Source organism: Benincasa hispida, chromosome 1 (genome assembly GCF_027475165.1).
Source record: "Benincasa hispida cultivar pf3 chromosome 1, pf3_genome.v1.1, whole genome shotgun sequence".
Lineage (NCBI taxonomy): Eukaryota > Viridiplantae > Streptophyta > Magnoliopsida > Cucurbitales > Cucurbitaceae > Benincasa > Benincasa hispida.
The window spans coordinates 11,382,036-11,454,124 of record NC_143478.1 but is presented as its reverse complement, the minus strand read 5'-3'; the positions used below and the strand labels follow the sequence as shown (position 1 = coordinate 11,454,124).

General features: G+C 36.3%; 3 protein-coding genes and 1 long non-coding RNA gene across 8 annotated transcripts; 3 read left to right on the top strand and 1 right to left on the bottom strand.

Moving 5' to 3' along the window:
* Positions 1-19,002: 19,002 nt before the first annotated feature.
* On the top strand, positions 19,003-23,928 carry LOC120089033 (alpha/beta-Hydrolases superfamily protein). Of its 4 annotated transcripts, none has more exons than XM_039046470.2 (8): positions 19,003-19,391; positions 20,462-20,591; positions 21,068-21,347; positions 21,482-21,610; positions 21,692-21,741; positions 22,286-22,383; positions 22,465-22,752; positions 23,229-23,928. In XM_039046470.2, the coding sequence occupies exons 1-8, from the start codon at positions 19,341-19,343 to the stop codon at positions 23,649-23,651; spliced, it is 1,449 nt and encodes a 482-aa protein (XP_038902398.1). In that variant the 5' UTR covers positions 19,003-19,340; the 3' UTR covers positions 23,652-23,928. The 4 variants fall into 4 exon arrangements, with proteins under 4 accessions (XP_038902398.1, XP_038902393.1, XP_090164924.1 ...); XM_039046465.2 differs by having other exon boundaries at positions 19,013-19,391; positions 23,169-23,928; XM_090308798.1 differs by having other exon boundaries at positions 19,046-19,391; positions 21,046-21,347.
* Positions 23,929-24,446: 518 nt separating this feature from the next.
* Positions 24,447-49,500, top strand: HUB1 (histone mono-ubiquitination 1). Of its 2 annotated transcripts, XM_039046620.2 has the most exons (20): positions 24,560-24,779; positions 25,015-25,200; positions 26,988-27,149; positions 27,243-27,327; positions 28,204-28,431; positions 28,540-28,701; positions 30,372-30,565; positions 30,698-30,781; positions 30,929-31,048; positions 31,144-31,330; positions 31,433-31,593; positions 31,667-31,738; positions 32,375-32,451; positions 42,189-42,383; positions 42,670-42,742; positions 42,822-42,908; positions 47,591-47,728; positions 47,841-48,043; positions 48,119-48,284; positions 48,645-49,500. In XM_039046620.2, exons 2-20 carry the CDS (start codon positions 25,090-25,092, stop codon positions 48,774-48,776), a joined length of 2,637 nt encoding a protein of 878 aa, XP_038902548.1. In that variant the 5' UTR covers positions 24,560-24,779; positions 25,015-25,089; the 3' UTR covers positions 48,777-49,500. The 2 variants fall into 2 exon arrangements, with proteins under 2 accessions (XP_038902541.1, XP_038902548.1); XM_039046613.2 differs by having other exon boundaries at positions 24,447-25,200.
* Positions 49,501-50,122: 622 nt separating this feature from the next.
* Positions 50,123-50,784, top strand: LOC150038237 (uncharacterized). Its single transcript, XR_016531074.1, has 3 exons — positions 50,123-50,261; positions 50,490-50,550; positions 50,653-50,784. It is a non-coding gene; the product is annotated as an uncharacterized LOC150038237 (long non-coding RNA).
* A 905-nt stretch (positions 50,785-51,689) lies between these two features.
* On the bottom strand, positions 51,690-52,695 carry LOC120089217 (ethylene-responsive transcription factor ERF034-like). The gene has a single exon (XM_039046629.2). The coding sequence runs from the start codon at positions 52,486-52,488 to the stop codon at positions 51,802-51,804; it is 687 nt and encodes a 228-aa protein (XP_038902557.1). The 5' UTR covers positions 52,489-52,695; the 3' UTR covers positions 51,690-51,801.
* Positions 52,696-72,089: the final 19,394 nt, after the last annotated feature.

The window sequence follows — 72,089 nt, the reverse complement described above, 5'->3', positions numbered from 1 at the left end:
TGAATCCGCATTCATATTTTCGAAATTCAAATTACATTTGAATATAGAGCGCCATACAAAAAACTAATAGCGATATCACATATACTTGTCGGTTTTAATCCCTTTTCCTAATTCGAACAATTCGAATTAATCCAACATACTGTTCTAAGTTTAATGAGCTAGCAGGGGGACCTAATGGACCTACAGATCATGGGCTCCAACAATCCGAGATTAACCGGTAAAACTCTTTCACCTAATTAATCAACATTTTTTAACTAATGGTTCATTCCACTAAAGTCCAGTAGTTGCACTCCCCTCACTGTAGATATATTTCTGTCCATCTGATATAAGCATAACCAGTAAGTCAATCTTTCATAGGTTGTTCGTGGTCTTGGCTGGGTCAAAATACCATTTTACCCCCAAGAACACATCTTGTTCCTTCAGTCCCACTGAACCTCTAAAGAACAATTGATTTATGGTCCAACCAACAAATCGAGTCCCTTTCAGCCTAGAGAGAGGGTGGGGCCCCTTGTTCTAATTCCGAAGTCAGCACTTAAGGGAACAACCTATCTACTACCTCTAGAGGTGGGTAGGAGTAAAGTCCGTCGTGCACCCTATGTCCCCAGCTATTTACCCGGTCTTACCCCTGAAATGGGAGGCTTATTGAGTCAGCGTTGATGAACTACTCTCACCCATGCAGATCTAAGAATAATCCCGAATAAACAGGAGTTCATAGTTAGCTCAGGATTGAGATCGAGTTACCTAGGTCATCAAATTTGAATTAGTCAGTTTTATACAGTAAACAGTGTTATAAAGCAAAAGTGACTAAGTCTGGTCTAGTCTTATACAAACTCATTGCATAGGATGCCCCCATTCATATATCTCTATATGAATGATTCAGGATCACATCGTTTGTACTAACTACAAAGTGGACCGCATCCATAGTGTCCCCATAACAAGGCGCCCAACCTTATCCCTATACTATAGACCATTTTAGCTATATACTCGAACTTGATCCATGTTTTATGTCATCACATAAAGTTAAAGTCTACATAAAATAGCCTCAAGATCTTATTTTATTGGATCCAAGATTACAATTTCAATAATAATTTTATCGAAAAAACAAAACAGAATATATTTATCAATTTACAAACTATGAGTTTTAGGACATAAAATCCAACATCATTAACTATCAAGACATTCCACTATAGCTCAATAGTTGCACTCTTCTCATCGTAGATATATTTCTGTCCATTTTAACCATAATCGGTAAGTCAATCCTTCACAGGTCGTTCGTATTTACAGTTGGGTTAAAGATTACCGTTTTACCCCTATAAATACATCTTACTCCTTAATCTCCCATTGATCCTCTATTGAACAATTGATTTATAGTCCAACTTATAAACCATAACCCTTTTTTTCATAAGAGGACGAGGCCCATTGTTCAAGGCAAGGCATCAATGCTTAAGAGAACAACCTATCTGCTAACCCTTAATCGGGTAGGAGTGAATTCCATATTGCAAAGTTGTCCCCATCTATCTATCCAGTCTTATCTCCAAATGTGAGGCTTATTGAGCAGTGTTGTTGGACTACTCTCACCTATGCAGATCAAATGATAATCCCGAATAAACAGAAGTTCATAGTTAGCTCAGGATTAAGATCGAGTTATGTAGGTCATTGAGTTTGAGATAGTCAGTTTTAACAGTAAACGGTTGTTATAAAGAAAAGTGACTATTTCGAGGTTTAGTCTTATGCAAACTCATTGCACAAGATGCCTCCACTCACATGTCTTCACATGAATTATTTTTGGATCACATCATTTGTATTTGTAAACAAAATGGGTCGCATCCAATAGTGTCACTAGGATGAGGTACCCAATCTCATCCTACCTATAGACCATTTTGGCTACATACTAAAACTTGATCATTTTTTATGTCGCCACATAAAGTTAAAGTATTCATATTTAGCCATGGATTTGTTTATTAAATTTTAATAAAAGAATGAAATATCAACAATAATTTATTGAATTAAATACTTAACAATATTTTTATTGATAAATAGAGTATGTTAACAACATTTATGAACTACGAGTTTAGGACATTCCTGACAATCTCCCACTTAGTCTAACACTCCAGTGAGACAAACATATAAATATATAATGTTTACAATGTTGAGAGATAAAGAGAGAGAAAAATACAATAAACTAGGGCAGCTAAAATACCCTTTGATATTCTGCACTAGATTATGATGTTCGTAGACCTAGTCCAATCAGGTGGCCTTCGAACACTTTAGCCGAGAGGGCCTTCGTAAAAAGAATAGCAAGGTTGTCTCCTGAGGCTATTTGCGTGACTATTATGTCCCCTCGGTGTACAATTTCTCTGGTGAGATGGTACTTTCTTTCGATGTGTTTTCCACGTTTATGACTCCTTGGTTCCTTGGAATTGGCAACTGCACCATGTTGTCACAAATACAGAGCACTGGGCAGGTGCATATTTGGAATCACTTCCAAATCTGTTAGGGACTTGTGCAGCCACACTGCTTCTTTAGCTGCTTTGCATGTAGCTACATATTCTGCATCCATCGTGGAGTCAGCTATACAACTTTGTTTAATGCTTCTCCATACTATAGCTCCTCCGTTAAGAGTGAAAACTGAGAAGTAGATTTCCTAGAATCTACGTCAGATTGAAAATCAAATCCTTAGGTTCATTCACAAACGTATAGTTTCTCATTCTTCTGAGATACTTGAGGACGTTTTTTATAGCTATCCGATGACTATGCCTTAGGTAGATTGGAACCTACTGACAATTCCAACTACAAAGCATATGTTAGGACGTGCACACAATATAGTGTACATCAGACTCCCAGCTGTTGATGCATATGGAATTCTTTTCATTTCCTCAATTTCTTGAGGTGTCTTAGAACACTATTTCTTTGACAATTGAATTCCATGTCTAAAAGGTAACATACCCTTTTTGGAATTTTGCATATTATATCTCGACAACATTTTGTTAATATAAGATGCCTGAGATAGTGTAACGGTTCTGTTCTTTCGATTTCGAAAAATCTGAATCCCAAGAACATATTGTGCACCCAAATCTTTCATTTGAAACTGTGATGCTAACTATCTCTTTACGTCAGCAAGGAAACTTTTCTCATTCCCAGTGAGTAAGATATCATCAACATAAAGTACCAAGAAAGCTACAGCTTTGTAGACTATTTTCTTGTATAAACAAGGTTCGTCAACATTCTGTTTAAAGCCATAATATTTTATCGCAGTGTAACATCTTATATTCCGGGATCTAGAAGCTTGCTTCAATCCATAAATGGATTTCTTAAGCTTACAAATCTTTTACTCTTGATCCTGTTCAATGAACCCTTCTGGTTGAGACATAAAAATACTTTCATCAAGATCGCCATTCAAGAAAGCTATCTTGATATCCATTTGTCATATTTCATAGTCATAATATGCGGCAATGGTTAAGAGTATTCTTATTGATTTTATCATGGCAACAGGAGAGAATGTTTCTTCATAGTCAACCCCCTCCCTTTAGGTAAAACCTTTTGTCACGAGTCTGGCTTTATAAGTTTGCACCTTACCAGTTTGGTCTCTTTTCCTCTTGTAGATCCATTTACAACCTATAGGTTTAACCCATATGGTTGATCTACAAGTTCTCAAACAGAATTGAAATACATTGACTCCATTTCTACGTCCATGGCTTTTATCCATTGTTCTCTATCAACATCTTCCATTGTCTGTTTAAACGTCAATGGATCCTCTAGACCATCATCAAGTATGATGTCTTGAGTTTCTATTAAACTTATGTAGCATTCAAGTTGATTAACAACCCTCTCACTACGTCGAGGCATTCTCAATTCTTGATAAGAATGTGATGGGGCAACAACTATTGCTGATGGACTAGCATGATCAATAACTTTTGTTGACTTGTCTGTAGTATCTTTCGTCATTTCTTTCAATATAGTTAACTGAGAGATTGATGACTTTTAATATGATCTTCTTTCAAGAATGTACCATTTGACAAAAAAAATATATTTTATCTTATTAGGGATCATAGAACAATCAGCCTTTTGTTTCTTTAGGGTATCCAACAAAGAGGCATAATTTTGAACGTCATTCCAATTTCTTAGGGTTTTGTACCAACACATGTGTTGGACATCTCCAGACCCAAAAGTAATGTAAACTACTTTTACGTCCTTTCCAAATTCATATGGTGTTTTAGAAACACTTTTCGAGGGAACCATGTTCAGAATATATACTGTAGTATGTACTGCATAACCCCAAAAGGATTGAGTTATCTGATCAAAACTCATCATTGATCAAACCATGTCTAACAAGGTTCGGTTTCTCCTGTCTGCAACATTGTTTTATTGTGGTGTTCCAAGTGCTATGAGTTGGGATTGAATTCCATGATCTACCAAATAGTTCTAGAATTGTAAATCCATATACTCACCACCTCGATCTGATCGAAGTATTTTAATTCTTTTACATAATAAGTTTTCTTGAACTTTTCGAGAGTTTCAGACTTATGACTTATTAAGTAAATATAGCCATATCTAGAATAATCATCAATAAAACTGATAAAATATTCATATCCACCTTGTGCTCTTACATTCATCAGACCATAAAGGTCTAAATGTATAAGTTCAAGGGGTTCTTTGGCACGAAGACCTTTTCCAAAAAAAGATCTTTTAGTCATTTTTCCTTTAAGACATGACCCACGAAAAGGTAAAGAATTGTCTTCTAACTGATTTAGATGACCGTTTTTAACTAATCTCTCAATCCTGTTGAGATTTACGTGACTAAGTTTGAGACGACCGAGTTAAACAATAGAATCGTTTAACTCTATTGTTTAATTCGATCGATTCTACCCCTGAGGGCGGTCCTTTGATTTGTATGGGTGAGAGTGGCCAGATCATTGACTCAACAAACCTACCATTTTGGGGATTCGTCTAATTGGGGAGCTGGGAATACAGCTACATAACATGGAATTCACTTCTTCCCCGAAGCAGGGGTAAGTAGATAAATTGCTCCCTTAAGAGCTGATTCCAGATCTTGAACAACGTGGTGCCACACCCTCTTCTGGCCCGAGAGACGTTTAGTCATAGTAGGACTATGATCTATTGTTCATTAGAGTGAACAGTGGTACTTAAGGAGTTAGATGTAACTACATGGGCAAAACGGTAATTTGGCCCAGTTGTACTTACGAGAAATTTGTGAAGGGTCATCGTACTGTTGATTGATTATATCCAGTGGACACAGAAATATATATGTAGTGTGAAGAGTACAACTGTCAATCTTTAGTAGAGTGTCCAATAGTTAACGGGTGGTGAATAATGTAATTAAAGAGTTTAATTAATAACACATGTACCGTTAGAGCTTCAAGCTACAGGTCCATAAGGTCTCCTTGGTAGCTCAAAATGATTTAGTTAAGAATAAGTTTTTGGGTTAATTTGAATTGTTCAAATTAATAAAAGGGAATTTAATTATATATGATATAATTAAATTGATTAAATTCTACATGATATGATTATTCTAATATATTTGATACATTATAGTTTAATTTGAGGAAATAAATATTTGAATGAAATTCAAACATATTTTCTATGAATGAGATTCATAGTTGTTAACTTTAATATAAATATGATTTATATTAAATGCCATAAAATAGAGAAAAGAAACTATAGTTTATATTGTATGTGATACAATATTAAAACTATAGGTTATGTGTTATATTTAATATAACATATAGTTTAATATAAATATAATATGATAAGTTAGTTATCATATTTATTTGTATTATTTTGAATAATAAATTCCTATTTTCTCTCCAACCACCTTAGTGGGTGGTTATTGGGTTTTGTGACAAAAAGAACTAAAAGAAAAATATGTTTTCTTGTTCTTCAACACCCGACATAACACCTACACGATAGAAGAGATTACTATACAATAGAATTTCACAAAAACGTTATGTGTTTCTTTAATCTTCTTCCTCCTCCAAAACTCAAACAATCCCTCCTAACCAAAATAATCAGAGCTCACCACTCCTTGGTTCTCACCCGGAGAATACCGAAGGTTCACTGTGGTAGTGTCTCCGTTTGGTTCGTGAAGTTCTTGAAGAAGGTCTTCAAGTTTTTGCTAAGTTCGAGGCTCGTGACCGTTCGAGGGATATACATGAAGAAAGGTTCTTCAAAGGTGGATATCTCTTGAACCCTTTTCCTTTGTAAAAAAAATGTTATAATTTGTTTATGAATGTATATCTTGTATGTTTACTGTGTTGGTATTGGTGTCCTAATCCTTCCGGAGTCTCGTTGTTTTGTAAAGATACACATTGTTCAATAATAAAATTAATGTTATTTAATTATGGCAGTTACTCATATCCAATAAACAAAGCTCCCTGGTTATCTTATGTGAACTTAAACATGTATATGTGATATAAAAGTGGATCATGTCTTAAGTGATAACCTAAATCGGTCTGTAGTATAAGGATTAAGGTAGGATACATGTTCCTGGTAACACTACAGATACGGCCTGCTTTGTAGAGGTTTGCAAGTGTTGTAAACTACTATAGATGGTAGATCTTGACCATTCGTGTGGAGACGTGGAGCGGGGGTGTCCTATACAAAAAGTTTGTATAAGATCTGGACCACGAGATGATTAGACTCTATATATAACATTGTTGATACTAGAGACTTTCATCTCACCTAAACGACCATAGGTGACACGACCTCAATCCGAGTGTTTTGTAAACTCCTGCCTTTGAGAGCGGTCCTTTGATTAGTATGGATGAGAGTGGCCAGATTGCCAACTCAACATGCCTACCTTTTTGGGGACTTGTCTGATCTAGGATCTAGGAACTCAATTCACAATATGGAATTCACTCCTTTCCCAAAGCAGGGATAAGTAGAGAGATTGCTCCCTTAAGGGTTGATTTCGAGGATTGAACATAGTGGCCACAACTTCTCTTTGGAAAAGAAGACTTAGTCATAGTAGAACTATGATTTATGTTCATTAGAGGAAACAGTGGTACTTAAGGAGACAGATGTAACTACAGAGGTATAACAGTTATTGGCCAAGCTGTACTTATGAGTGATCTGTGAAGGGTTATCGCACTGCTGATTGGTTAAGATGGACACATAATATATTTGTAGTGAGGAAAGTTCAGTTGTTGGTCTTTAGTGGAGTGCCTGGCAGTTAACGTATGGTGGATCCCGTGACTAAAGAGTTTAGTCAATTATTCACGTACCGTTGGGGCTTCAGATCTACAGGTCCATGATGTCCCCTTGGTAGCTTGGATTCATGTTGAAGGATCAGTTCTTGGTGTTGATTTGAAATGTTCAAATTGACAAGAGGTATTTTGACTATATGTGATATAATCGGTATGATGTATGAGATACATCTAGTGGAGGATTGATGTAAATGAGATTTACATTAAGTACCATGGAATAGAAAAAGAATTATGGTTTATATGTTTCATGAGATGAAATATTAAAACTATAGGTTATAAATATAGTATGATAAGTTGGTTATCATTTATGTTTATAATAATATTAATTATTAGATAATTAATACTTTTTGTTTTAAATAACCAAAGTAGTGGGTGGTTATTGATCATGGTACCCGTGAGTTTAAAAGGAAATCGGTTTCCTATTTTTTTTTAAAAAGAGATTTTTTACGAAAGTTTTCACAAAAGTTTGAAAAGAATTTGAGTTTTCTCTTCGGCGAAAAGAAACTTACGAAAGTCATCAAGTAAATATAGATTTACTAAACGGCGGCTAGGCGAGCTAAACGATCGTGCAGGTGCTAGCTAAATGATCGTGCAGTATTTACTAAACAATCGCATAGCTTTGCTAGATGATCGCTGGCCTAAGGTAAACGATCGTGTAGAATCGACCGAGTGAAACAATAGAGCTAAACGATTGCATAGATTTTTCTAGACGATCGCATAGTTTTATCTAAAAGATTGGGCATCGACCTATACGATAGGTCTCTGACTTCTCCCACTTACCCAATCGTGTACGCGATCGTTGTTTCCTCCGTTCGTTTGCCTCACACCAAGTCCGAATAGAGCCCACCCTCTGGATTCTCACACTGAGAATACCAAGGTCGCCTTGTTGGTGGTGTAAGACTCAATTCGACACCATCGAGGTTTCCCGGAGGCCATTCGTGGTGCTTTGGAGGAGTCCGTTCGTGTTGCGGAGAAGATCGTGACCGAGGAGATCGTTGAGGATGAGCGTGAAGAGTTCGTGCTGTGTTTGTGTGGTGTTGTGGTCGTGTAGATCGAGAGCTCGTGGTTGCGATTGTTCGATTAGAGTCGCGTATCGGAGCGTGGAGACGTTTCTGCATATGTGCATAAAGTTCTCTTTATGCATTTGTTGTTCATGCTGTAATTTCTGGAATTATTTTTATAACTGTCTGTATTGAAGTCGACTATAAATGTATTATTGATTCATTATTGTAATTTGGAATAGTCTTGTTCCACTGCTCATGGGCATCTCGATTCCAATTTCCTTGATACTATAAATTTAGTTTTCAATAAAAAAATGAAATTTGGACGATCTACTTTCGCTCAAGGATCTCCTTTAAAATGAGTTCCTTCAATTTAACTCTATGTAGTTGATGCACAGGTGCAATGATCAATCCTTTTTTTTTACAAACAATACTGGTGCACCCCACGAAGACACACTGAGGCATATGAAACCCTTATCCAAAAATTCTTTTAACTCGACTTTAAGCTCCCTCAATTATGTTGGTGCCATTATGTACAGAGATTTCAAAATGGGAGGTGTGCCTGGCTCCATTATCTCCCGTTACGGAGGCAGTCCAAGAAGATCCTCTGGAAAAACATGTGGAAAGTCTCTTACTATTGGTTCTGAAGTCGAGGTAACTTCAACCTCTCTATTGTCAACCACACTGGCCATGATACCCCAAGAACCTTGGTCAAACAGTCTATTGGCCTTCAATCCTGAAATCACCTTGGGTAGGACCACAGTTCCAACCCCCTTAAACTCAAAACTGGCTTCTGTAGGAGGATTAAAGATGACCTTCTTACGGGAGCAATCTATGTTGGTATAATTAGCAGCTAGCCAATCCATGCCCAATATCACATCAAAATCACGCATATCTAAAATTATTAAGGTCACGTCTAATGCATGATTTGCTATCTGTACCTGACATGCTTTTATCTTTTTAGTAGCTAACATGATTTCACCTGATGAAGTGGAAATTGACAGAGCATAAAGCAAGGGTTCTGACCCTAACATGGCATGCTTTACAAATGCGGAGGATATAAACAAGTGCGAAGAATTGAAGTCGAACAAAACTAAAGAATGGTGTCCCAAGATGGGAAGCGTACCTGTCACAACAGGTGTCTGACTTCTCGGCCTCACACCGAATAATAGAAAAGATTCTACCGTTCTGCTGCTGACGACTCAGACATCCCTGAAACAAGGTTACAGGCTGGCCCCTGATATCAGACACGTTCCTCCTTGGGCATTTCTTTGACATGTGCCCCTTCTGACCACACCGAAAACATACTCTAGAATCGACTAGACAATGTCCCAATGACGTCTACCACAAGTTGTTCAGATTGAATTATCTTCCTTGACAATTATAGCTTGAGAGCCCTGCTGTCCCCACTGACGTGAAGCATTAACTACATTTTGGTTCCTCTGTTGAGGCTTAGGAGCCCTTGGCTCAGCCTTCCTTTTTTGACCTATAGAAGTTCCAATTCTGAGCGACTTCCTATACTTTTCTCCCTCTTGGGAGTCAGCATCAATCCCCACGGTGGCCCGTAGTGCCGCAACATACATTTGAGATTCAAGGCATGCACCATACCTCGTAATCCGCTCCTCAAACCTTGGACGAACCTCTCTGTCCTTGCTACCTCGGTGGCTACCAACTCAGGGGGAAAATGGAACAACTTATCAAATTCCTACTCATATTCCTCCACCGACATAACCCCTTGTTTCAAATTCAAGAACTCTGCCTGCTTGTTGTATCGGGTGTTGGATGAGAAATATTTCTCATAAGAACGCTTCTTAAACTGCTCTCAGGTTGCAAGTCCTCCACGGGTATCAATCATTTTGTTCACTGAACGCCACCAAATTCCTGCGTTGCCCGTCTGCATCAAAACTGCATATTGGAGCTTGTGCTCTTCCAAGCACCTTATATAACGGAAAATCATCTCGATCAAGGACAATCACATCTCTACTTTAGTGGGATCCCTCGACGATCCATCGAAGGGGCGAGGGTCAAACTTCCTGAAATCCCTCGAGTGCTTAGCTTCATTGGACAGATCTTGCATGTTCTGACTCGAAGACTGGGTCTATTGCAACTGAACTGGTGGTACTTACTCCTTTCGAGCCTGGTTCTGGACAGTCTGTCCTGCCATTGTATTGTGGATTAGATCCTCCAATCTTTCCAGTAGGGAGGATACGACGACTTCCCCAGTTCTTGCCTTCATTTCTTTTTCATCGACTTGAGCCATAAGTGGACTTGAAGTTGTCGAGACCGTCTGACTTCCACCGACTCCCTCTTCTTGCACCCCTAGAGGGGAAGGATCCTGAACTGTGGATGTTGCACTTGGGGGTCTCAAACCCCTCTTCTAACTGCCTTTTTTGGTCTGAACTTAGGTGCCATGTCCTGTCATGAACTCACGAATTGGCTCTTTTTCTTTGGATCCCTCTCAACAAAAACAAAAAAAAACATGTTTACTGAAACGATACATTAATTAATCTCATGTTTATACTAAAAACTTCCATTATTAGGACATATCTGACGATGACGGGGAATCTATTACTGGGCCACAAGGAATATCTAAACTTACATTGTAAGTTAGTCTTCAGAACCCAAAACATGGGCTCTGATACCAACTATAACGACTCGACTCCCTAGGACTCAAGCTAGGCCGTTACTAAACACATGCATGCATGAAACTTAAAATGACACCCTTTTATAGCGAAATAAATGCTACATAAATAAGGTAAATTTAAAAGACCTCCATTGAATTAAAATATTAAAATCGAATGATAGGGTACCCATAAATCATAAATGAAAATAAATAGGTTTGAAAACAAAGCTTAACAGTAAGTTTCCAAATAACAAGACCGGAAGTAAAAATAATAATAATAATAATAAAAGAATTCTTAAAACATGAGTGCAAGCATTAAAACTGGTCCTAGTGGCTCGATCATGGATTCTGCTTGTCATTCACCGGTGCATCCCTACTCTTACCTGAAACATCAATATGAGAAAGGATGAGTATAAAACACTCAGTAACCCCACTACTGGGGTCAGGCTAGGCATCTATGTTCTTTAGATGCCTACCTCTAGTGGGACGTAAGCACTCCCCTAGTTCTCATGGGACACATATATACATGGATATTTGAATTTCATCTTACTGTCCCACTACCTCTAGTAAGTCCCGTAGGACTCACAATCTCTGGTAAACCCCGAAGGAGACACCACCTCTTGTGAATCCCGAAGGAAACACAACATCTGGTGAATCCCGAAGGAAAGCACCACCTCTCGTCAATTCCGAAGAAAACACAACCTCTAGTGAATCTCGAAGGAACGCACCACCTCTCGTGAATCCCGAAGGAAACACAACCTCTGGTGGATCCCAAAGGAAACTATCACCTCTCGTGGATCCCGAAGGAAACACAACCTCTGGTGGATCCCAAAGGAAACTATCACCTCTCGTGGATCCCGAAGGAAACACAACCTCTGGTGAATCCCGAAGGAAAGCACCACCTCTCGTGAATCTCAAAGGAAACACAACCTCTGATGAATCCCGAAGGAAAGCACCACCTCTCGTGAATCCCAAAGGAAACACAACCTCTGGTGGACCCCAAAGGAAACCACCACCTCTAGTGAATCCTGAAGGAAACACAACCTTTAATGGGTATCTAATTAACACTGAGGACGTTATTACTATTGCAACATCATAGGCATCATAACATGGTTCTATGACATGAACATACATCTCATCATCCTCAGATCAAATAGAATCTCGTAGAATAATAATATACTCAAATCATGCTAGCATTCAAATATCTCTATGTGCATCTAGTCTTTTAAATCCTCATTTCAGCAAGGCATACATAAACATCAAACCATCAACAATCCTTAGTAAATCATAACTATATTGTTAGAATGTGGGCAGTTTTAGTAGTAAGATTACTTACCTCAAGATTAGGTCCACATGATCAGTAATCCAAACTTTATTTTATCCTGAATAAAATACTTTGATAAATCCCTAAATGTTAACCAATTTTAATTTTAAGATTAAAGGGTTAATTTCAAACCAAGCTACCCAAATCCAAGTGGGTTTTCAAGAATAACCATAGAAACCACAAATCTCATCAAAACACTTGCCGAAAACGATCTCGAACCCACTGGATAGTCGCTTCAATAGTTTCCCAGACTCAAATCTAAAACCAAAAATATAATTAAGATAAATTAGATTTCATTCCAAACTTAATGGGTATCCCATTTTTTACCCAAAACTTTATAAAATAGATCTTACCCAAATCCAAGATTCCGGCAAAAACCCACGAGACAGTGATCGACTGGCAAAAACTGATGGGCGCTAGTAGATCTGAGAAGCAATTGATGGCTGGACTGGCGGCGTGGGTGTGCGGCGGCGTAGATGGTTGCGCAAAGGGCGACTAAGGCGAGAGACAACTTCGGCGTGCGGGTCTGACGACAAGCGGCGGCTGCACAGTGGATGGGGGCGCAAGGAGTGGTGCAGCGTGACTGGTTTGATAGTAAGCGACTGGCGACTAGAGGCACTCACACCTGACACAAAGAGCTGATGGCTAGCGTTCGGATTCAGATCTTGCGGGTTCAGACAACTGATGCATGTAATTATGATGCGTTATGATGTGAGTTTTCGATGATATGTGTTATGCGATGAACATGCAAGTTTCCCTAACAAGGCCCAAGTATAAACCTTCCTAGGTTTCCTGGTAAGTCTAGGGTCGAACATAGGGACTACTGAGTAAATATGCGACAGACACTTTGATTCTATTACGGTAGTAAAAACAAATGAGGTGGATAGTGTTTTGATCAAGGTTTTTTCCTATGCAACGGAGTTGAACGCAGAGTTGATAAAAGCGTAGAGTTACAATGAGTATGTGATGAAGGGGTTGAGAAGGGTTTTAGCTAACATTCCTTAAGATTGTGCACAAGTTATGCGATCATGCTACACACAAATAACAGCACGTCATTTCTTAATGCAAAATGCCATGATTCCTATTTCTAGGACGCATGCGATGTGTATACGAAACAGTCGATATGACTTATGTCTAAGCCTCTATTCTTGTCTATGCAATGATGAATGATGCACACATAAAACAAGGTGACCGCATACAATCATTCCTATCTCTAGGGCGCATGCAATGTGTAGATAGCAATAGAACTTATGTCTAAGTTTCTATTTCTTGCTTATGTGATTCTAATCCTACTCTCTCAAGCCTGGATTCTAATCTTACTCTCTCAAGTCTAGATTCTATCCTTAGACTACTCTCTCAATTATATCTAAAGGGTGAATGATGCATACATAAGACAAGATGATCGCATAAAATGTAAATCTTAAATCATGATAGCTAAGTACTTCTCAACCCATTCAGAAATTTAGCTACTCATGCGTGATATGGAGAGATTGAACATAGATTGAAATGAGATTTCCATTTTCTATAAATAAAGTGTTGAATACAAAATAACAAATGGAATTGAGAGATAAGAAGCCCGGTAAGCAATGTCTTGCTTCCCGTGGCCTTTTACATTGCTATTTTTCACTCCAACTCTGTTCTCGATGTGTATTATTGCTCTCGCAAGTGTTGGCCTTCCCTCCTTTGTAACACTTTCCAGCAGTCTCTCGAGTTGTCCGAGAATGATCTCTCGGCTTCCTCGTCTCCTTGCTCTTCTCCGTCCTCTAAGTATGACTATGTGTGTGAATAGATTAACTCTCTCTAAAAACACTAACTTCGAGCTTGTTAACCCTTTAACACTGGTAGCCTTCGGTATTTATAGAGCTCAAGGTGAAACAGTCTTTCTTGCTAATGATTGCAATAATGGGCGAAATTAATTCCCCTGTTTTGATGCACCGATTATTGGTCACCGAAAGTTGAGTGTACTTGCTACAGTGTGACTTTAACAGCTTGTCAACTAAATTCGGATTCGACCGTTATTAGCTTTCCGTCCCATCGTGATTTATTATGTTGTCACCTTGATGCGTAGTCTTTATACTGCCACCTTTTTAAAAAGCTTCTCACAATCGCATACGATCACATGACTTGCGATCCCAATCTTCAAGCGCGCTAATGCCTTGTTCTTTTGGATCACATTTTCACTTCGCCATCGCATTTTTCCTGCACAAAATAAGTAAATTGACTATTTTTATGTGATAGGCGCTTGCGATCGCAATTTCTTTCAGTTTAGTGCTTTTGGACATGATATTGCTTATTTTACCATCACATTCTCTCATTGTTTTACTTATTTGAGCTTTAATAACTTGTATTTCTACTAGTTATAAAACGACGGCGGACAGCGCCGCTTCGAGGTTGATGAACGGTGGCAGGACCGGGGTTGGCGCTAGGGTTCATGTGAAGAGGAATAAAGAAAACGGGGGGGAGGGTAGGGGGTCTTGGTTGCTAAGGAGAAGGATGAGGGAGAGAAGAAGAAAATAATGTATATAAAAGAATAAAATAAAATACTTTATTTTATTCTATTATATTTTATCTTATGTTATTTTATTCTTTTCCTTAAATTTCTAATCCCTTTTTCCCTCACAATTTCCAATTAAAAAAGAATTTAACTAACCCCATTCAAAATGAAATCAATTTCTGACATTAACTCTAATTTAAATTCATGTATCTTAAAATCCAAAAAATAAAAAAATAAAAAATGTTCTCAAATAATAGAAAGTACTGAAATTACATTACAAACAAAATTCAGGGTGTTACAGATTGACTTTGACATGTTTGGAACAACTTCCAGATAAGTAAGAAATTTCCTCAGCCAGACAACCTCCTTGGCAACTTCACAAGCCGCTACATAATCTGTCTTCATGGCAGAGTCAGTAGTGCAACCTTGCTTTATGCTTCTTCAAACTACTGCTTCTCCATTAAAAGTGAACACTAATTTTGATGTGGATTTCCTAAAATCCCTATTAGTCTGAAGATCGGAGTTAGTGTATCTTGTAAGGATCAAATCCTTAGACCCATACATAAGCATATAGTCCCTTGTTCTCTAAAGATACTTGATAATGGTTTTAACGGTTGTTCGATGATCTAATCATGAATTGGACTGATATGCGCTGACAATCCCTACTGCATAGCAAATATCAAGTCCAATACATAACATTACATACATCAGGCGATGCATAAGGGATCCATCTCATTTCCTCAACTTCTTGAGGTGTCTTAGAATATTATTCCTTAGATAATACAGATCCATGCCTGAAAGATAATATTGTTGGGGTTGATGCCCTAAATCTCATGGCTTTTGTAGTTTATAATTGTAATGTACGAACAATTTTCTTTATATAATAAAATATGAGATATTTTATTCGATATTTAATAGCATTAACCCACAAACCAATAAACTAACATCCAAGGTTATTTTTTTGTAGCTTAAACATGTATGTAGAGACATGTAAGTAGATCATGTTTAAGTGATAACCTAAATGGTCTATAGTAGATGGATAAGGTTGGGTACCTTGTCCTGGTGACACTACGAATATGACCTGCTTTGTAGATGTTACAATTGTTGTAAAGTGCTACAAATGATCTGATTCTAATCCTTTATGTAGAGACATGTGAGCGATGGTGTTTTATACAAAGGAGTTTGTATAAGACCAGACCATGAAATGACTAGTTTTATTATATAGCACCGTTCATAATAGAGACTTACATTTCACCAAGATGACCATAGGTGACATGACTTGAATCCTGAATGTGAACTCCTGCCTTTGAAGGCGATTCTTTGATTTGTATGGGTGAGAGTGACCAGATCACCAACTTATGCCTACCATTTTAGGGATTCGTCTAACTGGAGAGTTAGGAACACAGCTACATAAGACGAAATTCACTCATTCCCTAACGTCTGGGTAAGTAGATAAATTGTTCCCCTGAGGGCCGATTCTAGGGCTTAAACAATGTGGTGTCACACCCTCTCTTGGCCTAATAGAGATTTGGTCATAGTTGGACTATGACCTATTGTTCATTAAAGGGGTCACCGGTACTTAAGAAGTTAAATGTAATTAGGGGACAAAATGGTAATTTTAGTCCAACTGTATTTAGGAGTAATTTGTGAAAGGTCATTGCATTGTTGATTGGTTATATTCAATGGACATCGAAATATATCTATAGTGCAAAGAGTGTAGTTGTTGGTCTTTAGTGGAGTAATTGATAGTTAATGGATGTTGTATGTTATGTTATTTCATTGTTATGTGAAAATAAAAATTGGGACGATCTTCGCTTTCGCTACGGAACTTCATAGTTTCTTTAATTGGTACTAGAGCAGTGATTTTTTTGTCCCAATTTTTTTGTTCAAGAATTGATTTTACAGATCTATTAGTGAGTTGCATTATGTTTATTTTCATATGATGAATGATTATGAATGGTTTCAATTTTTGGATGTTTCGGGATTGGACCTTTTTAGATATATCTTCTTCTTCTTCTTCTTCTTTTTTTCTTTTTTATTTTTTACAAACTGGTTTGTAAGGGTCCTTTGTTTTTGGGCATTAATTGTGACAGAGTATGTATTTCTTTGATATTGAGATATTCGTGATTTTTTTGGTGGATTTTTGGATAAAACGAGACCAAAATCGGAGGAAATCGAGAATTCGCAACTGTACAGTAGCGTTTCAACGCTGCGAACGACGAATGGAAGAATTTTTCGTAGCATTACAACACTAGGTCACAACGCAACACTCTGAGATGGAATTTTTTTTGGTTCGCATGCGGTTCGGTTCGAGTTGCAATTGGTTCGCGTCCGGTTCGAGCGGTTCGGGTGCTGGGCGGTCCGATTCGTGTGGTTCAAGATCCCGTTCGCCTGTTTTGAACCGATTGACTATTACTTTGTAATAGTTAGTTGTTTTTTAATTAATTAAAATAATATAAGTGTTATATTAATTTAATTAATTATGTAGGAGTCCAGTCCCAATTCAATAATTGTTTTAAAGTATGCAAATGATGTATGATTTATTTTATATGTTTATATGTCATAATGTATGCCATATAGTAAAATCCCACCATAGATTATGCATCGTTATATTAAAAATGTTATAATATATAGTTGCATAATTTAGTTTTATAGCATGACCATGCATCATATAATATAAATGTTATAATATATATTTGCATGCATTAATAACATAGTCATGCATCATTTATATGATAAGTGTTATAATATATAGTTTTAATGTATGGATGGATGTATGTTATTAATTATTTCATTACTTTAGTATATAAGTGTTATGTATGTTAAGCAATGAAATAAAATTGCATGAAGCATATCACTACTTTAGGTTATTTTATAATTATTATAATTTACCTATGTATACTTTAACATGCAATAATTAGTTTTTATTTATTTCATTAACCCTTATTGAGCTAGTAAGGAGACTTTATGGACATACAAATTAGAAACTTCAATAATATGAAATTAATTAATTAAACTCTCTAATTAAATTAATCAACCTTCATTAACTGTCGGTTACTTTACTAAACACCGACAATTGCACTATTTGCATTGTAGATATATTTTTATGTCTATTGGGTGTAACTAATCAACCGTAAGTTGACCCTTCATAAATTACTCGTAACTACAGTTGGATCACAAATACCGTTTTACCCCTATAGTTACTAACTTCTCAAGTACCATTGATCCCTCTAATTAACAATTAGTCATAGTCTAACTATAACCAGACCCCTCCCTGGTTAGTGAGAGGATGAGATGTCTCACCGTTCAAGACTCGGAATCAATCCTCATGGAAGCAATTTATCTACTTACCCCAATAACGAGAATGCGTGAATTTCTTCTTGTGTAGTTGCGTTCCCAACTCTTCACTTGGACGAACCCCCAAAATGGTAGACATATTGAGTCGGCGAAACTGGCCATTCTCACCCATGCATATCAAATGACCGCCCTTATAGGTAGGAGTTCACAATTAACTTAGGATTAAGGTCAAACTATCTATGATAACCCTAAACATTTCGTGGTTCGATCTTATATAAACTCTTTGTATAGGATAACCACACTCATATGAATGATCAGGATCATATCATTTATAACATTTTAGAATAATTGTAACACTTACAAAGCGAGCTGTATCTATAGTGTCACTAGGATAAGGTATCCAACTTTATCCATCTACTACAAACTTTTTAGGTTATCACTCAAACATGATCTACATGTATGTTACCACATTAATGTTTAAGCTACATTAAAACAACACTTTATCTTATTAAATAAATAATTTGTTTGTACAAATAAATTACAAACTACGAAACCACTACATTTGGGGCATCAACCCCAACAATCTCCCACTTGTCCTATATATATAGGGTTGGAGACAGAACAATTATCATTATCTCCTCTCCTTTAAAGCACTGTTCTGAACATTCTTTTCTGGTCGATTCCATTCCTAGTTTCGGCAAACACACATTTGAATTAGGGAGTCATGTTAACCTTGGAGCAACCGAATTACGCGATTTAGCACCGAGATCGTGCTGAAATTTGCTTTCAAGGCAGTGAGATTACCATGACACAACAACGAAATCTGGCAGTTGATTATTACAATGATGGTGAGAAATGGAGAGCATAAGCTTAATTTTCTAAAATAAAAACTAAACAAATGAAATAGTTGTCAAATCGACCTAAACGAATTGAGGTTTAAAAAAAAAAAAACCTTAAATGCAAGCTTATGAGATACGAGACATGTTTGCACACCTAGTAATAAAATTATTATTTAAGAAAATCATGCACAATAAAATGGTACGAATTCGCCAACAAACGGGGACAGACGTCGAAAGTACCATTAACGACTCAATTTTATTTTTTTTAGGATGACATAATTTCCCAGACTCGAGCAGCGTAGGCCCCTCCAATCCATGACTTACCTCCCACGTAAATCATTAGCCTCACGGCAGTCTTGAATCTTGATCCTTCACCTGTTTGTGGTTTCCATTGCGTCATAATTCGTGTATCGTCGAACTGAATTTCAAATTCAATTCGTTTGTTCCGAAATAGTATTTAGATTTCTTCATCCGTTGATTCCGTTTCACTTCTTCAGCCCAAATCAATCGGTTAATTGACGAAGGCGCACTTCTCAAGGATGAGGGAGAGCGGGATTACGAAACGAGGGGAATCACGCAATCCATCAGTGGTAAGTTATGCATTATGTGAATCGTCCTAGTTTTCCTGTGCGCTGCAATTTGTATCATTTTTATGCTTTTAATTCCGAGGGAAGTTGCAGATTTTGTGAATTCGTAATATTGTCATCTGCGCGAGATCGTTTAGTTTATAGGAGTTTATTGCATTTATTTTTGCCGTTTAGAAAATAATCAGTTGATATGGTAGTTTAGTGTCGGTAGGTTTAGGAATGTTTTTTCATTGTTCGCTTTTCTTAATTGATTTAAAAGTTTATGAGGCTTTGAAACTTCGAATTGAAGAACCAAACAATTGTATGAAATGGTACACTTACTGAAATAATAGAAACCAGAAATTTGGAAGCAGAAGATATTTCATAGTTGATGGAAGTTCGTTTCCCGTAAAAATTGATATAACTTAATGCAAGGGCAAAAAATGAAGATAAGTATTGAGGGGAAAAATGTGGGATTTCTATTGATGGATGAGTGAGTTACTTGGAATCAAGGTTTGGACCATTGGCATCATAATTCCTTCTCGAAATTAATGTCAGGAGAAATTAATAATTGAAAAATTAACTTATTATCTCATTTATGAAACATCATAAACGGTTTGCATAACATATAATTCATTTTCAAGAAGTCTGATAGAAATGCAATAATTGTTGGCATCTTTTTTACCTCCTTTGTTAAGTCTGAAATATTTTGCTTCTACCTGATGGTTTAATTGTTTTTTTTCCCTCGTAAAATAATGTTCCACAAATATAAATGTAGAGTTGGGAATGCTTGTTTTGTTCATACGACTGTTGTTTATATTTAAGCATGATAAAATGCTCATCCTTATGATGACCTCTCTGGCTGATTTATATGGTCCTTCTTTGTTTTACTTGATGCTGAATTTTTGGTGGTTGATGTATTGTCCGCTATTGGAACTTACTACCCTGTAGTTCACAGATATGGTCAATATCCTTGACAAAAATTATTTAATTCTGGGTGGAAGTAACTGTCAACTATGTGTTCTTTATATATACATGTGTGTATATATAATATAATATAAATATATAGCCTCTGAACAATTCCTCTTTCTCAGGAAGAGAATGATGGTTTGATTGAGGGCCTTATTCCTCAGCTATTTACTTCTGTACCAGTTCTCAACGAGGCTGCTTCTTATGTGGCACAAACAACTTCATACTTTACTAGCTGTTTTTCTGATTCTTCGGGTATTTATCTTTCCGTTTCTTTCGTGTTTCTCTTACTGTCTTTCATCTCTTCAACTACCTTTATCTTAGGTCACTCTTGAATTTACCTGCTTGTGCATGTGTAAATTATTCCATCGGTTTGAAACTCTTACAAACCTTTTCAAAATTTGCTCATCTGATTGTTGATTTGTTGACTCTTAGAACCTTCTACAACCTGCCTGTACGTGTGTGCCCTTTTCTAAAATTATTTTGTATTTACAATAATTCTCTATTTTCTGGTTCATTCTCTTCTGTGTTTTTACTTCTATGGTTATTTTATAGTTTCTTTTGCTCATTACCTTTTTATTAATGGTTATTATGATGTTTTCAATTTAACCAAGCCTGGCTCTAGAAGTGCTAATGATTTTATGTCTTACTTTTTTTATATTGACCACTGTTTTACATTTCCATGGCATTCTTACTAATTTTCTGACAGTTTTATGGTGATTTGGTCTCAGTTGACCCTGACCTTAGAGAACCTAGGAATTCTGCTTTACACGAAGAGGAATTAGTGATGTTTTCTTCCAGAGAGCCTGCAGAAACGCCATCCAGAACCAGGGGAAATCAAAAGTCTAGTGCTACACAACCAATAACTTCTGAACCACGTGAACCTGCAGTCAAAGCTCCACCTGTACATACTGAAGTTTCAAGGACCACAGTTGAAGAGTCATCTGGCCACAATGGTGGTCTCCAATTGTCAAATAATACTGGTCGGAATGGCATGTCAATTTTTCAAGGGTATTGTTTTGTTAAACTGAAATACATATACCCAATGGGAATCTTAGGTGTGGGCTAAACTTTGTTTAGTTTGGTACATATAACTTAATTCCTTTCTTTTGTTTGTTTCATTTGTAATGCTCAATCTCATTCAGCCTTATTGATCGGGCTCTGAGGACAGTACGCGGATCTGCAGATGATATAGGATGGCTTCAAAGTGCATCTGGAATGCCGCCGGTTGAAGATGGAACTGAGAGGTTTGTGGAAATTTTGGAAGACATCAGGTACTATGAGTGATAGCTGCCATTGCTTTTCTACTAGTTATCTGCATAAATACATCGTGGCCTCACATCTCTTTTTGTCAGGCATGGTATTCACAGATTACCTAATTCAGTGGTTTACTTGCTGGTTCCAGGTAAATTTTGCTATTTACTTAATTTTGTTAGTTGATATTTGACAGTGCATGTGAATTGGGCATCTCTGAATCATTTGGTCAAACTAAGTTGCAACCTTGTGTTAAGCCTGTTATGAACTCTGATTCTTTTTAAGTGCCCAAGGACAGTATTGTAGACTTAAAGTCACGTTATCTCATGGGGAACTATATCTCATAACTCTGTTTTTGGTCATCAAGGCAAGGTCACCAAATCCTAGATTCGGAAACACAGAACTTAAATTGTTCATGATGTTGAATTAAAAGTGAGAAGATTGAATCTAAAAAAATTTGAGGTTCTGGAACAAAGTTTAATTATAGAAGTGTCAAAATTGAATTGTGATTTGACAATGCCAGATCTAGTTTATGCCAGATCTAGTTTTAAATCCCAGGTTTCTTTGTTGTAATTGAATATTAATATGCGGTAAGGGAACACTTCTTTAAACATTGAGTTTTCTTTAGATGCTTTTGTGGTTTGCTTGAAAACATACTTACCTGGTTCAGCCGCTGTAATACATGTAACTGATAGGCCTTTTCAGCAACCATGGACCATTGTATTTTGTTGATACAAAAACGAAATTCTCAAAGATGGGTCTGGCATGTCATATTGCCAAGATTCATAGCGAGGTATTTTTTATTTGCTTTGAATTTTTTACCTTTCTGTATTTCTCTTCCCATCATGTTAAACAATAAAAAATCTATAATCAGGCGTCAGTGGAGAAAAATGCAAGAGAGATCAAAGACTACGTTGAAGAAATATATTGGGGTTCGGGAAAACGTGTATTAATTCTTGGGCACAGCAAAGGGGGAGTAGATGCAGCAGCTGCCTTATCATTGTATTGGTCTGATTTGAGAGAAAAGGTTGCGGGCTTGGCATTAGCTCAAAGTCCATACGGCGGCAGTCCAATAGCATCTGATATCTTGCGGGAAGGACAGCTTGGTGACTATGTGAACGTACGGAAGCTTATGGAGATTTTGATTTGTAAAGTGATCAAGGTATGCGAAGGCAAATTGTTTTGGAGATTCTTTCATAGAAAATATGCAAATATGGACTCCCTCTCTATTGGCAAAATTCCTAAATTTATGGCGAATTGAAGTTGCAGCTTACTTTACAAGTATCGATGTTTTTTAATAAAAAACTTCCTCTCTGTCAGATAAATGCATATTCTAGCTATCTTGTTTGTATGTCATGGGCTTTATATAACATCACATTTATCTCTTGTTCTTTGGCTGTAGCTTCTCGTTCTTATTTGCTAGCCTAACTATTACTTAAAAGAAGAAATTTCAAACAGCAGGAGCCCTCTTTTATCAATGTTTTTAGAACGATGATTTGTATAGCTTAGACTCCAAATGCGTACTTGAAATTTGAACGGAAAAAAAAATTATAGATGATTTGTTTGCTTTCTATCTAGGGAGACATGCAAGCTCTCGAAGATTTAACGTATGAGAGGAGGAAAATTTTTTTAATGCAGCACCACTTGCCAGCAGAACTCCCTGTGGTATCATTCCACACCGAAGCCAGCATTTCACCTGCTGTTATGGCCACCTTGTCTCGTGTTGCTCATGCAGAATTACCAGCCCCACTCTCTACTGCTCAAGCTGCAAAACTCCCTGTAGTGATTCCCCTGGGAGCTGCAATGGCAGCCTGCGCCCAGCTGCTGCAGATCCGTTACCGCGAGAAGAGTGACGGACTTGTAACATGCCGTGATGCTGAAGTCCCCGGATCCACTGTGGTGCGTCCAAAACGTAAGCTAGACCATGCCTGGATGGTATATTCATCTCTCAATGATGACACGTCCGAAGCAGATGCATCTCAGGTGTGCGAGGCACTTTTGACATTGCTTGTTGAGGTTGGGCAAAAGAAAAGGCACCAGTTGACGAATAAAGATGAATAATAGCATTGATATGATATCGTCTCTGTTCACTTCCAATTTTCATTCTCCCAAGTATAATGAGTAGGTCGCAATGGAATTTGTTGTGTATATAATTTGGCTTGTGAGATCACTACTTTTGATGGGTTGCGATAATTCTAGTATTAAAGCGGCGATGAATCCATAGATAGCAAATTAGATAGATAAAATAGGCGATGCTTGAAAAGCAATAAAACAGTGGTGAAGCAGGTTCTTCGTTTATGCCATTCAATAAGGGCAGGCCGACTGAGTTTTAAATTTATTTGTTCTTCTTCCTTTTTTGGCCTATTTGCTATTATCATTTTTATTTTTATTTTTTACTCTTATGTGCAACTTAACCATAATTATGAGATAATTTAACCGTAATTTGATGTTATGAGTACTCATTAACTATTGAGCTTAACTCGATGGTAATTAATATGATTTTTTTATCTATATGTTGGAGGTTTGATCTTTCATTCCTATAGTAGTTGTTCTAAAAAAAACTATCTTCAAATTTAGATGGAAAATCTACTCAAAATCTTAAATGTCCTTATGTAGATAATATATAAAATACAATAATTACTAATTAAAAATCTAATTTGTTTTACATGAAAGAATAAAATTGTAACTACATATAATGACAAAATGTTGTTTTAAAAAAATGGCCAATTCAGTTCATGAAAAATTACACAACTTGTTGAACAAATCAAACCGTAACTAACGACGTTCACTATAACCAATTACACAAAATAATAATAATAATATTATTATTTTTACAAAGGCAAAATATTAATATTTATAGAAGTGAAGCGAAGGGCAAAACACTTGAATTAACTATAAATTTATACTGGAAAGCACGGATTTGTATAAAATATTGACGAGTATAAATAAATGGCGACGACAAATTCCAATGGGTGATTTGCAGTTGCCGATAGAATTTCCACTTTCCGGAAGTGCCCCCATATCTTTCAAAAATTTCGACGCCATCGGAAATTTGGCACTGCCACAGCACCCACACAACTCGCCATTTCCCCCCCCCTTCCATAGAACAAGCACAAAGTGGGAGCACAAGGGCGCATCAGACCAGACCCAGGTTACGCCCCACAAATTCAGCCGTTCCTCCGAGCTGAGGTTTTTGGAATTTCATTCGTTTTACAGGTTTTCGCCTTAACTAGGGTTTGAGCGGCTGAATCGATCATATATATATTTTTTTATTGGTTTTTGTTGCTTCAAGACTGAGTATATAAGCCCAACTTCGTGCAAATACCTTGTTAGCTCTAGGATTTTCTTGAGGAGGGCTTTGGATTGGAGTAGTGAACGGTAATTAATCTTCCAGAAGGGTGATCCTCTGAATTAGGGTTTTCAGGTGCGTATTCAATTTTTGAAGAGGTGTTATGTGAGTGGACCTGGTGGCTGGCTCTTGTGGCCTGTATCAGGGGCAATGGGGAGCACCGTCGAATCAGATAGAAAGCGGCGTCACTTTAGCACCATATCCCCAACGGCTGCTACTGCCAAGAAAGCGCCCTTCTTGCCCATTTCCGAGGACAAAAAGGTAAGGTCATTCAGTTAATTAGTTTCTAACTGATTCGAACTTATTGTGCTTCGATATTCGGCTGTGTAGTCCATCCTGCCCAGCGGTTTCAGTATAGATTATTACGTTTATTGAACAACTTTGCATGTTTAGTTATTATTTTTCCTTAAGCTCGTATTGACTAGAGATATTGGATTTTTAATTTTTATTTGTTGCCATCTTCCTTTTACGAATCCCAGTGTCAGGACTTTATGTCTTCCTAGTCTAATGCAATCATTGTAAATTTCTGTTGGTTTCTGTTAGAATTTGGAGGAAAGTCATCTTCCGAGAAGGAAAGTCATCTTCTGAGAAGAAAAGATCATGAACTTTTGGTTCTATGTACGAGAATTTTTAATTAATGACTTATGATTTGTGCTTATCTTGAGTGGTGTATGGAGTTCAAGAAAATCCAAATTGATTTTGAATACATTCTCTCTGATGTGGCTTGAGATTCGGGAAAAGCAACCTATTATTTGTATTGAATAATGAAAAAATTCCAAATATTGGTGTTTTTCTTTCTCCCCCCAATTGAATCACGTGTTGCAGTGTATACAATAATTCAGAAGAATCTTAATTCTTGTAATTGATACAATTCAAGAATTAGCATTCTTTATATATCTATATCATGAACATTGCATTGTACAAATATGTAATTTTCACTGTCATTGATTTTGTCATGTTAATCTCTTCATAGTTTCCAACATTTCATAAAACTGGATATTTAGAGGACTACCTGTATGGCTTTGTACTAAAGAAAAAAATGAAAAGAAAAGAAGACAACCAGTATGCCGCAGTCTGTATTCCCATGCATGTAGAAATATGTCCACATTTCTGTATGCCCCTCACATGCGTGTGAGAAAAATACTGTTGGACAATAAATAATTAACACATTCTTTATTGGGCATCCATGTGCAATTTAGGAATAAGCAAGGAAGAGGTTTGTGGGTTCTGTTTATTTGTGGAATTTTGTCGAAGTTTTATTTCCTCAACTTTGCTGTATTTAGGATTCTCAACATTGGATATATCTTTTGAATATCTAATGGATACTTGAGTTCTAATTCATTCTATTTGTTTATACTAGGGAATATTTGTTTTTTTTGTTTAGTTTATATATATATTTTTGTTTATGTTTTTGAAAAAACAAAAAGTGTGCTAAGCTTGGTATAAGTTCATTTTGTTACATGTTTGGAAATTTTGAACTATGAGTTGTTTTTCAGTAATTTCATGTTTTCTTTAATTACATTATATTAACTCTTTTAAGCTGGGTTTCATCAGTGGTGGTTTGTGGGTGCATTCTTCGGGTTTCTTTCCAAGTTTTTACGGTCATTACTTATTAGTGCAGTTATCTGGATTTTCATCTCATACACAAAGTCTTATTTTCTTTACAAAAATTTTCTCCTGCAAAACTTTGTTATGTTCTAAATATCCGTGGCATTTGTTCCCTCAATGATTTCATTTGTTGTTAAGAATACTCCGTCCTCATCAAATTTCATTAGTAGATGGGAAAATGCATAATGAATATGTAGTTAGATTTTTGTTAGTTCTACCAACTTAATTTGTTTCCAGTAGAGAGAGAGAAAAAAAAGCAATAGCAACACGACATGCTATTAATTTATGAATTAAGGAAAGACCCCTTAAACATAATGTCTGCATCCAATGAGTGAACTGATAACACCAAAGGAAATGATGGTCTTTTTCATGGTCTGTGTGCATACTACTGTTTAAGAAATTGAAAACTAGGTCCTAATATTCCCCGCTTTCCTTTGCAGCTTGATGTTGCTGTTCTTCAGTACCAAAATCAGAAGCTCATACAGAAGTTAGAGATTCAGAAGGTAGAGTACAAATCTCTTCAGAATAAATATGCTCAGTTAAAGGAGAAACAAGAGCCATATGATATGACAGTGGCTGTGGTTAAAAACTGTTGGGAAGAGGTATGTGTTATAACTATCACTGGTCATCTTCTAGACATACCACACGATCTTTTGCACGTTGCTTGAGATATAAGTTTATCCATTTTGCAACAGCTTGTTAATGGATTGGAAACATCTTCTGTCCGTATGAGGAGGTGGAGGAGCAAGCAGGATGGCGAACCTACTATAGCTGCTGCAGGTGAGGATTTTTATCCTTTATTTGGACTGATTATGTTATCTTTGTCTCTCTGGTGTGATAAAGTGCTTCCATTTATTGTTAAGTTCTTTAGTTGGTTCTTATAATGAAGTTCTGAAACACAATATCAACAATTGTAGCTTCCCTATATGACCTGCTTGTGTTCCTCTGGATGTATTTTTCCTTTCCCAGTATCTACGGAACTCGAAATTCGCAGTGTTACAGATCATTGATAAAATTATTTAGGTTGTCATGAGATCATGCATATTCTGAATGAGGTTGCCAAGATTCTTGACAAAATGCCTCTTAAGTGAACTAGTGAACTGGGCAACATTTCTTTGAAGGAAACATGAGGGTATATTAGAAGACAAAAGAAATAAAGCCTACAGGCAGGGGATGAGAAGGTCCCCTCCCAACAAAACTAATGAATAACAGCCTGCCAGTCTTAAAGAATGAGGGCGAGGCTGTAAATGTCAAAAAATTGCGATAGAAAGAAACAAGAAATAATAGGGTCTTTCTTAAGGTTAATTGGAGAGCTTCTATAACTCTCTTTGGTAATAGTACATCGTAAAAAAAAAAAAAACACGAAGTTCTCTGAAGGGAAGTGCACAAGCTGGGGTGTGGTTCTAAACCTATATTATTTTCATGCTGCTTGGTTTATGCTTTTCAATTCTCTTGTAATTATACTCCTGTTGTATTTAGTCAACTTAGAGCTCTTAAAATTGTTATAAGATGTTCGAGTAACAAAGACAATCTGCATGTTCCTTTGGTTTCTTGCTTTTTTAACGGAAAGAATCTCTGCTTATTTTTCATATCTTGGTCCCATTCTTTTGCTAGTTATGATTTATGAACATTAAACATTTCTTAATCATGTTGTAGATGGATCTTTGGCTAGCTTTGAAGATGCTGTTCTTAGTCGGCTTGCAGAAACAGGTGCTACTCAAAGTTCCTCAACATATAGTTCCTCTAAGCACATGGAAGAAGAAACAGAATCACCATGCGAGAAGACCAAAACCATTGAGCGAAATATAGAAGCGTCTATTGAAAATCTCTGGTATCTGAAGGATGGTTTACATGCCACATTGTTGAATGAGCTCCCAAAAGATGGTATGAATAAAAAAACGTGGATGCTTATGTGATGATCTTTATCTGCTATCATTCTTTGTTCCATTTGGTTTCTTGCTTAGTCTCTGTACATATTGGTTGTTTTGTTAGATTCATTCAGGGATAGGACATCCGGTGACTTGGTTAAAGAAGCAAGGAATATGAGGTTGAGAGTAAAGGATTTTTTGTTTAAGCAGAAGGCATTGGCTAAAGAATTGGAAAATCACCGAGACTTGAATGCAAAAACTAAAGCTGAGCTAAAAGTTTTAAAAGGTAACTTCTGGACATTTCATATGATTTATCATTTGCTGTTGAACCACATGATAGATACATTTTATCGAATCTACACCTTTTATGTCAAAAAAAACAATACTCGGATTTTTTTGGTAACTTGGTTCCCCTAGCATTTTAAGCGATTTGGTTGGATCACTTTTGGTACTTATACATCATTATAACTTTTTTGGTATAATTATTGAACATGTAATGAGAAATGAAACATGAGTTATTTCAGTATTTATCTATGTCATTAATATATTATCTTATTCATAAAAACAACTTTATTGAAAATCATGGAATAGAAATTAGAGGTTAGAATAGCGTGCTCTGAAACCAAGCAAACTGAGATTAGAAAACAAAGTTTCAGTTGGTATTACAGAAATGAACCTTTCTATTTGGTGTTAATATAAAATGAAGTATGATAAAAAAGAAAGTTAAGAGATGGCTTTGAAAAGAATCAACTACCATTTTTCCTCAAAACTCCTTGAAAGATTATTTTATTTCTTTCCTTCAGTAGTCCAAAACATATTTATCTTCTACACCTTTATACCTCTATTGATCTTCAAGCATGAGTCTAATAATCAATTGCTAAAATAGGATTTACCTCATGGTGGTTTAGTTTTATGAGATTTTTGTAGGTTGCTTTAAAACAACTTCTTCTTCTTTTTTTTTTTTTTGTTTTTTTTTTGAGAATATTCCCCCACAAATAAGGGGAGGGTGATTCATGAAAAGATAGGTACTTGTAGGAATGTTATTTTCTTTCTTTGTTTTTTGGTTAGAAACTACTTTCATTGAGAAAAAATTAAGGAAAAAAAAAATACAAGAGCATACAAAAAACCAAGCCCACAAATATCCCACCAGAGAGAGGAGGACCAAGTAAGTAAGGAGTACTGTAGGTGTGTTAAAGGTACGATAGACATCTAGGAAGCACTAACACTTCAATTTGGTTTATGTATCCGTGTTTGTCTCTTGTTGAACATATGTTGGTCACTTGTTAGCACAATAGACATATGTCAAATGCTAGTTGTATAGAGTGAATACAAGTCGAACACTTGTTAGACATAATAAATTGACTCAAACAATGATGTGAAAAAAACAATAAACTTTATGAGCAAAACACGTGAAACTCATCTTTTTTAAGCATATAGATGCACGAGATCAAGTGTAGTTTCTGACATTGTATAAAAATTATTTATATTTTAAAAAAATATATACTTCAATAGTCGTGTCCTAGATTTCTAGAAAATAATGTGCCGTTGTGTTTGTGTCATCTTAGTGAATTATTCTGCATCTCTTGGAATCATCTGTTTAATCAATCCCTTATTGATACAATTCCCAGTTTCTTATTAAAAGAACCCACATTTTCAATTTGGGGTCTCATCATAGAACTTCACAACTTTGTCAGGGGTTTTCTTCTTTCTTAGAATTTTATTTGAGGAATGAGGGATTTTGTTTCCTATCAGCAAAAAAGAAAAGAGAGAGAGAGAGAGAAAAATAGAAAAAAGAAAGAAATGAAAAATGGAATGTCGTGCAACATTATACAGGGGTTTCGATCCGAAGGAGAATATTTTTTATTTATTTCTTATTATTATTGTTTTCTTTAAAATAAAAAATCATTATCTGCCGGATTTTCTGTTGTTTCATTTTTCTCTTTATTTGTTATGAAGTGGAATTGGAGAGTGCAGTGGCTGAACTGGAAGAGAGCAATTCCAAGCTAACGAAGCTTAGAGCTGAACATGATGCCGCAAAAAAGGCTGGATTTCCTGTTTTGAATCTAGCAGGTAAACATTCTGGCAGTGGTAAGGTGAGAGATAAACAAAAAGATCTGCGGGATATGGAGTCTTCTCTCAAAGAGTTGAAGGTAACTCCTCCCCCCTCCCTTCCCCCTTTCCTCGTTTTGGTTTCATTTTGAAACTTTAGGTTTTCCCCTCCTCTTCTTGTTTGAGAAATAATAAGACATTAGTTACTAATGTGATTTAATGCTGCTCTACAGGACCAAGCAGTTGATCGACTGGCAGAATTAAACAGTCTACATGAAGGACGGCTAAAAATGCTTCGACAGTTATCTGATATCCGGGTTGGAACTTATTTAAACGTGGTCTTTTTTTCAGTTGCCTGTTTCCTAATTGTAGTTATTTTATTTTTTTATATAGTCTGAAAATCCTATCACAAGGGTTTACCACATTTAGGATCTGATTTACAATTCTGTTTGCCTTTTTGACAGAATACTATGAAGAGTGTGAAGTCCATTTCATCTTCCAAATCATATCTTTTATTGAGAGATCGAATAGAAAATTTAAAATCGCAAGTAAACGAGCAGCAGGCTTTATTTGAGAAACTACAGGTTGTAAACTGGTCGGTAGTTGCATTAATGCCTGAATCTGTCATTTATTCTGTTGTTTTTCTCTTTGAAGTTAACACAGTTTCTGCCAAATTCAGGATGAGAAGGATAGCATTATATGGAAGGAGAAGGAACTGAATATTAAAAATAACATACTTGATGTCTTGAGAAGATCATCCACTGTCTCTGATACTAGGATTAATGATCTGGAAATGCTGATTCAGAAACAAAAGGATGAAAAAAGGTCAATTGAGAACAAGATGGTTGAAGTATTGAAAGAACCAGGTTGGATGGTGTTTAATGCTTTTCTCAGATCATAGAATATATATTGCCCTCCACATTGATTTTTAGTGCCATTTCCATTCTGATGGATTGCTTTTTCTTCAGGAAGGAAAAAAATCATCTCAGAATTTAGAGCATTGGTTTCCTCGTTTCCAGAAGCAATGGGCTCTATGCAAAGTCAGTTACACAAATACAAAGAAGCTGCTTCAGATGTCCATTCTGTGCGGGCTGACATGCAATCTCTTTCTAGTATTATTGATAGAATGGTAGGGAGAGTTTGATTATGCTCGACTTGAAAAGGGGTTGAATGCTGACATCATTTCTTTTGGACTGATACAGGAAATGGAGTGTGAAAGTTTGTCATCTCGATCCAAGGATCAAATTGCAGAGATACAGAAGTTGGAAGCCACGGTATAATCAACTTTTCTGACAAAAATTTCTTTTCCTTTCTTTGCCTTTAAAGATAGAAATCTTAAGAACAGGTAGTGATAGTGAGGTTTTTTGGATAATGGGCTTGAGAGGGTTGACATGGTAGCATTTGTGTGTCTTGTGTGCCATTTGAGCCATATGTTTTTCTTTTTGTTACTAAGGTTAACTCTGTAACTAGTTCTGCAATGAGGTGTTAGCTTTGAAACTTCATAATTATAGTAATATTTTGTTGATTTGATTCCATAAAATGTTTCTAAAAGAGGTGAATAGGCATTAACCACTTGATGTGGAAAAATTAAGTAGTTAGCGTATTTTAGGTTTTAAGTTATCCTTCAACCATCTTTTCCTAGGTAATGGAAAAGTTATGAAGAATGTCTGTTTCTTATTTCAGAATATGCATGGGGTGTAATTTTTATTTAATGAGTCCTTTTTTTGTGGATTAATATGCCAAGAGTAATGATCAGATTCATGGACGGATTAAAGTGTGCTATCTTCAAACCACCTGAATGATCAGATTCATCACACCACCTGATCAGATTCATGGACGGATTAAACCGACTGCTTGTAATTTACAAAATATTTGGTATTTATAACATCCGTTTCTAAACGTTGATGCAGGTTCAAGATTTAACAGAAGTTAATCGGGAGTTGAAACTCATAATTGATATGTATAGTCGTGAATCAACTGAATCGAGGTAGGGTGGTCTAAATTCTCTCTATTTGGTTTATGATATTTTATATTATCATAAAAAATGAATTAATGTGTTGCAAGAAACGCCTCCTTGGTTGTCTAAAATGGCTTGTCAATTGATCATCTATCTTGTAGTTTAGAGTGAAGAATTACTACCAAATCCAGTCATTGTTTTGGCTATAAACTTCATCGATGAAAGTTCTTTTAATAGTATAGAGAAAATATTGTTAAACTTCGATTTTCTTTTTATTTCAATTATGCGATTGTGCTTTCAATCAATCAATCTAAAAAAGTAGAAGCAATTTGCTCCAAACAACGGAAACGGAGAATTGATTTATAATTGACAAAAAAATATCTTAGCATCAGAAGAGGCTAATAGAATGATTGCAAGACCGATGCCGGAGAAGGCTTTTATAAAGCACAGGATATTGATTTATTTATATTTTTTAATAACATTTCACACACACACATTATAATATACTTGGGCGGGGGCGGGGTCGGGGTCGGGGAATATAATCCCCGTCCCTGGCCCCGTATTGCCAATGGGGAAAAATGTTCTGCACTTCGTCCCCATTCTCCGTGCAATCGGGTATGGTCTGCGCGGGGCCTTGGCCCTGGTCCTATGGGTTAAATGGACATATCTAAAAATGACACATAGAACCTTATGCTCTGCAGAGCAGATCATGCATTGAAAAATGACTTCGATAGATGGTGGCCACAATTCAGCAACTGTCGGAACACCTGACAACCCATCAAACGGTTGGGGATCCCACTTCTTTTGAAAAGGACACATAACTTTTCATTGATAAAATGAAAAGAGACTAATGCTCAAACTATAATAACTAGAAAGGAGAATTGAAAAAAAAAACAAAAGAAGGAAAAAAGAACTACTGGGATTCAAAGAGAAGACAAAAAAAAATTTAATCTCTTAAAACCTAACAAACCAGCTCCAAAAAGAAAAGCAAAACTAGAGAGCACATAAACTAAAAAGCCAAAGCTGATAGTAGTCCAATGAGCCGTCGAGGTGAGAAGACCAATAAGGCTGGAAGTGCGAGAATCAAACCACAAAACAAACCAGTTTCTAAACTGTCGCTTCCAAGAATAAAATTACTAGGAGAAAAATGCAATTTCAAACAAAACAATTAGGCTTAGGCTCATAAATACGAGAAATCCACAAAAATAATTCAATTCCTGGACAGAACCACCAATCTCTTTGGGTTACCCATAATGAAGATCATTTCATGGAATATTCACAAGAGGACTTGGTGAACAATCAAAGAGATTGACTCTTAAAAGGTTTTTGAAAAAGATTAACCCGGATATAGTATTAATTCAGGAAACAAAAAGAGACAGCATTGATAGAGCCTTCATAAAAAGCTTATGGGGTTCAAAAGATGTAGGATGGACCTTTGTGGGAAGCTAAAGGAGGATCGGGAAGTATCCTAACAATGTGGGATGAAGGAAAGACTTCTGTAATAGATACCTATAAAGCTGAATTTTCCTTGACAATTAAGTGCTTGACTATTTGTAAAAAGCAGTGCTGGATAACAAATGTCTACAGCCCCACTGATTATAGAGAAAGAAGAAGACTTTGGGTTGAATTGTCTTCCCTAGCCGATATGTGTGTTGAGCCTTGGAGCATTGGTGGAGATTTCAATAGTATACGTCGAAGAAATGAGCAGTTTCCCATGGGAAGAGCAACAAGAGACGTGAGAAATTTTAACTAATTCATTGGCGAAAACAATTTACTGGAAATTCCTTTCTCAAATGGCCGTTTCACATGGTTTAGAGAAGGTGAAGTAGTTTCTAAGTTACTTATCAATAGATTCCTTGTATCTAATAAGGGGGAAGAGGCTTTTGAGAATTCAAGAGTGGCTAGACCAATGCGAATCATGTCCGATCACTTTCCCCTTTTGTTTGAAGTGGTGCTTTTGAATGGGGGCCAACTCCATTTCGATTTTGTAATAGCTGGCTGAATATCAAGGAATGTTGCAGGCTGATTGAGAGATCCTTTGAAATGGATGAGCAGCAAGGTTGGCCAGTTTCTTAATTTTCTCTAAACTAAGAAGGATCAAAACAACCATAAAAAATGACTAGCTGATTATGAGAAAAAGAAGAAAAGCAGAGAAGAATTCCTATTGAAAAATATTGGAAGGAGAGACCAATTGGCCGATGATGAAGGGTAGCATTGAAAGCAGAATTATTGGCAATCTACCAAATGGATGAAAGAAATCTTATGCAGAAAAGTAAATTAAATGGGCTCTATTTGGGGGGATGAAAACAATGCCTTTTTCCATCGTTTCCTAGCTGCAAAATAGAGGAAGAATTTGATAGCAGAATTGATCAATGATCAAGGAATCCCAACCAGATCCTACTGTGAAATTGAAGAGCTCATCTTGGGGTTTTATTCCTCTCTTTACTCCAAATGTGATGGGGTTAGATCAATCCATGTAACCTAGAATGGCCAAGAGTAGTAATGTTGAATTGGCACGCTTTCCTCTCCTGCCAAGATATTAGCTTGAATTGGCGCGCTTTCGTCTCCCTAGAGCACTAATGTTGCTGTTTCAAATGGCTGCTTCTAGGAGTTAGGGCTGGTTGCAATTTTCTCAGATGACAATAGCATTATTCTTTCAGTATTTTATTTTGAAATGCATTGTTTAATTGAATTAAGGTTGCCTTAAACTTTTAGTGTTTGTTTTGCTTTATGAACTTATATGTCTCGGCTGTATTGTATTGATTAAGTTCACGATTATTATAGTTCTTGAAGATGATGATAGTGCTAAAGGGGTGTCAACCTAGTTGAGATACTTGGATGTACCTGCTGATCCTAAGTCCTTTCATTTTTAGTATCTCTTGTACATTGAGCATTAATTTCATTTCATTATCTTAATGAAGAGGCTTGTTTCTTGTTTAAAAAAAAAAAGGAAAATGAGGAGGAATTGATTCCATCTAAAAGTCACATTTTTCAAAGCAGAGAACTTGGCCGTAATTTTGGGAGACAATTTTGCTTGAATATTTTTACCTTTCTCAAACAAAGTATCAAAACCATCTGCAAAGCAAACTTTTGGAGTCTCCTCAACAAGATCATCTTGTGCTAGAGAATCTATAATATCCTCACTAGTTAAACTAACATCTGAATCTCCATCAAAATTGTAACTCGAAGGAGCGTCTTGAGGAGGTGGATGGCTATAAACTTCGTTTACAAAAGTAATATTTGAACCCGATACTTTAATGATTGATTGACTGAAGTTCAAACTATAAGGTAAAGGATATGTATTGTTTGCTGGTTGAATCAACTAATAGGAGACGTGTACATGACTCCTCCCAAACATCTGAATTGAACTCAATGTTCCTTTGCGGATGGATGCTTCTTTTGGATAAAAAGAAAAGGAGAACTTTCTATGTTCACATCCCCTTTACTGCTCTCAAAGTCGATGGGTTGTGGAGTACTAATTGCGGTTTCCATAGGATTATTAAGGCTCCTTAGAGGAAGCGGATCCACCTCATTCGAAGCTGGAGCAAAACTGGTTCCTTGTCTAACAGAATGATATCACCCTCTAAAACAAAATTTGAAACCTCAAGCGCTTCTTCATCACACTTAACTTCAATCAATCTCGCATCTTTGAAAAATAACTCGACTTGAAGGATAGAAGGAGGGTCTAATGGATAAATATCATCAAGTCTAAGGTGAAAATTTCCATTAATCTTACCTTTAACATCAATTTCAGTTGGGAAAAACCACAAATTTCTTTTAACTTCAATATGAGCTTCGGAGCAAGAAAAAAATTCAGAGTAGGAGAAGAAATACCAACTAGACCCAAAGGTTTTCTCCAATGGCTGCAAAAATAGGACGAGTACATAAAGGCAAAGGTAAATTTTTTATCGACAGTCAACCTCCATTACTCACAATGAACTTTGGATGAGAATGTGCTTTGTAAGACCAATTTTCAACCTTCAAATGCAAGGATCCAATTTCTCGCCATTTTTCATTGAAAACCATATAAACAAAGCTATCATCAAGTTTTATTAATGCCTTATCAACCATGAAAGGATTGATTAGAACTTTAGACTGAGTCCGCCTCTTAGCTTCTTCTTGGAGTTCACGATCCAAACTTTTTGAAGATTATTCATCCAGGATATTTGTCTTAATTGGAATGCGTTTTTATTTTCTATGTAATCAAGCGATTTAGTATTTTTGTAATCCATGAATCCCTGTATCTCGTATTGGAAATGATGAGGGTGCTATGGGGTGTCAACATAGTTGAGATGTCTGGGTGTACCTACTGATCCTCAACTTTTAATTGTCTTGGTTTGATATTTTGTCTCATTATATTTTGAGCTATTACTCTTTTTATTATATCAATGAAAAGTTTCGTTTCTGTTTCAGGAAAAAAAGTTAGAACTTTAGACTGAAAATAATTTTCCAAAGCAAGATGAATATCTTGCCAAGAATAGTAGGCAAACAATCGAGAAACAACAAACAGATTGTTGAAGTTCATTGACAACACTTCCTTATCTTTTTTGACCCAAGAAGAGAAATCGGACTCAGATGGCTGAGAAACGACCTGAAAGTTTCTAGCCACTTTCAAATCGAGCTAAAGGCTCACCAACACCTAAACGAGGGAAGGACAACAAACAAGACTCCAGTTTACCCAAAAAATCTCTAATCATTTCCCAGAAAACCATTAGACCTTTCTTCAAGAAACCAGTCGGAACATGTAGATTTTTCCTACCACCAGTAGGCGACCAAACAACACATTTGAAAAATCGTTCATTGGGGATCCCATTTCTAATCCCACATATATTGTCTCCACAGAGATACTACTCTAGTATCTTGATCCTCCTAGGTTGCTTGACTGCTAACTGTCTGTATAAGGGAATGTGGAGTCTCTATTAGTAAAGATGTGGTTGTGGGTCCTTGTGGTTGCCCCACTGGAACTTCCTCCTCGAGATTTGTTGGAGGGGCTAGGGGCTGGTCACCTGCCTCACGAGCTTCTTAGCATGTTCTAAGTCTCCACGACGACGAGAACCTCTTCTCCAGCAGGCTTTCTCCACGATAACTACACTAAAATTACTTCTCTTAGTTTACATGACATTTCTAGACCATCAATGCGTTATCTACACCATAAAGCTCATACCTAGATAACATCTAATGCAGAAAATGATAGACTTGTACCTCAACATGTTGCTTGCATAAAATTTGATCTATTAAATTAAGTATATTTACATACACCTTTTCTCTCACTTGGTGGTGATAGAGGATCGTTGCTTAGCAATGGAATTCTTATCGCTTACGATGTAAGCTAGTCTATAGAACCTATAATTGGCTCTATACCAACTGTAACGCCCTAGGCTCTCAAGCCCATGATTCGAAATCTGGATTCTACACCTAATGGCTCCGACATTCCCTTGGATCTCTTGTGACCAGGAACGTCATCCATGCTTGTTTTAAATTGCTCCTAAGAGTGAATACTATCTCCACAAACCAACATGGGTCCTTTTAGCATGCTTTGTCACTCATACACTAATAAGCACAGATACTGACACGCGATACAAATATGACATGACACTGCCACGATGATGTGCCAATTTCCAAAAAAGGACGTGACACATCGGGACATTATTTTTTTTTAAAAAATAAATGTGTGTTGTGCATATAAATATATTGTGAAACATTGCCTTTTAACATCAAAATAACAACCATACAATTCATGAAAAAACGAATAGATAAAGATGACCAACATACACTATCATAAGTCATAACAATATTCAAGTTCCAATAAGTTAGTAATTAGTTTAACACAACAAAACTACAAAAAAAAAGTATCTACTTTGAGACCAAAAAAAAAAAAAAGAAGAAAAGAAGAAAAAAACAGAAATGGGATGTTCATAGAGATCAAAGTCATTGACGTTGAGGTAACAAAAATTGAATCCAATTGCAATCCATTGACCGACAAGAAGAAATTACTCAATTGAAACGGCTTCAATGTCGTTCACACTTGCTGAAAATAGAAAAGTCGAAGAAGAAGAAGTGAAGAAGTAAAGACGATGCTGCGAATCGTGAAATCCATTCGAGGAAGAAGTCGAAGAAGATGAATGAAACCAACCGAACAAAAAGGGTCTGAAAAGTTTGAATGTGGGCTTTCTTTGTGGGTCTTATAATCAAGCATTCTTAATTAAAAAAATAAAAAAAATAAAAAAATAAAAAATAAAGTAGAACATGGGGTTTCTTCTGGGCGCATGCCTTCGTCGGTGGTTGAGGCGCCAAAAGACGCTGTGAGGCACTATGGGTTGAGCGCCTGTTTGACGACACTTACCCAACCATTGCAAGAGGCGCTCCTCCCCTAGGTCGCCTCGCCTCTCGCCTTAGGCGCGTGCCTGGGGCAACTCAATAACACTGTTAGCAGCAGCTGACAAAGTGTAATCAACCAGCCGAATAAAATCCTAAAATAAGTTTAAAAAAAGATGGGGTGAAGTTATTGATGCATTCCAGTCCTATTCTTGCCTTTCCATCAATCACCAAAAGTCTGAAATTCTAGGCATCAATCTCACTCCCACACAGCTTCGGGACCTTGCGGGGTTGTATGGTTGCAAGGTTGGAATGTGGCCAAATTCCTACTTCGGGCTTCCTCTTCATGGTAAGGCCAGAACTCTCTTTTTGGGCCCTGGTGATTGAGAAAATTGAGCGAAGAATTAAAGCATGGTCATCATCTTACATATCTAAAGGGGGAAGGTTAACTCTTATTCAAACCTCATTAAGCAACCTTCCTACTTATTATCTTTCCCTTTTCAATCTTCCTTACTAAGTGGCCAATATGATTGAAAAGATCTTTCGTGACTTCTTGTGGAAAGGGAAGGAAGATGGCTCTAACTTACCTTTTGTTTGTTAGGACAAAGTCACCTCCCCACAATCCACCAGTGGCTTGGGGATCACCAATCTCAAGTTGAGAAATGAGTCTCCTTGCAAAATGGATTTGGCGCTTTAGGATGGAAAAATATGCTTTATGAAGGAGAGTAATCATGGCCAAATTTGGAACATCCTTGTGCAGTAACAAAGCTGGTTGTCCACCACCAAAGGTCCTTGGAAAGCTTTGTCCTATCTCCAACCTTTTGTGGATCAGCATGTTGTTGCTATTTTAGGCCGTGGGAATTCCATATCTTTCTGGTACGATGCTTGGGTGAACAATATTTTATTGCATAGGTCTTTTCCCAACCTATTTTCTCTGTCACTGGCAAAGGAAGCCATGATTTATGGAGCAGGGAGGATGGTGGGTGGAATCTCCACCTTTGTAGACATCTAAATAATTTGGAAACCGATGAATGGGCAATGCTCTCTCAAACACTCACTACCTATCAATCTCTCCAATCTGACGACAAATGGTTTTGGAAGCTGGAACCATCAGAGATCTTTTATACAAAATCATGGATTGATTCTAGGTATGACACAGTGGTTTATCTTCTAAAAGGGAAGGAGTTACCACGTATCGAAAAAAACAGCGGTTTATCTTCTATAGGCACCATCGGTGGTATTTGGTCTGATCACTATCCCAAAAGGATTAAATTCTTTCTTTGGGAGCTATCACATTGGGCTATTCTCACACATGACAAGCTTCAACGTCGCAACCCCTCTTAGCGATGTCTCCCAACTAGTGCACTCTTCGCAAAAAGGACACATAATCTCAAAGTCATCTATTCATGTTTTGCCTTTTTTCAAGGAGCTTTTGGAATCACATTCTTCATGCTTTTAATTGGTATGTGGTCTTTCCCTTGGATATCAACCAATTCCTCTCCCTTGTTCTCGAAGATCATCCTTTCGAGGGTAGAAAGGGTCTCCTATGGAAACATATTTCTAGAGCCTTCTTATTGTCGGTCTAGCTTGAATGAAACAATTGCCTCTTCAACAACAAAGCTCAACACTATGAACTCTTTTTTGATCAGGTGCATAACATTGCCATCTCTTGGTGTAAATTATTTAAACATTTCAAATGTTATAGTTTTGATTCTCTTTTGACAAATTAGAGATGTCTTTTGTAACTCCTTTGGTTGTGGGGCTTCTTTCCTCCTCTCTTTTGTAATTTCATATAAAATTGTCTCTTTTTAAAAAAATATTATTATTATTTTTTTAAAATTCTTTTTGCAGCTTGCAGTGTCCTGGATGTGCCCCTTACTGTATCTTGGCATGTCAGAAACAAAAAAAAGTTAATAAAATAATCAACATGCCAATTGGCGTGTCGCACACGTGTCCGACATGGACACTTGATCATTTTAGGAGTGTTGGTGCTTTATAGCTTCGCACGCTTCCTAGGAAATTTTTCAGGATGTTACCCAACATAGATTGCTCCCAGCTAAGCACACATAGCTTTGGAGTTCTTATGATTGAGCAACTGAAAAGGATGGTGTACCTTGTTGGTATAGGTAGTAACTTTCCGTTCTTGTGATTTTAGTTCATTCATGTACCTCTCTTGAACTCAACTCAGGTGTTATAATTTATCTATGATGAGGATCCATTTGGTGGTTGCTGCTCATTCTTTGTCTCCTCCTTTGCACGTTTTGGGGTTCCATCATCCACTGTCCGATAGGGAAACAACAGAACAAAAGTTCTGGCCCATCTTTATTTAAATAGAGAATTTTGTAGTATTCTGAGGGAAGAGATGTTTGTATTTGGAGTCCTAATCCATCGAAAGGATTTTCTTGTAAATTCTCCTTTTGTTGTTTGGTTAGTCCTTGTCCCTCAAGTGGTTGTCTTTGTTTCATTATAGAAGGTGAACATTCCAAAGAAGGTTTAAGTTTTTTGTGTGATGGATTCTCAATTGAAGAGTTAATGCTTTTGGATTGGATTTAGAGGGAGGTGCCCATCGTGTTGCATTCTTTGTAGGTAAGCGGCTGAGGACTTTATTGTCTCCTTTGAAATTGTGATCTGACTCATGCTGTTTGGAGTCTTTTCTTTGAGGAGTTTAGGTTCTGGTTGCCTAGACATAGAGGGTGCAGAGAGGTGATCAAGGAGTTCTTTCTCCACACCTCTTGTTGTGAGAAGGCAAGGTTTGTTGTGGCAAGATGGGGTGGTTGGTGGGGGGCCTTTGGGGGAAGAGGAACAACATAATGCAATGTTTCTTTGTGGGCTTCGGAACTGAAGCCTTCTTATGACTCTTCACGTCATAATCAATGGGGGAGGGGGTATTTTAATTTCTCTCTGTTGCCTCTGGTAGTGAAGGGCCTTTATTTATTTATTATTCGTTTAATATTATGTAGTTTAATTTTATGTTTTTGTATTTTTTTTCTTTTCAATAAAATTCTGTTATTTATTAAAAATAAACACATAATTTCATGGACGACTTTTTTTTAGAGCCGTGGACTTTTTCCCTTAAAATTATGGATTTATCAGTGAATTTAAATCCGTAGTAAATTGAACCTTTACAAGCAACTCATGATACATTTGAAAGATTTTATGAGCAGAGACCTTAGCAGAAATCTATCTTCCAAAATAGCTCCCAAGCATGCCCTGGAATATCACATGAATTAACCTCCGTCTCCCCTGTTTTTATCATGGTAGAAAGTTCCTTTCCCTGCTTTCTTTGGTTTTTTTTCGAGGGGGCAGGGTGGACAACAAGATTTAAGGGGTGGAATGTTAACTTTTTCTTCTCCTTTTTATTTTGCTTCTCTAATCTTTGTATGCTAAGAAGTTCTAAAATGTACCGATATTTTATTCTGGTTAGGTGTGTGCTTAGAAATTTACTTCTGCAGGGAAGTCTTGGAAGCTAGGGATTTGGAATATAAGGCGTGGGCTCGTGTTCAATCTCTAAAATCCTCTCTGGACGAACGCAACCTGGAATCACGTGTTAAGACTGCAAATGAAGCTGAGGCTATATCTCAGCAAAGGCTAGCTGCTGCTGAAGCTGAGATTGCACGCCTTAGACAAAAGTTAGAAGCATCTAAAAGGTTGGAATTTGATCTGACTGCCTTATTCCTCAATTTATATTCAGGGTGCTTATTGTTCCTCCTCTGCCCTCTGAAACCAGATTCTTGGATCCATTTTTCTTGAGTTGTGTGCACATTTGTGTTCTATACTAGTTCTGCTAATAATTTTCAGTTACATTGTTTGAATGTTTGCTTGCTATCCGGTTAATACTATTCTGGGATACTTGACAGCTTTTCAAGTTGTTTTCCCTCTAACATTATAATCATATAGGATTCAAACCATGTGCTCATCTTCTTTACTTTTCAGGGATTTAACTCGATTATCAGATGTTTTAAAATCTAAAGGCGATGAAAATGTGGCATACTTGTCTGAAATTGAGGTAACTTTTTTGTATTTTGAACTTTGATTGTTTGGTCTTCTAAGCATTGTGAGGTAATCGAATTGTTAGTCTTTGACAGACAATTGGGCAGGCCTATGACGATATGCAAACTCAAAACCAGCATCTGTTGCAGCAAATAACTGAGAGAGATGACTACAACATTAAGGTGATTACATCTTTTGAGGCTAGAAGATTGATGAGGATAAATTTTATTTACCTTCTTTTATTACTTCTGCATATTAAGTGAATGGAGGCAATCTTCATTTTCATTATATCCTTTTTTTTCCTCGTAATCTTCAAAAAAAAAAAAAAAAAAAATTCAAAACACAATGGTTCAAACTGACCTCAGAAAAGGAATTCAAGCTTTTGACCTAATTTCCATGGTGTGTGGGCTATGTGAGAAAGTGTAGCAACAAATAATTTTTTGGTGCACTATGGAACATTTTTTTTTTTGGTTGAAAGGGCATACAAAAGATCCTAACTGTGCAAAAAATGGCTTCAATCGAAAGTGATCAGTTCTAGTGGGAAATTGGATGCCCAATCATAGGCATGACACCTAGTAATTGACTGAACCCCATCCCACGATATCACAAAATCTAAAAAAGAAAAAGAAAAGAAAAGGTAATACTCCTCTCAATCTTAAGGGCCCAAAGGATTTGTATAAAGTACAGGTGGCACAATATCCAAACCTCACCATGAAACAGTAGATGCACTATGATGTCCTCCATAGAGCTACAATTCTTTTGTTCTTTTTCTTTTGTTCCTTTTTTCTAATGAGTAATTTGGCTTTTACTGATAAAAATGAAAGAATGTACTAGGGCACCTAAAAGAGAAACCAACGAAAAGGTGACCCAAACCTTTTCAAGGAACTGGCTTCAATCCGAAAAGATAAGAACCATATGATAATCAATAAAACGGAGAGATTGACTCCCAAAATAAAATTTTAAATCTAACAATATCCAAAACTTCATTCACAGACCTCTTTACGGCCCTAAAAGTTCTACCATTCCTCCTATAACCGTACCTTAATAGACAACAAAAATACTAGTATGCCAAAGGAAGCAATAACAAAGCTCTATGAGGTAGACTACAAATCTTGGAGAATTCTCGAAGGAAAACCTTATTCATTAATTGTTATTCATACATGAGGGGAAAGACTCCTATTTATAAAGTTTGAATACAAGTGGGGGTAAAAAGGGGATTGAATACAAGTGGGGGTAAAAAGGGAATGAACCTATACTTTTACCCAATTACCCAATTTAAACCCTTTTCTACTTACATCATTCTACCCGTCCAAAAAGAAAACTCGTCCTCGAGTTTTAAAAAGAAAGAAGAAAAAAATTGAAATAATCAAGAAATAAAATAAACTCGTTCAATGGAGTATGGCTAAAACAACCTCCTACATAATATTGTGAAAAAATCTCTAAGACAAATTCTTCATCAAGTTCATCAAGACTCTAAGCATTGTAGGTGTTCGAGTACCTGTTGACCAAGCTAGTATCTCTAAGCAAAAAAAAGAACATTTTTGGCCAGCTAGTTATAAGTCTTTTCCCATAAGTACGTCGGTAGCCTTGAATTTGATCCCACGAAGCCGAAGCGCCACTTTTTAGTTTGAGAGAAACAAGCTTAACCTTCCTGTCGTTCAAAGTCCCCATATAATCAAAGAAGCATTCAACATTCTTTACCCAATTGAGAAATACTTCAATGTTTATGCGCCCGTTTTAACATGGAAGGTCAATTTTCATCTTATGTTTGGAATCTTGCCTCCAAGGTTATCTACCATAATTTCCTTGAGGTTGGTGCCAATCTTGAAAATTTTCTATCATTCCGCCTATGATATGGCTGATCTTGGAAAATTTTCTTGAAATGGAAGGTGGTCTTTAGATTGGAGGGTATCTTTGGCAATAATCTTGCATTAGATTTCCAAGATTTTCCTCGTCAGAAGAGATGGATCCCAATCCTACCACACTGTGGGGAAGATGTCTTTGCTGAAAAAAGTGATGGTTTTGTACAGGATTCTCCTACCCAATTGCCCCCTCTGACCAATGCCAAATTGAGGTCCATAAGGTGCTCTACCCCAGCCTTGGATTCTTTGATCAGCTTGAGGTTGTGTTTCTTGAAATCTTGCAGCTCTAGGATTGCCTCTCTCATGTGGCAATTGAGGTAAAACAGCCCGTTCTTGGTGATCTTGGCGTGGGTTAGCCATGTGTTCTTGGATGCGGTTGAAGTTTGGATCTTGTTCTTGAATGTTGGTAGAATTGTAGTTTTGTTCTTGGATGCGCAGAGGATTGGGATTTGGAGCTTGGATTGGATAGAGGCAGCAGTAGTCTTACCCTTTTCTTGAGTGAGGAGTTCTACTGCTTGTTGAATTCCAGCCATAGAAGCCATAAGGCCAACCATTTTCGATTGTACATCCAGTAGCCAAATGTTATTTTCTTCAAGTGATGCTTCCACATGAGTCAAGCGTCGGTTGAGAGATTGAGGAGAAGAGGATGATGCTTCGGCATCTGAAGGAGGGTCGGGATTCTTGGAGGTGTTCTTGGTCACCTTCAGGCTCTTTCATGAAGGCGCTCTGATACCTTTTTTGGTGTATCGGGAGTTTGTAAGTGAACTAAGAGTGAGGTAGTTAAAATAGGTAGTTTGTTATTCTACAAGCTTGTAATCATTTCATCTATAAATAAAGCATCTCCCCTCATTATGAGGAAGAGAATTACATTCATTCAAATTCAGTCCTTTGGTATTACATCAATTTGGTATTAGAGAATCCGATCTTGGCCAAGCTGATTGCTGTTGATGGGACTCTGGGAAACTCTTGGCAGTGCCGATCGTAAGAAGGAGTTTCGTGAGCTATGCTCGTTGCCAAACAACACACACCTAACTAGGGGGAAGCCTTTAAATTTAAGAAAATTGAGAAGAAGCCGATTATATTGACATGGATGAAGGTGATAGGGTGTCTTGTGTTCTCCAAACGGTGCCGATTGCTCTCAAAGGAGATTTTTTTTTTTTTTTTTTTGAATACCAAATTCCTCATCATAAGCAGCTCTCAAAGTAGATTTTAATCCTCAAATACATGGCAAAATGTTTGTTCAAGAGAGGGAGACTGATATATTGGGTCTTGTCTTGTTGAAATGAAAAAAAATATATACAAAAAACAGCGAAGACATTCAGCACCATATTGACTTGGTTCTACAATCCCTCATCTTCCTCACTATAGGATGAGTCTTAAGGAGTATGAGATCCTCTACCGACATACTGAAGAATTATTGAAGAGGGGGCCACATTCAAACAAGGCTTAACGCATGTGCGGTGCTAATACTTACCCCTAAAATATAGTAGTTGGAGGGTGTACATTGATAGTAGAACTATCAACCGGATTACAATGAAGTATAGCTTCCCAATCCCTAGAATAGATGATTTACTTCATCAACTTGGAGGAGCCTGGATTTTTTCAAAAGAGGACTTGAAGAGTGAATACCACCAGATTCGAATGAGGTCGAGGTATGAGTGGAAGACTGCATTTAAGCCCTAGTTCTCATTCGTAGACTAATGGCCAAACCAAGTTACCACATTGAGTTGCCTTATGACCTACATATTAATCCAATATTCAATGTTGCCGATCTCAAACCTTATTTTCCCCTCGATGACTACCGATTGGCATCCTAATTGTCATCCTTGAGATCGAGTCTGATTTTAGGGGGGGTGGAATATGGTGTATCGAGAGTTTGTAAGTGAGCTAAGAGTGTTTTAGTTAAAATAGGTAGGTAGTTTGTTATTCTACAAGCTTGTAATCATTTCATCTATAAATAAAGCATCTCCCCTCATTTTGAGGAAGAGAATTACATTCATTCAAATTCAGTCCTTTGGTGTTACATCAAATTTGATGTAGACTACAAATCTTGAAGAGTTCTTGAGGAAAAATCTTATTCATTAATTGTGCATACATGGGGGAAAGCGAGTTTAGATACAAGTTAGGGGTAAAAAGGGAATTAACTGAAACCTATTACCTAATTACCCAATTTAACCCTTATCTAATTACATCACTCTACCATTGTTCTTTATATATGTGTAGGTGTGTGTATATATATAAAAGAAACAATAAAGTTCATTCCGGAAAAAAACTAGGAAAGGGAGGGTTCGGGAGTCTCCTCAATTGGAGAACCACAAGGGAAAATTGACAAGAGCAGTACTGCAGGTTCAACTCATTGGAAGAACGCTTCTGGAGTCATTATTATAATAAATTGCATTATGGAAAAATTAATTATAACATAGTTAGAAATATGGCTGGAGTTTTAAAAGAATTCATTATTCTCACTTTTTGTTTTTCTTTACCATATAAGTTTGAACATCCATCTCCATTCACACTATTGTCTACTCTTTATAACCCTGAGAGGGGGAGTGAAAGGTCTAGAGATGCAAGTGGTTACTTCCGGCTTACCAATCCTAAATTTTAGAGAGTAAAGATGCAAGTGGTCACTCAACTTTTAGCCAAAATCGTCACTGAAATTACCGATTTCTGGTTGTTTGGTCTCAAATGCTGCATTATTTTCATGTTAGGACTGTTGTATGTCAACGATAGAGTATTAATGGGTTATATGAAATTTTCATAGTGGTATAATTGTAATTACTTGGTAGTTTGTTCGGTGAATTCGTTGGAGTTCACAAATTAGACATAGTTTTGGGACATCAGTCTGTAGCGATGGATTGTGAGGGAGAGATAAGTCCTCTTGAAAGGTTGTTAATATTGTAATTTCTTTCTATTGTGCAATATAGCCACTTTTGGGAAAGTTATAAATATCAGTCTCAATTTTTTATTTGACGTTCATGTGCTGTCCATATCTGTTTTTGCAGCTTGTGTTAGAAGGTGTGAGAGCAAGACAATCGCAGGAGAGTATGCTCATAGAGAAACAGACCTTGGAAAAGGAGGTTCAGCAAGCCAATGCATCTCTTGTACTTTACGAGATGAAAGCTGCTAGAATTGAAGACCAGGTAATATGAGAATATTTTGAGACTAACTGTGGGGATGGAGAATTTTAACTTACCTTCTGAATAATTATGTTATATTTGCTTATTTATCATTGTAGTATGATTAATATTACAGTTGAGAGGTTGCTCGGATCATGTTCAGAAAATTGAAGACGGCAAATTACATGACACAGATACTCTAGAAAACACTCAAAAAAGATTATTGGATATTAGAATAGCATCTCAGCAAACAAGGGAGTCACTTGATCAATCTCAATCTAAAGTTGAAAAAAGTCGAATAACTCAAGCAGAGCTGCAGATAGAATTAGAAAAAGAAAGGTCTGGATATTTCCTGTTTCTCTTCTTTTATTTTGTTCTTGCAGAACTTGGGAATGATTTTTAGCTCTTTTTTAGGTTTGAGAAGAAAAGAATTGAAGAGGAATTAGAAGTTATTGGGAGAAAAGCTTCACGGCTTGAAGCACAGATGGAAAGCTCATCAGTAGTTGAAAAGCTTCATGAGGAACTTGGGGAATATGAAAAGATAGTGAATTGCAAAATTTGTGTCAACAGTAGAAAGCAGGTAACTTTACTTTTTCCTAGCATATTATGCATATTTAGATTTAGCTTAGAGATTGGAGAATTTGGTATCGTTATTGCAATTTGTTGCTTCCAAGAAAATAGTACAAACGAAGAAATCTTAGTTGGCTAGTAACTGGGAGATGAATTCCTGTAAGAGATAAACTTATTATAGAAGGTGAAATCGTATGTTTTGGGACCAAAATTGCTAGGCTTGATTCAACATGTTGTATCGGGTGTTGATGCTTCAACTTCGAATTTTGTACTTCCACTTTCTTACTTGTTTAACAAATCTCTCGTCTGTCTTTTCTTTTCATTTGTGCTTCATTTCATGTTAAAATTTCTTTTTCTTTTGGCTCTTCAGGTTGTCATTACAAAGTGCTTCCACCTGTTCTGTAATCCCTGTGTACAAGATATCTTGAAGAGTCAACATCGCAAATGCCCAAGATGTAGTGCAAGTTTTGGGCCCAATGATGTCAAGCAAGTTTTCTTTTGACTTGAAACTGCTCATACATACCTATCGACAAGACTTAACTCAGCGGCCTTTGGTGCACATTTCATGGCCATTTGGTTGAGGCAAGAGTTGACATGGGGATACAAACAAGTTTATGTGTATGGCTATGTTAGAATGTAGAGCAAAGTGCAAACAGTGCGTGAGACGAGAGCAAGGAATGTGGAATTCCTGCTGCATAGCAATTTATGAAAATCATTTAGATTGTTGGCTTGGTTCTAGTTTGTGATTTTATCGAAAGTTTATTAAGATGCATATTTATTTCACCTTCTCTTATGATGTGCTTGGAGCAATTGGAAGCTTTCAATTCAATATTTGCAGATTATTCAAAATCTCGCTTCACACTGCTATACAGCCATGGATGGACATAGACAACAAGGTTTACTTTGCTCAACCAAAGAGTTGCACTCCCACTCCAACAGTTGAAGCTGCAGTTGATGTGTGGTGTTCTTAAAGCAACGGGTTTGCCCTCTCAAAACAGCTGGTGGGGATAATCTCATCACTCCTGCCGGCAGAAATTTTTGTACATGACTTGGTTAGGCCCTAGAAGCTAATATTTCCATTCGATATATTTATTCCCCTTTTTTTATACCTTCTGATGTATTTGAGTTTCCATGTTTCAATGTTTAGTGAATCTATCAATGCACATGAGGTGCAGAATTTGTTGAAGATGCTTTGTTAGTATAAGATTTGCTTGTTTATTTGGCTACTTTTTAATCTCGTTTTTTATCTTTTTATTTTTATTTCATTTTGGTCCTTGGTCCTATAGCAGTTGCTTGCTCCACTGTCGAGAAATGAAGGGGAAAGTTTCTCATGTTTTTCTGTCTTTACAGGCCAAGGATGAGCATTGTTTAACCGAAGTAGTGTTCGGTATAGAAAAATAGAGCTTTCTTCAATGGAATTTCAACCGATCTGCAAATTCCGGATGTCCAGATCATTAGTGATTTCCATTTTCTACTTTTTGTTAATTATTTTTCCAAAAGATATTTTAATTAGATTGATCAAGTTGTGATGCCTTAAACATGGCATGTGAAATATTCTGGGGTAATGATTATAACTGGTCTAGAAAAAGGGTCCTATTGTACGGAGGTTGAAATTTGGTTAGTCAGGAAGGACTATGTTGTCTTGTTATGGGCGTGTGGTTAAATCTTGTGAGAGCTTTTCTTCATTGTATGATTTTTAATTTTTTTTTTTATTATTATTTTTGTGTGTGTGTGTGTGAGAGAGAGAGAGAGAGGTTACTGTGACTATATACTGAATAGGCAAGTACTGAACGATTCTCATTTTTATAAGTATTACTGTAATTCATCTTACAAAAAGGCTCTGTCCCTTCAAGGAAAATCAATATGGAACAAAATGGGGACAGCACACATCAAAAGCATACAAGTGTCACATGATTTCTCCTATGGCATTTTGCACCTCTTTTACATAAAAAGCAACAAATTTGATGAAGGAAACTTAAGACATGGGGTATGATTTCTTTTCTCCTTTTCAGTTGTGGCAGTGCCCATAATTCTTTTTGGCTAAATAAATATGTTATTGAATAGTCTTCTTTCCTTTTTTTCCTCTCTCCATTTTATTACTTTCCTTGTTCATTTGAAAATGTCCCAAGATTTCAGTTTGTGTAGATTTGATGCAGACCAAACATAGGGTCAATGATGTAATGAATGGTGATCATGGTTTTTGGTTGTGATGTAGATTTCAATGAAGACAACATTGATGTCAACTAGCTCGCTCTTGAATCAACCCCATTTGCAAGGTATTCATTCAATAATTGTATTATTCCAAATCTACTTTTCTTCTTGTCTTTACTTTTGTCATATTCCAATTATTATTAAATCAGAAAACATTGGTGGTGCAGTTCAGCGATGGGATACCGTTAATTAAATCTTTCTTCTTTAGAAAGGAAAAAACTGCCCAATAATTAAGAGGATCATTTCTTCTATTGCAATATTTGAGTTGGGGCCAAGGGGATCTCATAATCATCCTTTAAATTTTGGCTAATAGCTAAAGAAAATGATGGAAAATTGGAATATTATAAAGAAGATATACCGAGACAGGATGAATGAGGTCACTTGCCACCAAACCTTGTGAATTGAAATGTGTCTCATGTATGAACAGGATAAGTTGATGTCTTGTTAAAAAAGTGATGCTTCTCTCTGTTTGCTAGTTGGAAAATTGTAATTCAACTGCTCTCTCTCACACATTTTTATAGCAGCTGCCTTGATGTCATCAACTTGTGTTTTTATTTGATCCTCTTGCAAAACTTGATAGAGAAAACACATCATATTCTATGGATGCTAGTCCATATTTGTGTGATTTGAAGTTTAAATTTCAACACGTACTTTTGAAGTAGGTACTTCAAATTCACATGCTTCACATTTGTGGTACTAGATAATAAGTTAAACCTTTCAACTTATATTTTCTTGATAGGTTTAGTTACTCTAGGTTAGTTTATGAAATCTACATTACGTATAGTCTATATTTCAGACTTTTGAACTAAGTTTTATCAATTATACATCTACTAATTAAACCCAAGTTATTCTAATTCAGAGTATTTTTCAATACTTTTGATACAAATTATACAAACACATTTTCGAGCCGCAGAAACATTATCGTTTTAGAACCATCCAAATCATCAAATTAGGATTTTTTTGGATTTATTGCAATAGTCAGATGTTGAATGAAAAATATTTGATTACTTTAGTCTAAACTTTCAAATCCATGTCTAAACTTTAGTCTTTATAAATTCAATAAATCTTAAAACAACAACAATAATAATAATTTCTATCCAAGAATAGACAGTGTGAGTATCTTCTCAACATTTATAGAGTAGGGACTACACCTTTTCTTTAAAAACAAATGTTAACCAGATTAATCTCACAGGAAGACTAAATATTTCCAAAACGTTTTTACTCTGTTATTCATTTCATTATTACAGTAGAACAAAAATACATCATCTCTGGAAACAGAATTCTGATGGAGTGGAAAATAAAGACACATATTTAACTTAAATGAGCTCCCAGAATGAAGGCTCTTCCAGCCGAAAACCATTATGATCGGCCGCCGCACATAACTGCCACAATGAAGAATGATAAACAAACCCATCTTTCAAATCAGAACTTCCGGCGAACAAATCAGGCAAATCGAACAATGTCTCGTCACCGGCCGCCGTCGTCAGGGAGTTTGTGGAGTCCTCTGTTCTGTCTCCCCCATCGCTTCCAGAAAACAGAGGCTCCCTGTTCTCCCCCTCCGCTTCCCCTCCTCCACCTTCACCAGTGCTTCCCGCGGAAAATGTGGCGGCCGCCGCCTGTGCTGCGGCGGCCTGAATGTCCTTGTGGGACTTGGAGAGCGGGCGAGGAAGGAATTGTGCCAATTCAGGGAAATTGAGAAAAGCAGATTGACCCTTAATTGCCAGCGCCGCGGCGTCATGTGCCCTGGCTGCCATTTCCGGCGTTGGGTAAGTTCCAAGCCAAATTCTGGTCTTCTTCCTCGGCTCACGAATCTCAGAGACCCATTTGCCCCAATTTCGTTTTCGAACTCCTCTGAACATGGGGTGGTCTCTGTTTTCTTGAGTGCTCCTCTGTTTTCGCTTCTCAGAAACTTGTTCGTATTCGAAGGTCGTGATAGAAGCAGAGTTGCAAAAGGTGGTTGCTTTAGCATCAGATGCTTCAATGTAATTGAGAAATGGTTCCATTTGATGATGGAGAGAGAAGAAAAGCTAAATGTGGTCTTAAGTATAATTTGGCACAACAATGGGAGGCTTTTCATTTTATTAACACATTTTCATGTTTACTTTCACACAGCAGCACACTTCTATTTTTTCAATATTTTTTTCTCTCTTTCTTTTTTTCTTTTCTTTTTTCTTTGCTTTCAAATGGGATGGGCTGTATTGGTTGTGTGAAGGAAAAGAAAGAATAAGAGTACAAAAGAAGGATTGGGGTCCTCATGTTTTTAGGAAAATAAAGGAGAAAATACAGCTAAGTCCCAATTTTGATTTCCATGTGGGTGTTTTGGAAATGCATGTTCTCGTTTTTTTTATATATATATTTTGTCAAATCTTTTTTTTTTTTCCTTCTTTTTTTAAGTTTCATGACTATGTGTTTATGGGAAGAGAATTCGAACTTCTGATATAAAAAAAGAGAAAGCAATGCCTTAAATGTTAAGTTATACTTATGTTGGTTATATGATTATGCATCTCCTGTGATATGACAACGTCATTCTCAATGTTTGAATGACTTCTAAGAGCGAAAACTATATTCATAAACTTGTTTTTTTTTAGTATGATTTGATTTCATTCACAAGTTGCCTAGCAAATGAAGCTGTACCTTGTTGGTATATGTACAAAATTCTTTTTAAACATTTTTTAACCTTACTTTCATGTCTTTAAGATTCCTCCAGACTTGATTTTGGTTCATTCTCATATCCCTCTTGAACTCGAGCCTTACATGTACAGATACTCAGTTGTCTTTTTATTAATGTGTTTTTTATCGGAGTTCAATAAAAGATGTATTTGTTAGTGCATTAGGGATAAATACATATATATGGACAAATAAATAATTCTTAACAAGATATTTTTCGAATCAAAGAGACATACAATAAAACGAACATATGGAAGTGAGAAGGGATTTAATACCCTATTAGTGTATCTAAACGATTTAAAAAAATGAATCTCTTTTTAGTAATCCTTTTGGTGGAGCTTTACAATTAAACAAGGTTAGCTTGAAGTAATTTCAAGTTTTTTTTATTTTTTTTATTATTTATTATTATTTTTTCTAAAAAGTGAAGGACGAATTACGAAACATGGTATAAAAAACTCTTTAAAAGTGATGTGTAGAAGCATGTTTTGAAAGGTCAACCTTCGTGGCCTCAACAACTCCAGATATTGGAGCATGCTAGAAAATTTTTAGTATTACGTAATACGAAATATTGTATATCATTAAATACTTAAGAATTATGTGGAGCCTGTAAAATAAATGAATATTAATTTAATAAATTATCTAATGACGTGTCAAATATTGAATGAGGATAATATGCATTATGATAGTAGTAAAAAAAATTTTAGGACATGCTAGTATAGAACAATAAATACATTGTTTACACCTTTTAATTTTTACATATATAAGTAACAATTTATGTGTTGTTTGGAAGGTTGAGTTAATTATTAAAGAATATGGATTATAATAGTTGGTGGATTATAATGGTCTGTATTTGGGGTGCCAACTATTTTAGTATGAGTTATAATAGTCCGTGTTTGTGGTGACTGTTTTAGTTCGTGTTTAATGTGCATGTTATTTTACTATGGGTTTAGATTTTTTTTCCCTACTATTTTATTATGCAACCAGTGATACCTTAACCATTATGTTTTGTCAACCACGTAAATTAGAAAGCATTCACCAGAATAGAAGAACGTGCCCCACCCATAAGTAAATATTTCGTAGTAGCCTCATTAGACCACCAAACTTATTTCTTAATTTGTGCATAGCTCAACTGATTAAAGCATAGATTTGTAATAAGGAGATAAAAATTATAGGAGACTCAAACTTATACAATAATTAAAATTGAGCCCAAAACTTGCAAATATAATTTATAGAATTTTTCCTGCATTTTTTATCTGTTATTTTCTGTAATTGATACACCAATTTTGAGACCCAATTTTAACAATTACAAGTTGGGCTAGTTATTTAATTTCATTAATTTTGTTTTTTTTTTCATAGAATGAAACTAAAAAGACGAGAAATAGAATGAAAAATGAAGAGAAATACCTTTTTGATCCATAAGTTTTGGGTTTAGTTTCCATTTGGTCTCTACATTTCAAAATGATACACAAGTTGGTCTCAAAAGTGTTTTTATGCACAAATTTATTTGATTTTCCATACTCAAAGTGTTTACATTAATTTCAGATTACTATAAAAGAAGACTATAAAATATTACGAACTAGTCATCACAAGTGATTATCAACGTTGACTGTCAAAGGGAGTCGTCAAAACTAGTTGTCGAAAGTGGTTGTCGCTGAAATTGTGGGCCGGAGGTGTTTTTCACTAGAATTGACAACTAGAGTGATCACAGGAGTTTGACACTGGAGTTAGTCACATAGATGGTTGCATGAGGCATTGGAGTTTGTTGCTGGAGCTAATTGTCACTGAAATTGGGCATCAGAGGTGGTTGATAACTTATAGAAATACAAGTTATTGTAGCATTTTACTTAAAAGAATGAGGGTAGATAGGCAGATCATGTGTCAATAAAGCTAGAAATTCATGCTAAAAATTATGCTTGTGCTGAAGTGCACAAAAAAACGTTGATGATCGCATATCATGAGTTAACGTGCATTAAAGTGTATATTTAGAAGTTATCACAAGAGTTGATCGCATTCCTGGGGTCTCTGATCCTGTTTTAGTAGATCTCCTACTGCAACTTCAGAGTAGGGTTGGTAAAATTCCTCTCGGGGTCGGATCTTCACGGGATCTCACCCCAATCGGGCGGGGGAATCCCTAGTTTAATGGGGATAGAGTTAAATCGGGGACGGGACAGGGATGGGGAGGGTATCCCAGGCCGTCCCCGTCCCCGCCCCCGCCCCGATTAGGTTTTTAAATATACATATACATACATATATATATAAATAAATATAAATATATTAGGTATTTAACTTTTTATATTTAGTCTAGTTTAGCCCAATCTAAGCCCAACTAAAGTGTCAAAATCCAAACCAAATAGAATTTTGGGAAAAAATAAAAAAAAAATCCCCATGGGAAACAAAGAGAAAATGAGGAATGGGTCCTCGTGGGGACCTTTCCCCGATGGGGAATCCCCACCCTTGTCCCTGCCTTCAAATGGAAGGGATAGGGACGAGGATGAGGGTAAAATCCCCCAACAGGGACAGGGATGGGGAACCCTCCCCCGCCCCACCCCGGCTTTGTTGCCAACCCTACTTCAGAGTGATGACCATGATAGCAGTGCTGACATCCTCAACTACCTTGTCAGGGATGGTGAGTATCCATTGCAGGATCTCCGAGGTCATCAGAGGGTGGCTCTATAAATATAGCCTTGACATCAATGGTGAAGGAACTCGTTTTACAAGGAGATCCTTGAGCAGAAGCGGATCGTCCAAATTCTATTTTATTGAGATATGCATTCATAAACAAACTACAACATGGTTTTTACAAGGAAAAAGGATTCAAGATATATCACTTTGAGAACCTTTCTTCATGTAAATCCCTCGAACGGTCACAAACCTCGAACCCAACAACTTCTTGAAGACCTTCTTCAAGAACTTCACGAACCAAATAGAGGCACTACCATAGTGAGCCTTTGGTATTCTCAGGGTAAGAACCCAAGAGTGGTGGGCTTTGACTATTTTGGTTAGGAAGGTTTTTTGAGTTTGGAGGAAGATGAAGATTGAAGAACACAAAATGATTCTGTGAAAACTCTATCGTATAGACAATGAACTTCAATCATATAGTGTTTCACGTTGGTCTTAGAAGGAAGAAGAGAAACTAATTTCTTTTATTCCTTTTTGCCACAAAACTAGATAACCACACACTATGGTGTGGAGAGAAAATAAGAATTTATTATTCAAAATAATAAATAATATAACTAAATAAGATAACTAACTTATCATATCATATTTATATTAAACTATATGTTGTATCAAATATAACACATAACCTATAGTTAATATTGTATCATATACAATATAAACTATAGTTTCTTTTCTCTATTTTATGACATTTAGTATAAGTCACATTTATATTAAATTTAACAACTATGAATCACATTCATAGAAAATATATTTGAATTCCATTCAAATATTTATTTCCTCCAAATAAACTATAATGTATCACATACATTATAACAATTATATCATATATAATTGAATCAATTTAATTATATCATATATAATTAAATTCTCTCTTATTAATTTCAATTCAAATTAACCCAAAAACCGATTCTCAACTAAATTCTTTTGAGCTACCAAGAGGACCTTATGGAACTGTAGCTTGAAGCTCCAACGGTACATGAATAATTAATTAAACTCTTTAATTATATTATCCACCATTCGTTAACTGTCGAGCACTCCACTAAAGATCGACAACTACACTCTTCGCACTATATTTCTGTGTCCATTGGATATAATCAATCAACAGTACGATGACCCTTCACAAATTGCTCGTAAGTACAGTTGAGCCAAATTACCATTTTCCCCCTCAGTTACATCTAACTCCTTAAGTACCATTGGTTCCTCTAATGAACAATAAATCATAGCCTCACTATGACCAAACCTCTCTCGGTCCAGGAGAAGGTGTGGCGCCACATTGTTCAAGACCTGAAATCAGCCCTTAAGAGAGCAATTTATCTACTTACCCCTGCTTCGGGGAAGGAGTGAATTCCATCTTGTGTAGCTGTGTTCCCATGCCCCCAATCAGACGAATCCTCAAAATGGTAGGCTTGTTAAGTCAGCGATCTGGCCACTTTCACCCATACAAATCAAAAGAATGCCTTCATAGGTAGGAGTTCACAACTCACTCAGGATTCATGTCATGTTACATATGGTCATCTTAGTGAAATGAAAGTCTCTATTATGAACAATGTTATATAAGGAGACTAAACATTTCGTGGTCCGGTCTTATACAAACTCCTTTATATAGAATATCCCCGCTCGCATGTCTAATACATGAATAATTAGGATCAGATCATTTTTAGCACTTTACAACAATTTTAACACCTACAAAGCGGGTCATACTCATAGTGTCACACGGATAAGGTACCTAGCCTTATCTATATACTACAGACCATTTAGGTTATTACTTAAACATGATATACCTGTATGTCTCCACATACATGTTTAAGTTACAACGATAACCTGGGATGTTAGTTTATTGGTTTATGGTTAATGCAACTAAAATATCACATATTTTAAAGATAAAGTGAATAACAATATCATATATTATTAATCGCATAAGAGTTTGTTCATACAATGTTTACAAACTAAAGAACCCTACAAGATTTAGGGCATCAACCCCAATAAATGGCAAAGTATCCGAGAATTCTACCTTAGGCAGAAACCTGTGATCATAGGCGAGAGCACATTCAAGAGTTTCTCTGAGAGTTCTTCACTTCCACAGATCATCTCCGATTGACGATCGGAACTACGCCAGAGCAAGAGTCTGAAAAGGCCTTCTCCACTTCACATTAACATTCCGTCACCAGCAGCCTTGGCATACATCTGTTGGAAGCAGGAGATTGCTGAAAACTAGTTGTCCATCTTTCTATCTTATCTTTGTTGTTGTATTATATTTTGGCTTAAGACATTAATACATCCTATAATCAATCCATTTATCTATATATCATCATGTCTACCTTCATTATCTTCCTTATCTTGACCATCACTTTCTCAGTTACCATGCGTTGCTAATCTTCATGGAGTTAGGGGAAGGTAGCTTTGTTGAACCTTTAGAGGCCAATCCTGTTTGCTTGGTGTATAATTATTTGAATGCTTGCCTTTGATCACTCATTGAGTCAAGCAACTATGACCAACTACCCGAGAGGGTAAGTAGTTGTGGAACTTAGTAAGCAACGTAAGAAGTGTTTCTAGAGATAAAAATAACCTTATGCTCAACTTATTATCATTCATGCGTCATAGAGATATGAAAAGTGTGGCTAGCCACCGAGAGGTGTGCGACAAATGGATATGCGAGCCAGGATTTTGCTTAAAGCTAGAGATGCGACATTGATTTCCTCTAAACCGTACTTTTCCCATGCATTTCTATTACGCGTTAAAGCTGTTGTTTCCCTAAAGACTTTCAGAATTATTCTCCAAATGTTCACTGCCTGTTTAGTTAGTTTAGTCGTATTAGTTAATTCATCGGCATAGTAGTTAGTCGTATGTTTCTTACTTTTTTTTTATTTTAGTCACTTAAATTCTGCCTCAAACACATTACTTTACAACCATCTTTAGCTGCAAGTCCTCGTGTTCGACCTCAGATGATCCCGAGAAACTTGTGATCTTGTTATACTTGGCAAGAGAATAAGAAAACTTGTGATGGGAGCACATGATCACTTACAACACATTCAGATTAGTGCATAGCCATATTTAACGCATGCACAATTTAAAGCAAACAAGTTTTTTTGGCACCATTGTCGGGGACTTGGCATCTAATAGTTTGTTTAGTTTTTGTGTTTTTGCAGGCCCCTTTTTGATCTAAGGCTTATTGTAGCTTGTGCGACGAAGTTGCAAATCGTATTTGAGTGAAGGTGCTGCACTTAAATTCAATATTGACCCCGAGATCAGAAGGTTATTTGTCGTGCGAGCTGGAAACAGTCTGAGGATCATGATGGACGTCATGTGGTCAATGATTGCTGGAGGCTCTGGTGGTCGGGACAACAAGTCCCTTGACCTATGCAAGCAAGCTTGACTGCTTGCGTTGAAGAGTCCTTGCAGTGAATTTTCTCTAACTTTTCCAAGAATATCTTGTACTCTATCTTTATTATGTTTTCCTAGTTAACTTCTTGAGTTGATTTATTTGATTATGGTTATTTTGGATTCGTGGTTGTTTGGCTTGGATGTGGTTGCTCCTTCCAACGCAACAGTAATTTGGAAGTGTTGTCTTGGAAGAAGAATTCTCCCTATCTTCATTCCCTTGACCCTGATTGTATATTTTTGCAACTCAACACATGTTTTTTGTTTTGTTTTGTTTTTTTTTTTTATATATTTTTTTGAATAAAACCTTAGTTGGTTGAGCTCGCTATTCTACCCTATCTAGTTTTGCCTAGCTATTTTTTTCCACTGCCTTATCCTTTTGCAATTCATCTTTATTCTATGTCTTTTTGCGCTTTGTCAAATTAGCATCCATGATGATAATTATGTAAATTCGCTAAATCCACACACTAAAAATCACATGGCTCACTTAACTTTAGTAGCTTCTTCAATAGTTTTATAGTCTAATTTCAAACCTCTGTTCAAACCTCTTTTTCTACATCTTTGAACAATTTTGTCTTCGGTTTTTGGCAATGAGGACCTTGCCACTCTCTAACTCGGTCTGAGTAGATGTGTTCAACATAAATATTGTGATAACCCTTAAAAAAATAAATGAAAAAAATAAAAATAAAAATGATACTCCGCTGTCAGCGCAAAGGGAAAACCCAATCTGATAAGAGTTAAGTTGTGAAAGGTACTTACTCGAAGTTGGATACTTCGCATGACACCCGTGCAGGTAAGCCAAAACGAAAGTAGGTGACTAGAATCAACGCATAATAACAACTCTTATGTCTAGCACAAGTTAAACTTAGTTAAGATAAGAGTTGAGTTGAATTTGTCATGCAACCGAAGTTAGATGTTCGCATGTCACCTATAGGGGAAAGCCAAAATGAAGGGTGCAACTAAGTTCAACGCTTTTCCAATAATCTAAATAAGTAATTGCAAGCTTCAAATCATCTTGAATGAACGCAATATAAGAAAAAAAGAAAAGAAAATAAAGGTGTTTGAGATGAGTAAAATGTTTTGAGTGGAGGCTTCCCGAATTTAAACTTAGAAAATATCTCTGAGAAGAAGTGGCTAAGTTTGAAGAGAGTAGTGTTGCTTGGGTGAGAAGTGCAAGTGAATGACATTCTGAGAAGTTAGTCAGCGCAACGTTGAGGTGTAGGGTAAGTTTGAATTTCCTTAATATAAGATATGCTTGAGGACAAACATTATTCTAAATTTGGGGGATGTGATAACTTGTAGAAATATAAGTTATTGTAGTCTTTTACTTAGAATAATGAGAGTAGATAGGCAGATCATGCATCAATAATTCTAGAAATTCATGCTAAAAATGATGCTTGCACTGAAGTGCACAAAAAAACGTTGATGACTGCATATCATGAGTTAACGTGCATTGAAGTGTATATTTTGAAATTATCGCATGAGTTGATCGCATGCGCTGATCCTGTTGAAGAAACATTGATCGCATGTCTCGGGATTTCTCGTCCCGTTCCAGCGGATCTCCTACTGCAACTTCAGAGTGATGACCATGATAACAACTCTGACATCCTCACCTACCTTTTCAGGGATGATGACTATCCATTGCGGAATCCTCGAGGTCATCAGAGGGTGGCTCTACAAATAGAGCCTTGACATCAATGGCAAAGTATCCGAAAATTCTACCTTAAGTAGAAACCTGTGATCACAGGCGAGAGCACATTCAAGAGTTTCTCTGAAAGTTCTTCACTTCCACAGATCACCTTCGATTGACAATCAGAACTACACTAGAGCAAGAGTCTAAGAGGGTTTTCTCCACTTCACACTACCATTCCATCACCAGCAGCCTTGGCACACATCTGTTGGAAGCAAGAGATTGCTGAAAACAAGTCGTCTATCTTTCTATCTTATCCTTGCTATTGTATTACATTTTGGCTTAAGAAATTAATACATCTTATAATCAACCCGTCTATCTATATATCATCATGTCTACCTTCATTATCTTCCCTATCTTGACCATCATTTTCTCAGTTACCATGCGTTGCTAATCTTCATGGAGTTAGGGGAAGGTTAATGCTTTAAACTAAGTTGAACCTTTAGAGGCCAATCTTGTTTGCTTGGTGTATAATTATTTGAATGCTTGCCTTTGATCATTCATTGAGTCAAGCATCTATGACCAACTACTCGAGAGGATAAGTAGTTGTAGAACTCACTAAGCATCATAAGAAGTGTTTCTAGAGATAGAAATAATCTTATGCTCAACGCATCATCATTCATGCGTCATAGAGATATGATAAATGTGGCTAGCCATCTAGAGGTGTGCAACAAATGGATGATGCGAGCCAAGATTCTACTTAAAGCTAAACTTATAGATGCGACATTGATTTCCCCTAAACCCTACTTTTCCCATGCATTTCTATTACGCGTCAAAACTGTTGTTTCCCTAAAGACTCTTAGAATTATTCTCCTAATGTTCACTGCCTGTTTAGTTAGTTTAGTCGCATTAGTTGATTCATCTCATAGTATTTAGTCGCAGCTTCTTACTTTCTTTATTTTAGTCACTTAAATTCCGCCTCAAACATATTACTTAACAACCGTCTTTGACTGCAAGTCCCTATGTTCGATCTTGGATCATCCTGAGAAACTTGTGATCGTTATACTTGGTAAGAGAAAAATAAAACTTATGACAGGAGCGAATGATCACCTACAGCATATTCAGATTAACGCGTAGCCATATTTAACGTATGCATAATTAAAAAAAAATAGTGGCCTTTGCCGTAGTTGGCATTGGAGGTGATCGTTGGAGTTGGCTATTGAAGGGAGTCGTTGAAGTTAATGGCTAGAGGTGATCGTCGCATAAATTGTGGTGGTTGTCGTTGTAGTTGAGCATTGGAGTTGGACGCATAGGTGGCCGTTGAAAGTGATCGTCGAAGTTGGTCATTGGAGGTAGTTGCTGCCATAGGTGTTCACTGAAGGTGTTGGTTGCTGGAGGTGGTCGTCAGAATTGATTGCTAGTGGGTGAAGTTATTAGAAACATTGGAGGAAGAAAGGTTGTTATTTAACTACTAAGTTGTAAATAGTGTTATTATAACAAAATAGAGGCTAAAATAATCATTACTCCACACTATTTTAATAAGCGCGCCAAACATTGAGTGAGCTATTATAATCCACTCAACCCACTTCTAAGTTGGAGCCTCAAATACCCCATTAGTCATTAACCTTTAATGTCTAACAATCTAGAGCCATTTGCCAACCATTTAGGTCCTTTTTGGTAACTATTTCGGGTTTTTTTTTTTTTTTAAATTAAGCTTATAAATGATTATTTTACTTCTAATTTTTTTTGTTTTATTATCCACTTTCCACCAATATTTTTAAAAATCAAGCCAAAATTTTCAAAATTAAAAGAAAATAGTTTTAAAAAACTTGATTTAACTTTTAAAATTTGATTAAGAATTCAAGTGTTTCTTTAGGAAATGTGAAAACTATAAATTTAGGAGAAAACAAGCATAATTTTTTTCTTAAAAAAAAAACAGAAAACTAAAAAAAAAAAATCGTTACCAAATGGGGTCTTAGCTTTTGATTTTTATTTTTAAAATTAAGCTTATAAACACTACATTCTCTTCTAAGTTTCTTTGTCTTTGGTTTTAGGATTGATTGATAGTATTTCTTACTAGAAAATAATTGTTACCAAATGAAGGCTTAGTTTATATTGTCTTTCAAATCAATTCAAGCATAATTTAATGAATAAGACACTAATTATAGTCTCAAAGGTTAATGGTTCCCTACCCCACCATTGTTGAATTAAAAAACTTATATTTCTAAATTTGTAATAATTTAGTGTTTGAATTTAAATATGTAGCAATTTAGTCAATATATTCTCAAATTGGTAACTATTTAATTCCTAAAGTGTGAAACATTAGGTGGATCTAATAAAGAATACAATGTTAAGCAAAATGTCACAAACAATATGTATGGCAAGTGGGCAACATGAAAGCAAACAGAAAAATAACGACACAAAGATTGATCACCTAGTTCGATACAAAAACACCTACATTTGGGGGTCAATGTGTCCTATGAAACGAAACTTCACTATGAAGAGTTTAGCAATTACAATGGAAGTACTTATCTAATTGACTCCCACGTATAGCTTTCTCTTCAATTTCAACTTAGGCTCTCCCTAAGTTTGAGCTTTCCTCACTTCCACAATAATGCTTCTTCAAGTTTTGTATGAGATTCCCTCCATACAACATGCTTAGACTCCCCTTAATAGTGAGATCCCCTCACATTCACCATATTTAGGCTCCCCCTAAATACTATATCAAATCAAACTCCTATTAAGTTCTACAATGGTTTCCGAACCAAAATTTTCAATGACAAATAAAAAGATTTTCAGTAGTAATACAGGAGGTTAAGGGTTAGACAAACCCTAAACTCAAAACTCTCAATATACATTTTTCTAATGAGGCGACTAACCCTAAAATTGAATAAGAGTATAATATAAACAAGATTAGCTTTGAGAATATCTTAAAGGAGTGAAACAAACCAATCATCAAGGCACGACAACCAAAGAAAACCAACCAAACTAGACCATTGCACACATAACCACAAACAACCATAAACCATCAGACAGACCAAATCAACAATCACAAAAATCAAACCCACATTAGAATGACAATACTCATTCTCTCCCTTTTGTTTGACTTACAAAAACAGCCAAAGCCAACAAACAATAACATATAACACATGCCCAAAGTCTTCACTATCTGTCCTTGACATAGAGGCCACATTTACACAAATAAAAAATAACCATAACAAGGAGTTCACAACAGACATAAAAAATATCATAAAAAATAAGAACCCGTAGGATACAATTCTCAATAGAAGGAGTTCACAACAGACATAAAAAATATCAGCAAAAAAAAAAAAAAAAAAAAAAAAATTCTCATCAGCTAGTAGAGGAATGCCCTAGATGATGATTGTTAGGATCGGTGTCCTAATTCTCCTGGTAATCTCGTAGTTTATAAACACTTTGTAAACATATTGTTATTAATAAAATAAGTTTTATTTTATCAGCATTTACTCAATCAAATAAACTAAGATCCATGGTTATTTTATGTAACTTAAGCATGTATGTGGAGACATACAAGTGATCATTGATGACAGGCATAAATGCATGTCATCTTAGGCCTTTTATTTAGAATTATGAGGGTTGTTAAATAAAATATGCGGCGAATATGTTAGGAATTTATGAGAAAACGAGTTTGCGTTGATCGGCATCAAGAATCTTAGCTAACCCAATATTATGCGTTATTATGCGTTCAATTGTTTATTTTTGTAGCAACCGCAGAAATCGATCGCATATACAAGAGCCAGGCTATCGCGGAGACGATCACATACACGATCGCATACGCTTGACGCATGAATATTGCATCCATTAATTACATGCGGTGATCACATACGACATTCGTATGAGTGTTGCGATTGTCGAGCGAATGCGTCCATTGCATGGGAGTTGCGGTCGTCAAGCGAATGTGGTCATCACATAGAAGTTGCGGTCAACAAGCAAATGCAGTCATTGCAAGAAGCTTACAGCTACATGATGATAACCATAATAGAGGGATGAATGCAAGGTTGGTGGAATGCAACATGAACGCATACCTCGGGAGAATCAAAAGATGATGTTGACATTTCACCTACCATGCAGTTAGAAGTAGAGATTTAGAAAAGGACCATCGCGCCGCGAATGTCAGAATTAGAGCAGGTCCATTAATGCTGTCAGCAATTAAGCTCTATAAATAGAAGCCGCTGAGCAGAATTTCATTTCATCCAAGTTTCTACCTTCAGTGGATCCTTGTGATCCAGACGAATGCGTGAGAAGAAAGCTTGAGAGTTCTTCATCTTCTTCATCCATTCTGAGTGACGACCAGAGCCTTTGCCGGAGTAAGAGCTCGAGAGAGTCTGCTCCACCGCCTATCCATGGCACCACCGACAACCTTGACACACATCTGCTGGAAGCAAGACATTGCTTCCAGCTGGCCTTTTTATTTCTCCTCTTTCCTTATATTGTATTATATTACATTTTGGCTTAAGAAATTAATACATTTTGTGATCAATGCGTTTCTGTATTTTCCTTCGATTCCATCTCCATCTTCATTTACTTAATATCCTTTACTTTCATGACAACACTTAGTGAGACTGTTAGAGTATTGCATACTTCATCATGCGGCATAGGAATATGAAGCATGTAGCAAACCACCGGGAGGCGTGCGTTGCGTAAGTGTTGTGAGAAAACCTTATTTTCTTAGTGTGAAGTTGTAGCAACGCTTATCTATCGACGGACGCAATGCTTGTCTATAAGTAAAATCAGCAGTAACTAACTGCCTGGGAGGGTAAGTAGTTGATTGCATTAAGCAATGTAAGTAAGTATTCACTAGGAATAGGAATAATCTTATGTCAACCAGGCTTTTGTGGTTACCTTGTCTTATATATGCGTCTATCACACCTTTAGAGCTACTCGAGAGAGAATCTAAAGAAAGAACCTAAGACTTGAGAGAGCTAGGTTAGAATCGAGGCTCGGGAGAGCTAGATTAAGATCGCATAAGCAAGAATGGATACTTAGAAATAAGTTCTTTTTGCTATTACACATCACGTGCATCTGCGTCGGGCGTGTATGGCATGATCACATCAGTTTACATTGGCTGGGGTTGCCCTTGTAGTCAAGCTTAGGGTTGCGATGAAAACATCCTCACATTTTATCTATTTTTTCATGCATTTTACTACGCGTCAAAAATTGTCGTGTCTCTACCTCTCATTCATACTTCCATCGCTTAATCTGCTAGTTAGGAGTAGGAGTAGTTAGTAGCTTAAAACCCACATTATTCTTTTATTCATCCGCCCTAAACCCATCACCGTATACCCTTTAGTTACAAGTCCCTGAGTTCAACCTCGGATCACCAAAAAAACTTGCATTCGCATTATACCTAGCGCGAGCGTAAGAAAACTTGTGACAGGAACACATGGTCATTGCATAAGAGATCAACACATATTTTCCATTCCAACGCATGACCACCGATGCATGAGTACAAACGCATAACCTAAGACATGCATCACGCAAATATTGTGTTCACCCAAATTTTAGTCATCAATCATGCCTTAAATAATAACCTAAAAGGTCTGTAGTAGATGAATAAATGAGGGATAACTTATCTTGGTGACACTACGGATACGACCCACTTTGTAGATGTTACAAGTGGTTTAAAGTGCTACAAATGGTCTGATTCTGACCATTCATGTGGAGACATACGAGCGGGGGTCTCCTATACAAAGAGTTTGTATAAGACCGGACCACGAAATGGTTAGTCTCTTTATATAACGCTGTTCATAATTGAGACTTACATTTCACTAGGATGACCATATGTGACATGACCTTAATCCTGAGTGAGTTGGGAACTCCTGCTCATAAGGGGGGTCTTTGATTTGTATGGGTGAGAGTGGCCAAACTGCCAACTCAACAAGCTTATCATTTTGGGGATTCGTCTAATTGGGGAGCTGGGAACTCAGCTACACAAGATAGAATTCACTATTTCCCCGAAGTTGGGGTAAGTAGATAAATTGCTCCCTTAAGGGCTGATTTCGAGTCTTAAACATAGTGGCCGCACCCTCTTGTGGGAAGAGAGGACTCGGTCATAGTAGGATTATAACTTATTATTCATTAGAGGAATCAGTGGTACTTAAGGAGTTAAATGTAACTACAAAGGCAGAATGATAAATTGGTCCAGCTGTACTTACGAACGATTTGTGAAGGGTCATCGCACTTTTGATTGGTTATATCCAATGGACATAGAAATATATCTGTAGTGCTAAGAGTGCAACTGTCGGTCTTTAGTGGAGTGACCAACAGTTAACGTATGGTAGATCTCGTGATTAAAGAGTTTTGTCAATTATTCACGTACCATTGGAGCTTCAAGCTACAGGTCCATAAGGTCCCCTTGGTAGCTCAATGGGTTCAAGTTGAGAACTAGATTTTGAGTTAGTTTGAAGTGTTCAAATTAACAAAAGGAAATTTGATTATATATGATATAATCAAATTGATTCAATTATATGTGATATAATTGATATAATTTATTTGATACATTATTAATTGGAGAAATTAATATAAATAAGATTTATATTAAATACCATAAAATAGAAAAAGAACTATGGTTTATATGTTTCATATGATGAAATATTAAAACTATAGGTTATAAATATAATATGATAAGTTGGTTATTATATTTATTTATAATATATTAATTATATGATAATTAATTATTATTTTTCTTTACTAACCAACTTGAGTGGGAGTTATGCACGATTATGGTCATTGTGAGATAAAAAGAAAATGATTTTCCAAAATCAGAAGTTTATGATTCATTGAATCGGTCACACAAAAAGAAAGACTATCGAGTAAAAGAGTTTTACTAAACGGTAGCATCTCATAGACTAAACGATCGAGTACCAAGTTTGCTATATGATAGTTACTTGTTACTACACGATCGAGTATCAAGTCTATGCGATAGACTTCCTTCCTTTGTTTCATACTCGATCGTCTACTCGATCGTTTATCTCCTCCATTCCTCTATCCAAAGTCAGACAGAGCCCACAACTTCTGGATTTTCACACTAAGAATACCAAGGTAACTCTTGTGGTGGTGTTCTTGTTTCGTTTGAGGATCAAGGATCGAGTTGCACTCGATAGTGATCGAGGATTCTTCCGTGCTTTTGGTTGTTCTGATCGTTGCATTCAAGTTTGTGCTATTGAACGAGTTGCTGAATGATCGAGGATACTTGAAGAAAGAGTTCTTCAAAGGTTTACATACTCTATACCTTGTTTAACTAAAGAACCATGATGTAATTTACTTGTTGTGCATAATCTCTTCTTTTAGACTACAATTGTATGTATTCTTTCTCAATGAAATTTGAAACGATCCGCTTCTGCTTATTGGTTCTCTATCTAGAGTTCCTTCAATGACAGCCATATGATGTCATTGAAACAGATTAACACTAACATAAATAATACTGAGAGCGAAAATGACGAGCTGTCCATTCTTAAACCAACACTTATGAACACCTCTAGATTCTTTTGTAGCAGAACTTTTCTTTTGGCATTGAGCTTTCCTATTTATAGGTGTTTCTTCAGCAACTTGTGACGAGATTTGCATTAAATTCCATACCCTAGTCAACCGCCTGCCATCTCTGACTTTTCAGATGTCGCCAGTCAGATGCCTATACCTACAAGTGGTGATTTGACATAAAAAGCGCGAGCCAATGTATCTTTTCTGTGTCGAACATCTCTGGACGCATGCCCTTTCATTAGCTTGGTTTGCAACACTTAGTGAAATTTCTTGAATTCCTGCAATAAGATTCGTTAGTGAAGTAGATTTAACAAGACAACTACTTTTGTATAAGTTGATGATGTAGGGGATTCTATGCGTTTTTCCTTAGAATGGATACATTTTTATCACTAAAAATCCTAATTGTTTCAACCTTTAAGAGACAATAACTTGTATTTCTACATGTTATCAATTTGCCAACCAAAACTATAACAACCTATACCAAGTAAACCATTGTAAAAGACAACCCATACCACGCCAAAGCAGCAACAAAACATAATCTTTGTATCATGATCGTAACCAACCCATTCTCCCCCTTTTCCATGAAGAAAATTAGCCAGTAGGAGGGGGCTGAGGAGAAGGCGCCTCATCAGAGAATGTATCAATCATGTTAATCATGCCAGGCCCAACACTAAGAACAATAGAATCAACAACATCTTTAGCATCAACATGACCAACAGTAGGAATATTAGAATACTAACTTCCTTAAGTCCCTTAGAGCCTAAATTTTCCATGCCTAAATCCGAAACTATCTTATTGATAACAAAATCCACATAAACTTTTTTCACAATTGATTCATTACCACAAGCATTCAACTTTAAAGTATCTTCACGTATATTCACATAAGAGAGAAGAAGATTGGGAATAATAAGATCAGTATATCAAAGAATATCTTCCTTAGAGATAAAATCATTAGATACATCTTTATAAAAGCTATTTTTACCACCATCTGTACCATCATAACTGACAACCATTTGATCAACCAGATCACTATCAACATTCATTTTCTCAAGCACATTCAAAACAGCAGATCGATTTATAGTAGAAATATTAGCATATACATAAGTAGAAGTAATGTCATCCTTTAACACAATCTCAGAATAATCAACCAACTGACTAGTTGAAGCAACATTAATAACCTTATTAACCTCAGAAACACAAACGATGCTAGCAAAAGCATTATCAACAATAACACGACATTCCGTATAACATTCTAAAAGAAAGCAGGATCAACAATTCTTGTGAATCAATGACAACAACAATAGAAGCAGTGTATTCAATTTGATCAACAGTCAGAGACATATCATTCGCAGTATTTTCAGAGGAGACAATAGACACATGACTAACATTTTTAACGTTTCTAGTTGGAATAACAAATTCAACAACAATATTAAGAGACAATGACTTTATGTAGAGATTCAGCAAGATCACAATTATCAGTAACCCAACCATACAACATATGAAGCTCGAAAAATTTCTCTGCAACCATATCCATCAGATTTTCAACAGAAAGAACATGGTTAACATAATTTACATAATTAATATCAATATTTCAATGACAGGCTTAGTGGGAAAAACAGTATGAACAATACAAGTTAACACAATAGTCTTGGCAGGAGCAATACTATCAATAACATAGGAAATAAGTAGATCAACATTCTCATTAGTGGGATCAGTAGGCATAATAATCAAAACATCAGACAGATCAACATGATCAATAATGACATAGATTCTATCACAGTATTATCAATATTATTAATAATTTGATTACCATTCTCAACTTTAGTTTCTTCAATAAACATAAGTAAGTCAAGAGAAGTCAAATTTTTAGACATCTCAAGAGAAAAATCAGATTTAGTTGTAGATGAGTATCCAGATCTTTAGTGGAAGTAGATGCCTGATATGATATATCCATAGACACGTATTTGGTGAACTTAATGATATGACTTATCAGATATTTCATTGTTAGGACAACTCGTTTAATATCACGCTTTTCCTTCTATGTTTTATTATATAACGTGCGCTTACCACTGAAAGAGAAATAAATACCTCACACTTGAACACCATAGGTATTGAACTTTTTATGGAAAACAAACCTTCTTGAAACCATTTTTCTTATTTACCAATCTATTAACCATTTTACTTTCAGAAGTCTGAGTATCTTGACAATAATTCACCCTAGCGGCAAAAAGTAGAATATGCACAATTGAGGGAAAACCAAATACAAATATGATAATCTCAGTATATTTCAGAATCACAATCGAGAATTTCCTACTTATAAAAGCTAACTTGACCCACTTTGACTTTCTTTGATCAGATATCTTTAGTTGCTATGAGACAGTTCTGCAAAGATTTAAGGTTCTCCTGAGAAATTCAAATTGAACAACCTCCATAACTTCCATATGTTTATTTCGAGATCTAAAAAAGTAATTGTTTGAACAAACTCATTTCAAGCTTAGTTTGCGTGTGTTGGACAAAATGCTCCACCATCTTTTAAGACATCCTTTTAAAAGCTATATATTCACCATAAATTTGAAAATCAATCAACTTTCCTTCCGAATTCTTGAAAAATAGAACATGCTTTAATCCGTACTCATGATGCACTCGACCGTTGGTGGAATATCCTAAAAATATACTGTAACCACTACTTGGAACCCATTCTTGTCTCAAGGCATAATTAGCTAGAATATAACTTGTGTCACCAAAAGTGCGTACCTAACATGACAGTCACATTGTCTTTGTTGGTCACCAAACATTTATCTTTTGAGAAGCTTACAGCAAGACCTTGGTCATATAGCTCATTTATGCTGATTAAGTTTTCTGTTAACCCATCAACAAGTATGACATCCTCCAGTGCTGGGGGTCTAGGTTACAAAAGATGTTCTTTTCCCAATACTTTCCATTTTGCTCCATCTTCAAAAGTACATGACCAGAACTACATGATCACACATTGTTGATGAATGACTTTTTGCAAGTCATGTGATGAGAATATCTGTTATCAAAATACTAGTTTTTTTTTTCTTTTTTGCTGAAGAACGAAGAGTGATGAACGCCTCTTGACATTGAGACTCAAAAGAAGATCCAGACTTTTTAATTCTCCATTCAAATTTATTTCTATATATTGGTTTGATAGGATTGGCAACCATCTAGACCTTTCTAGAGTAACTCCAGAAAAGTAAATGACTCATTCTTCTCAACAAATGAAAACAGTAAGGACGAATGTGTCCTACCTTTCTACAGTAATGACAAATCCATCTTTGTTTCTCATTGAAACTTCGAGGGATGTTAAAAAATTATTTGTCTTTGATAAAGGGACTGACATCAAAGAGTCCTGGGCTAGAATTAAATGATTTAATAAAGATGATTCACCTTTATAGAATCTCTTACCTTACTGCTTGAACCCAATGCCATGCTTATTAGAAACCTGCTTCACAGGATACTGAATGTCTGTTCTATTGTCTAAGGGCTTTGCCAAACTGCTTTGACATAAGAGAAATTAATTCAGCTAGGTTTTCATCAATTTCTTTCTTCTTACTCTTAGAACGTTCGTTGCTCACTGAGGATTGTAATGCAATTCCCTTGGATTTCTTCTCAAGTTGTCCTTCAAGGAAAATTTCAAATGTTTGAAGGGATCCAAACAGTTCATCAACTTTCATTAGCAATATCATGGGCCTCTTCAATAGTTGTGACTTT

Excerpts from the sequence above, each read along its gene's own strand:
- HUB1 (XM_039046613.2), top strand. The coding sequence starts at position 25,090 with ATGGGGAGCACCGTCGAATCAGATAGAAAGCGGCGTCACTTTAGCACC. Across the intron at positions 30,566-30,697 it reads CTTCTCTCAAAGAGTTGAAG|GACCAAGCAGTTGATCGACT; the intron begins GTAACTCCTCCC and ends GCTGCTCTACAG. Across the intron at positions 42,909-47,590 it reads GAGATGACTACAACATTAAG|CTTGTGTTAGAAGGTGTGAG; the intron begins GTGATTACATCT and ends CTGTTTTTGCAG.
- LOC120089033 (XM_039046465.2), top strand. The coding sequence starts at position 19,341 with ATGAGGGAGAGCGGGATTACGAAACGAGGGGAATCACGCAATCCATCA. Across the intron at positions 19,392-20,461 it reads AATCACGCAATCCATCAGTG|GAAGAGAATGATGGTTTGAT; the intron begins GTAAGTTATGCA and ends CCTCTTTCTCAG. Across the intron at positions 22,384-22,464 it reads TTGCCAAGATTCATAGCGAG|GCGTCAGTGGAGAAAAATGC; the intron begins GTATTTTTTATT and ends ATCTATAATCAG.
- LOC120089217 (XM_039046629.2), bottom strand. The coding sequence starts at position 52,488 with ATGGAACCATTTCTCAATTACATTGAAGCATCTGATGCTAAAGCAACC.